Source organism: Rutidosis leptorrhynchoides, chromosome 4, assembly GCF_046630445.1.
Source record: "Rutidosis leptorrhynchoides isolate AG116_Rl617_1_P2 chromosome 4, CSIRO_AGI_Rlap_v1, whole genome shotgun sequence".
In the NCBI taxonomy this organism is placed as follows: domain Eukaryota; kingdom Viridiplantae; phylum Streptophyta; class Magnoliopsida; order Asterales; family Asteraceae; genus Rutidosis; species Rutidosis leptorrhynchoides.
The window spans coordinates 117,799,598-117,871,686 of record NC_092336.1 but is presented as its reverse complement, the minus strand read 5'-3'; positions in this window follow the sequence as shown (position 1 = coordinate 117,871,686).

Here is a 72,089-nt window from a genome sequence, read left to right as displayed (position 1 = left end):
AAGTTGATAAATATAGTTTTATCATCAGTGAGTAATATAGATAAAACAATTCGATTATGTGAAGAGTACGAGTGAAGCTATCGCAAAAGAGTGAAATGAATAAATGCAGGTTTGTCTTAACCGGTGACGTAGTCACGGTTGGTTTCCGAAAATCAAGGAATTTAGAGAAAATCATGGTAATAATATTTGGTTCATCGGTAATTAAGGAAATTGGATCTTCTTTGGTTAAATGCAATAATCTGTTTCAATTGCTCTGTCGGATATTTTACTATAAATCCACCCTCTTCATTTCCTTATTTTCACAGCTTATACCTTCTATTCTATCTCCCTCAATTCACACTTTAAAGAATTCATCAATATGCTCCATCCAGTTCTGCTTCTTGATATATTCCTAACTTTCATATCTGTCATTCTTCTTTTTCATCTGCCACCGGAAGAATCTATTTACTTCTACTATACTCTTGGTTTTATAGTGTTCTTAGTTCTCCCGTGTCTTTATATTGCTATATGCATCAATATATACGGTTTGTAATTTCTGGTTTGTTGTTAGGTTTTGTAACTTCCCTTATATTTTTGATGTCTCTGCTTCTGTCTTTCTATAATCATTGACATCCATAGTTAATGTTTTTTTCCCTATTTGCTGCGATTTATACTCCAATTTCTATTTCAGAGCTTCATTCTTTTGTTTTCTCTTCTTGCCATTAAGCACCGCATATAATGGTCCAGAATTCATAGATATGAATTTCGGAATGATCATAATATACAAAGTAGAAAGGAAGGGTAATAGCACGATTTAATTTGTCAAATTACCTGAATATCCGAAAAAGATCGAATCATCAAGAAAATATTTTCTTGATAGTTTAGAGTTCAAATAGAATGAAAGAGTTATGTAACATGGTTCATGATGAGGGTATGATCTGTGAACCTTTATCATGTTCCATTAAAAACTCAGCATGACTTACTGTAATATAATTACGTTGATCAAGTGTCATTATATTATACTAACTCATGCTTCAGTTCCCAACACTACTTCAAAAACATTCATATTTTAAACTCCAAGTTTTATAGAATATAGAAACTAAACAGTTTCCTTTATGATGTAATACAGATAGCGCAAAGAGATAAATAATCTCGGACAATGATAGTTATGATGGTACCTAAAGATTCGATGATCTCTTAGAATTTCTAACATCGATGGATGATGATGAAGATTTGTCCGTAAAGGTTTAGAGTTAGGAGCAAGGTATTCGATAATAACTTCAGCATATACTGAATCATTTGGATTCTTTGAAGGCAGGTTTAGTCTTTGTAATTTGTCCACAGCCTCCTTCATGTTCTGCTCAATCCATTTTCCAGTTCAAAACCTTCTCTTTTTCTAAGCGTTGCCAACAAACTATTTTTTATCATCAAACTTTTGGCTGTTAAGGTCGTTTACAGTTTTTGCTGTTTCATCAGCATTTTTCAAAATTTTGAGAACTAGTTCGCAGTTTATGGTGTTTTTCAGAAACTTCACATTCGAAGTATGTAAGTCTTGGAGATAGACATTATATGTATATATATAACTGTTGGTGCAGAATTGCTACGAAATTCGAGAATAATGATTCAAGCTTTTTGGTCTGGCAACTACCATTACAAGATGCAGATGAATGCATGATAGGGTTTCAATGAATAAGTATAGTGATTTTTCGGAGAGGCTTAAAGATCAATGATGTTGTTGGTATGTTTACTGCTAATGTGGCAAGATATAAAAGGTTCCCTGGTAACACTGATGAAGGGGTAATCGTTATAATAAGGCTTATTCGATTGAGCAATTGAAGTTGATGTGCTGGAGTTGTGAAAAAACTGTCTATTTTGAAAAAGGATTGAAAAGTTTTTTTTTTTGGTAATAAATGCCAAAGGATCTGACACGAATACGTGTTAAACTATGACTTTGGTTTCGAGAGTTTTTTAGATGCATGACTGTGGGTAACATGTGGTTGGATCATCATCTCGATTGTTCATTGTTTGAAGTGTCTTCAGGAATTTCGAGGGGTTTGAACACAGATTGTAATCGTTAATATACATATGATGTTCTAGGATTTTGAATGATACAAATATATTTCTGGGTTCTATGAATATAAATGATGTTCTAGCACAGTTTTGAAGTCAAAGTATAGATTTGAAAGTTGTAGGGATCTAAGAGTGATGATACCGGTTATATCTTGAATTGAATTCTGAGATTTCAAAATCAGAATATGTAATTGGATTTGAATGAGTATGGTTGTTTTGATTTCTATAAAAGAATGTATATTGTTGTGAAAGTAGGGAGTATAGTGGATGATTTGCTGAATCAAAATCTAAGAATGTAACATATTAATTGTGAATTTATATATCTCTCGGGTATTACCTACCCGTTAAAAGTTTCACAAGTAATCTTTTGTACGAGAGAATTTTATTACAATTTTTATGAAAATATTATTATGTATATTTTCTTCAAATGTAATACAGATTTAATGAGTTAATATCATTTTAAGCTCATTTGATTTTCAGCTGGAACTAGAAATGAATAATCTCTAAAACTTTAGAAATTTCGTAATTTTCGTGAATTATCACATCAACGTAAATGAAATTATGAATCAATACTTCATTATTCATTTTTTATTGATATTTACTCGGTGAATGATGTTGGTGTTCGTGGAATTCTTGTGAACTTCGCAAGGAAATAAATGATGTTGTCTAGAAAGTTTCGAGTAAATCGAAGATGAAAGTGTAAAATCAAACATGTAATTGATTAATTCATTTGATTTATTATGAATTGGATTTCATTGAGTTTGGAACAGAGATTGTAGTTAACAATAGTTAAGTCGTTAATGAAGGATGTACATCATTGCATATTAGTAATATGAATTTGAATTAACCGAGTAGTATCTACTCTTTTTCAATTCATACATAATAGCTTAGTACGAAAAGATATATTAGGGTTTCCAAAATTTATATATATAATATATAAATTCTTTAGAAATAATGAGTTAATACTCCATAACTCGTTATTGTAATATACTCCTTGGTGATTGTGGTGTCGATATCATCGGTGGTTATGGAGCTAGTGTTATGGGTGTTGCTGGTGTTTGGTGGTACTGATGGTGATGCTGGTGGTATTACCGGTGGTGCTTGTATAACAAGTCTAGCTTGTAAACCACGCACCCTTCTTGTCAAGGTTTCTACTCTTCCTTCAATCATTTCGGTCCACTCATCTGATTTATGGTTAAGGCTAGAATAGATAATCTCTAAGACTTTAGAGATTACATAATCGCCGCAGAATATTTCTCCAATGAAGTTATGAATTAATACTTCATCGGTTATTGTTGTTGGTACTCCTTGGTATCTACGGTGCATATAACGTTGATGTTCGAGGTGCATATTATGATGTTGAGGTGTGGGATGTGGATGTTGTTGTTGGTGGTGGTAATGATACTGTCGGTGTTGATGATGGTACTCTTGATGCCGGTGATACTGCTGGTGTTTGTGGTATTGAGGCTTGCGAGGTGGATGTCGTTGGTGGTACAGGTGTTGTTGATGGTGCTTGTAATCTTTGCACCATATTCTCCAAAGCCAATACTCGAGCGCGAAGCTCGTTGACTTATTCTATTACACCGGGATTATCGGTGGTTCGAACGATCGGATGAATAAGATCTAGAATCTGGGATAGTATATAATCGTGACGAGATACTGTGGAAATGAGAGAGAAAATGGTGTCTCTAATAGGTTCGCCGGTAAGTGCTTCAGATTCTTCGCCAAGAGGGAAATGTGGTGGATGGAAGGGATCACCTTCTTCTTGTCTCCAATGATTAAGTAGGCTACGAACTCATCCCCAATTCATCCAGAATAGATGATGGCTAATTGGTTGATCCATTCCGCTCACGCTGCTTTCGGAGCTTGCATGAAACTCCATATCAGAATCTGAGCGACTTGAACTAGTGGCGAGTTCCATTTCATACGATTGAATAAAGGATTTTTCGACATGAAATGATTTTCAGCTATCGAATGGTATTCTAATTACGTAGAATATCTATATATAGAACAAAAAATTTCGTAGATTACGGCAGAATTTACGGAATATGTCAGACAAAATTTATAGTAACAGATACGCTAAGATATGAATTAGCAGATACGCTAAGATATGGATTTTGTCTATACACTATTCATGCAATCAATGCAATAAGATGTGTCTAGACTAAGAATGATAAGCATGTAATTTTCAACGAAAATGATAAGCGAAACTTTTGATATGCAGACACGGTCGAAGTCCAGACTCATTAATGCATCTTAATATCTATCAGTTGACACACTAATGCAAGACCTGGTTCACTAAGACCACCGCTCTGATACCACATGAAGCGACCCGTCCTAATCTATAAGGACGAATACAATAACATATGGTACATTGCGAGGTATTTGACCTCTATATGATACATTTTACAAACATTGCATTCGTTTTTAAAAGACAACTTTCATTATAACGATAATTGACAATATGCATACCATTTTCCAATATATCCAAACTATAAATAACTTAATAATAATTTTGATGACTTCAACGACTCGAATGCAACGTCTTTTGAAATATGCCATGAATGACTCCAAGTAATATCTTTAAAATGAGCAAATGCACAGCGGAAGGTTTCTTTAATACCTGAGAATAAACATGCTTAAAAGTGTCAATCAAATGGTTGGTGATTTCATTAGTTTATCATAATCAATCATTCTATAGTTTTAATAGACCACAAGATTTCATTTTCATAGTTAACTGCAGGAACACTCATCTGCAAAAATCATTCATATGGTGAACACCTGGTAACCGACATTAACAAATGCATCTAGAATATCCCCAAATATACAGGTACACTCATCTGTATATAAAAATCGAAGTACTAAAGCATCCATAACCTGGATGGGACGTATCAAAGTCCATAAATCTATCTTCAGGATTCGCGTCAATTTGGGGGTCTGTTCCCAAATTCTTAGACTACCAAGCTAAAAAGGGTGATATCCGGTATAATGATTCAACCATAGAATGTAGTTTCAAGTACTTGCATCTATTTCGTAAAACAGTTATAAAAGCAGCACATGTATTCTCAGTCCCAAAAATATATATTGCAAAAGCATTTAAAAAGGGAGCAAATTAAACTCACAATACTATATTTTGTAGCAATAATGCAAATGACGGCACTGAACAAGTGTATGTTTGGCCTCAGATTCACGAACCTATATTAATTATATATATTTATATGTTGGTCAGTATCTGTCTAACAATTTGGATCAAGTCATAGTGTATCACAATCCTAATGCTCGAGTCCGATATGCAAAAGTTAACAAAAGTCAATTGGACCCAAAATGATTTCCAAAATCTATACATGTTTATTATATAACTTAAATATAGTCGTTTTATATATTTAAATATATTTATCAGATTTTTAATAGAGTAAATAATACAAGTCAGTTATTAATAATTAAATTTATATTAAAGTTTGTAAAAAATACTTTTATATATCTCAGGTAATAAAATTTATAAAGTTCACTTAATATCATAAAAATATAGTAGTATGTGTTATTAATGTAATTATATTACGTATGCAAAAATATCTTTATATCACATTTTTATTTGATAAAATAATATTGATAATAATAATAATAATAATAATAAATAAAAGTAGTATTATTTTGTAATAATAATAATTATTATTATTCTACTAATAATAACAATATTTATGTTTACTAATGATGATATTAATTATGATAATTCTAATCATGATAATTTTAATAACAATGATACTTTTTATTATTAACTGTAATACTAATAATAATTTATAACAATACTAATTCTATTCAAAATGATAATTTTTAATAATAATAATACTAAAATGATAATAATAATGATATTTTATAATAACAATGATATTTCTATTAAAAATGATAATTTTAATAAAAATGATAGTTTTGATATTCATAATACTTTTAATAATAATAATAATAATAATAATAATAATAATAATAATAATAATAATAATAACAATAATAATAATAATAATAATAATAATAATAATAATAATAACAATAATAATAATAGTATTAGTAATGTTAATAATAACCTTAACGATAATAACGATATATTAAAAATAATAACAACAACAATTTTTAATGATAATACTTTTATTAATAACGATAATAATAATAATAATAATAATAATAATAATAATAATAATAATAATAATAATAATAATAATAATAATAATAATAATAATTAGATAATAATAATAACGACGATAATAACGACGATAACGATAACAATAACTATAACGATAACGATAACGATAACGGCGATTGTAATAATAATAATCTTTTTAATAATAATAAAAAAAATTAATGATAGTTCAGTTGACTATATCTTTTAATCCGTTCATCGAAACCATACGCTTTCTAAATGAAAAGTTATTAATTTTCCGACAGCTTTTCAACGACATGCATATCATATACCTTATCTCAGTAGCATATGTATTAACTTCATGATTTATCATAAACTATATAATGACGAAAGTAAACATTCAAGCATGCATAATCATATATACTCGAGCACTAGTCAGGGATACACTATCAATATATAAAAGATAATATATGAATGCTCACGTATCAATATTGTGATTCAATATTGCAGGAAAGTACATAATCGCGACGGAGATGAATAACGCTAGGTTAACCTCACGAGCAATACTCTAGAACAATACCCATAACTTCCATAACTATAACCCATAATTTCCTTGGCTCTATCCCGCTCGCAAAAACCCGTTTTTAAAATAGCTCGAACATACCCCCGTCGTATATTTTATGTATAATAAAAATTAATATCATTCCTAATAATACTAATACTAATAATAATATTTTTGGATTACTAATAATAATTAATAATAAAATAAATAAAATACATACGGAGCAAAATAAGGATCAGAGTGATATAGAATTTATGTGTGTGTAAACTGAACTTCAACCCGATCGATTATATAGACATTTTCTGGAATCTTCCCTCATGCGATCGCATGAGAATTACATTGGGATGTCATGCGATCGCATGACTCCCTTGGACATCTAAGGTACGTTTGTTTTACTCTGCCAACACCAGATATATTATTATATATATAATATATTTAATTTATATAATTAATTATATGTTATATTATATTTACGTGTATAGTAAACATGTAATTTTTGTTCCAAAGATTTATACGTTGACGCTCGACTTACGTCCCGGTTCTGGTTTCTCGAACGCATTTTCGTATGCTTAGAGAACTTGCACTTTACGTTACGCGACGTGTACCTTAATCAATAATTGGACTTAATCATCGATAGACTATATTACCCAAAGTATAATCTTTACATTTGAGTGTTGTGGTCATTTGCTTCTATAAATCAATGTCTCATTATTTATCAAAGTATATTTAATAATATTATTTTAAATCCAAAACGTTTTATGACTAATTTAATATTATATTTTATCACTTTGTAAAATATAAATATATTTTCATTTAGAAATATAAACTTATATATTTTAGGAATATTTATTTACTAATATAATATTTAGTTCTTTGAAAACTAATTATATCCCAAAGTTTAATATATATAAATTAAAATCGTTTAAACAATAGATATTATTATATCACCTAACGTTTACGCTCTAAAACTTAATTTGATATAATTCATTTATGTGCCAACGTTTATTTTAATTTCTCAAATGTTCAAATTAATATATCTAATTGTAAATCGAATCAATAAACAAGTGTTACTATCGTTTACTTAACTAATTCGAAATCTTATATATATATATATATATATATATATATATATATATATATATATATATATATATATATATATATATATATATATATATATATATATATATATATATTTTCAATATTCATAAACATGTTTTAAATACACGCTGCGAGTTTATTTATATATTTAATAACCAACATTCCAACCTATTTTATATATTCAAATTATGTGATCAAAACATTTTAATAATCAAATTCTATTGAATCAAAAAACGTTCCCGCACGTTTGAAACTAAACCAATTGAATATTATGAATATTTAATTCTCCACTAACTTTTATCTAACCTTCGTTAGTTGACACATTTGTTCTTACTTGTAAATCACTTTACCAATTTTTCCGAATATTGTTTAAAAAAAAGGGATGATTTCTCAAATCAACGTGGACCTCATAACAGAGACCCGTAACAAAATCACCATGTATCTGACAATTCAATTATTTGATATTATCTTTTAATTCCGTCGATAAATATACTAAACATATATTGAAACAATTATGTTCAAGTAAAGTATTATACATCTAATACTTTTGTTAATGTTTTCAATTAATATATATATATATATATATATATATATATATATATATATATATATATATATATATATATATATATATATATATATATATATATATATATATATATATATATATATATATAATCATATATGCACATCCAGTTATATATATATATATTGTTCGTGAATCGTCGAGCACGGTCAAAGGGTGATTGATTACATGAATGTAGTTCCAAAATTTTGAGATTCAACATTACAGACTTTGCTTATCGTGTCGAAAACATATAAAGATTAAGTTTAAGTTTGGTCAGAAATTTCCGAGTTGTCACAACACTGATCTCGGCGGCGGTAATCCCGACAATTCTTCTGGAAAGTCGTCAAAAATTCGTTCACAATTCGTACATCATCCAAGCTTTTCTCCTCAGCTTCTAACTTCTTCTCGTGCGCCAAAATGGCAAAACGCCCCTTTTTCATAACCTTTTGTGCCTTCAAGCAACTAATAAGGTTCTGCTTCGGGTTACATCTCTCTCCGTAAACAATTAATGGCTCACTATATTTGCATGGTATATGAAGAATCTTCTCTCCACAAATAACTTTTGCTTTCACTTTGGACAACCAGTCCATACCGACTATCACATCAAAGCTCTCCAACTAAATGGGTATCAAATAAATCTCGAAATCCACACCAGCTAAGTTTATAATACCTCCTCGGCCAATTTGGTTAACTTTCTCAAGCTTTCCATTGGCTATCTTGACAAATATACTCTCATTTAAAGGCACTAACGACCAATCTATCTTAGAGCAAAAGTGGGCATCTCTGGCGTTCATGTTGAAGACTCTTTCACGTGCTGGCCCGCCATCCTTCTTCTTGTTAGGTCATTCATTATTGAAGTGGCCCTGCTGACCGCACTCAAAATACTTCCTTGGTCCATTTGGGTTTGTCCTCACAGCTGGGGAGGTGATCTTACAATATCTGCCGATGTGTCCAGTCCTTTTACACTTCTCACACACTACGTTGCAGTATCTAGTATGATGCTTGTAGCATCTCTTACATTGAGGGAGGGTACCTTTGTAGTTAGGGTTAGAGGTAGGGTTTGGGTTAGGGTTCCTCCAGTCATTGTTTCCCTTAAAATTCTCATACCTCTTAGCTAGGTTCTGGTCAAAACCTTTCCCTTACTTCCGTCCCACTTACGTTTCCCATTATTAGCTCCAGATTTCAATTTCACCTTCTCTAGCTCTTGGCGGGTAATTTGATTCATCAGGGTGTGCGCCATGCGCATAGCTTCCGGGACATTTGCTGGTTTCGAAGAGTGACATTTCCCTGAATGTCCTTGGGGAGTCCCCAAAGATACCTCTCCATCTGTTTGTACTCCGGAGTAACCATTGTGGGGCACATTAAAGCTAACTCTAAGTACCTTCGGTTATAGCCATCAAGGTCAGTTCCTACAACTTTCAGTTCCCAAAATTCCGCTTCCATTTTCTGAATTTCAGTTCTGGGGTAGTACTCCTCGATCATAGCCCTATTAAACTCCTCTCATGGTGTAGCGTAAGCTTCGTTGATTCCCTGAGCCTGGGCAAACGTATTCCACCAAGTCAAAGCGCCATCCAACAAAGTGCAGGATGCGAACTTTGTCTTATTCCCTTCGAAGCAGTTACTCACACGGAATATAGATTCCAACTTCTCAAACCATCTCGTCAGCCAAACTGGCCCTTCTGTTCCACTAAAATTGTGGGGCTTACAACTCTGAAATTCCTTGAAAGTACTCCCATTCTGAATGTTCTGGTTAGCCGGTGGACTTTGGGGTTGACATTTGCCATAGCTGCGGCTACTCGAGCGGCTATCATCTCCTCAATCTGTGATGCCGTGGGCATTTCTCTTGGACCTCTTCCATTAGCCATCGATCTTCCAAACAAAAATTTCGACTTAAGTCAAAATCCATTAACCAACAACGTCACGGCATACGGTAAACAACATGGAAACAACACAGTACACGATAATTAATCATGGCAAACAAGCAGCAGATAGCACAAAAGCCAACATGTAATAAAACGCCGTACTATAAATCAACAACAGTAGTTCCATTCATAATAAGAAAATTGCATACAACAGCATAAGGTTCGTACAATACATAAATGAAAAATAGGAAACTAAAAACGGAATACGTAAAGAGATCTAATACAACAGTCCTAGGGTGAGGGTGGGTAAATGATGTCCATCAGGTGGGTCATCTGGTCCTTGAGCTCAGTTACCTGAGCACGGAGGGCATGCACTTCTCTCGTCAGTTCCTCAACGGTAGGAGATGCTGGTGGGGCAGGTGGTGCAGATGGTGCAGATGGTGCAGGTGGCGCCGGTGGTGCAGATGGTCTAGGTGGTGCGGATGTAGTACTAGAATTAGATGGCACTGAGCGGGCGACCTTACGCACAAATGGATCGGCAGAATACGGTAAAACCCTCTTACGGGCGGTGACCCTAACCAACTGTCCATGTGCGTTCACGAACGGCTTACCTCCATTAATCCCTGGAATAACAGTACCATCGAAGCGGTACTACTTCTTCGATGGGGTAGAGGGTGGCTGCACGAGCTCCTCTTCGGGGTCCTCCTCAGAATCCTCCTCGGGATCCTCCTCACTGGTATCATCGGATGATGATCCATCTGAATCGTCGAAAGGTAGTGCAGGTACTTCACGGGCAGGAGAAAGCGCCTGGACGGTGGTCATAAGTCGATATCTGCCAGGTGTAATCGGTACAACACGTCCATCAGTGGTGTGTCTAGCCCAATGTCCATGCTTGTTACAGAAGGGACCGTCTTCGTTTCCCCCAGGGATCACAGTACCACCGGAATGGTGCTGTGGCCCCAGGAGTCTAGGGCTGGGTGGAGCTGGAATCTCCTCGGGATCCTCGTCTCCGTCTGAGATGTCCATCAAGTCAAGCACGTGTCTACTATCTCCGGAAGACGAATCGCCAGAGTCGCCGGAGGATAGCAGTGAGTCAGCAACAATAGTAGGCGAGGTAGCAGACATATCTGAGTCACTCTCTAAGTCAAAGGTCGTGGGTGGCATGTCTGACATCTGAACAAGGAAAAATAACTTTTTTCATGTCAGTAAGACATATAGCAAGCACGAAATCAGGCACTAAAGCATCCTAGCAGTACATAGCATGGCAATCGTAATAGTATCAAACAAAAGTAATATGCAATCAAAGGCAGATAGTAGCATGCAGTAGCGAGAAAGTAGCAGCATACAGTAAGTTCACATAGCAGTAAAGGTAAGCAATAGCATGCAGTAGTAGTAAGCAGTAGCAAGTAAATGAGCAAGTTGTAGATTAGTCCTATTAGCGAATCCTACTCGGCTCGATCAAGACTCACTAATGCAACCTAACTCCCTACAACCGATGCTCTGATACCAAATGTGACGCCCCGTACAAAACCATCATGTACGAATCGTCAACAACAAGTCCATTACACGATATAATACTACATGCTGTTTTAAAACAAGGTTTGCATTCATGAAAAGATAACGTTTTACAAAAGATAACGTGACACGTAGGTCGTTACAAAGCCATTATTCAAAATAACATAAGTTGCGAATGCAAAATAAAAGTTCCATGATTGAGACATCTCTAAGTAATGCAGCGGAAGTGTAACACACCGAGTCTGTAACAGCAAGTCTATAACATCAAGACAGCATGTCTAACAGCGGAAGCAACAACGTCTAAGCACCTGAGAAATACATGCTTAAAAGGTCAACACGAATGTTGGTGAGCTATAGTTTGTTTGTAATCAGTAATGTGATGTAGACCACAAGATTTCGTATTCAAAGCAGTATGAAAAGTATATGCTTAACCGTGGGCACCCGGTAACTAACTTAACGTAATAATAATACCCCCTAAAAGTACACTTGGCGAGTGCGTATGTTCTCAAAGTATCAAACACCCGTTAAATGCTAGCGCGACTAGCCTGAGTGGGGATGTCAAACCCTATAGATCCATATCTAATATTCGTGTTCATCGGTTCAAAAACCAAAGATTAAGCGTTACTGTGCTAAGGGGAATCTTTGTGCCGTTATATCACCCACACATATATAAAGTTTAAGTACTCGTGTTTAGTATGTAAAACATAAAAAGCGCATGTATTCTCAGTCCCAAAATAGTTAAAGTAAAAGGGAAGCTATAACTCACAGTGAATAAGCAGTAAAAGTCGATATGAAAAGTATGCAAGTAGTAAGTCGGTCCGAATGGTCGTCAACCTAAGTCAAAGGTCACTAAGTCAGTATATTGTCCCCAAAAGTTTAAAAGTGAATAAATTAAGTCTTAAGTATCATCATCATCATCATCATCATCATTCGTAAAAGCTAAAGTAAGTTTTCAACAAGATTGAAACAAAAGGCTGACTTCGGACAGCTGCTACAACCTCTATACAAAATGAAAAGACGCGTGGTCAGTGGCCAAGGATCCGTATGTGGGTCCTCTAACCTCTGTCCAATTTTCAGATCCTAACTCGATGTTGTTTGACCGTGGAGACGGTCCAAGCGTGAGTAGGTTAGAATTTTTAGCACGTCGTTATAACGGCGTAGTGGCTTTCAGAAGGCTATAAATCCTAAACCGTATATCGGATTTAGGCGAGTCCTAAACGAAAAGTCATCTACTCGAAACGAACTATCTGAAAATGAATTTTATAGAAGACCTGGGAGTCTGATCGGACCCCGAAAAACAGCAAACAAGTGCTCCGGTGGGTTTCTTGGTGCTTGATGCTCATCATGGTTCTCATCCTTGATGCGTGTAAGCTTCAAGTGTACAACTCTTTGATGTTTTAGCATCACTTTGGCCAAGTTTCAATCATAAACACACAAATAAGAGTAAAAGCTAACATTCTACAAGTTTTGAACATCAAGGTTGCCTCTTTATTGCATAAACACAATAAAGCTTCAACCTTTGTCGTTTTTACACAAGTTTATGCATCTTCATCATATGAAATGATGAAGACTTGATCCTTATCATCACAATAATCACAAAACGGTTCCATGCAAGTGAGATCTACAATAATAACTTAGATCTCCAGTATTAAGAAAACCCTAAGCTAGAAAGCTTGGATCTTTACAAGATTAATGAGACCATGAGCTAGAAAGCTAAGATCAAATGAAAGTAATGAGACCATAAGCTAAAAAGATAAGATCTTTAATAAAATAATGAAACCCTAAGCTAGAAAGCTTGGATCTTTAATGTTCTTGAAGATCCTTAAAGCAAAAGGCTAGATCTTCAAGTTACATGAAGATCATAAACACAAGTTTTGATCTTTTTAACAAAATAAAGGGATCATAAGCTAGAAAACTTAGATCCAACAAAGTAATGAAGATTTAAAGCTAGAAAGCTTGAATCTTTCATGTTCTTGAAGGATTCAAATCAAAGTTTGAATCTTCAAGATATAACAAGATCAAGAAGCTAAAAAGCTTGATCCTTGCATGATGATGATGATGATGATGTCGATGCTATGAAGAAGAAAAGAAGAAGAAGAAAATTTAAAACTTACACTTTTTAGAGTGAGAAAGACTAGAGAGAGAATTAGAGAGTAAGTGTGTGGTAAAATGTGAATGAGATTAAGTGTTAAATGGGTGAGATTTGTAGTGACCCGAACTTTTCCATGTTTATATATATTAAATGAAATTGATAATTACATGATTAAGTGTTTCCAACATGTTAAGCAATCAAACTTTGTAACGACCCGTCAAAATCGCTATTGACGCGGCACGTTAATCATTGATTCCATAGTGAGGTTTTGACCTCTATATGATAAGTTTTGATAAAATATTGCATTCATTAAAATAAGTGACTTTCTAAACATAGAAAGTTATAAACATGTGGGCAAGTGCTTAGGTATAAGCAAAACCCCGAAATACATAAGTCTTTAATTTACAGGTTGACATCACAGTCCAATTATTTATTACACAACGCAGTTTTATTTTGAATGCAATAAACTTTATACAAAGCATGAGAGACTCCATGCAGGCAACAAGCACATCACAGCGGAAGCATTCTAAGGACCTGAGAATAAAACATGCTAAAAAGTCAACACGAATGTTGGTGAGTTATAGGTTTAATTGCTCGAGTCATAAACATGTATAAAGATAGACCACAAGATTTCATCAAAAGTTTATCAATAGATTCTACGTAACAGAGCACCTTGGTAACTAAACTTAACGCTATAATGATAATTACCCCATTCGTTTTAATACACGCAAACCAACGTGTCTTAAACTCAAATAACATACGTCCGTTAAAAGGCTAGCACTCTAGCTCGGACGGGGATGTCAAGCCCTATGGATCCATATACAATTATTCGCGCCCACCAGTCCATATCCTATGTACTGGCAGCTACTAGTTACCAAAGCTAAGGGATTTTCGGTTTAACTCAGTGTAGAATTTTGTATGTACTTGTGTCTTATTGCGTTTAAAATAAATTGCATGTATTCTCAGCCCAAAAATATTTAAAGTATTTAAAAAGGGAGACTATAACTCACAGTTCAATATTGCGATTCAATATTGTAGGCAAATTGCGTAGACGTAATGATGGTAGACGACTGTATGGTTGGTCTTGGATTCAAGAACAATACCCCGAACAATACCCAAAATTTCCTTATTTTAAAGCGGTTTGAAACCCGAATTAAAAATACCCTCGAATATACTTTATTATTATTAAACTTAAAATTAAAATTATAATTATAATTATAAATATAAAATTTACGTAAAGAAATTATTATGAAAAATTCGTCGAGCAAAACTGACCTTTTATAGTACTTTTCGATTTACTGTAGCTCATGCGATCGCATGAGTTTTCAGTGTTTTTGCCATGCGATCGCATGGCCGCCTTTTCTGTTTTTGTTTGCTAGTTCGTCGACATCAAATAGTGTACTGTAGCAAATAGTGTTTACTGTAGCAAATAGTGTTACTGTAGCAAATAGTGTGTTACTGTAGCAAATAGTGTTACTGTAGCAAATAGTGTTACTGTAGCAAATAGTGTTTCACTGTAGCAAATCACTGTAGCAAATAGTGTTTTCACTGTAGCACTGTAGCAAAATACGGTTTCACTGTAGCAAATAGTGTTTTACTGTAGCAAATTGTGTTTTACTGTAGCAAAGTAATTTTTACTGTAGCAAATAGGGTTTTACTGTAGCAAAGTCGTTTTTACTTGTACATATATATATACATACATATAATTGTTCATGAATCGTCGAGAGTAATCAAAGGTAATTGTATATATGAAACAGTTCTAAAATTTTGAGACTCAATCTAACAGACTTTATTTAGCGTGTTAAAATAATAAATCGTATAGAGAATTGGTTTAAATAAGTCAAAAATTTTCGGGTCATCACAGTACCTCCCCCTTGAAGAAAATTTCGTCCCGAAATTTTGAGTAGTACCTGTTTCATGAGCGATATCAGTGAACAAATGTGGATACTTTTGCTTCATCTGATCTTCACGTTCTCAAGTAAACTCGGGTCCTCGTCTTGCGTTCCAACGAACCCTAACTATCGGTATTTTACTTTGTTTTAATTGTTTGACCTCACGGTCCATGATTTCAACAGGTTCTTCGATAAAATGGAGTTTATCATTGATTCGTATTTCGTCAAGAGGAATTACGACATCCTCTTCAGCTAAACATTTCTTCAAATTTGACACGTGAAATGTGTTGTGAACACTACTAAGTTCTTGCGGTAGCTTTAATCGATAAGCAACTGTTCCAATTCTTTCGGTGATTTCAAAGGGTCCTACGTACCTAGGACTTAGCTTTCCTCGTTTACCGAATCGTACAACGCCTTTCCAGGGTGACACTTTCAACATGACTTTGTCGCCCACTTGAAATTCTAGCGGTTTTCTTCTTACATCAGCATAACTCTTTTGGCGACTCATGGCCGTTTTCAATCGCTGTTGTATTTGAATGATCTTTTCGGTGGTTTCATGAATAATTTCTGGTCCAGTAAGTTGTCTTTCTCCTACTTCACTCCAACAGATAGGAGATCTGCACTTTCTACCGTAAAGTGCTTCAAATGGTGCTGCGTTGATGCTCGTATGATAGCTGTTATTGTATGAAAATTCTGCCAACGGTAAGTGTCGATCCCAACTGGTTCCAAAATCAATCACGCATGCCCGTAACATGTCTTCCAATGTTTGTATTTTTCTTTCACTTTGACCATCTGTCTGTGGGTGATAAACGGTGCTCATATCTAATCGAGTTCCCAATGCTTTTTGTAATGATTGCCAAAAACGTGATGTGAATCGGGTGTCGCGATCAGATATGATGGAGATGGGTACACCATGCCTGGAAACTACTTCCTTCAAATATAGGCGTGCTAATTTCTCCATACTGTCTGTCTCCTTTATTGGTAAGAAGTGAGCTGATTTAGTTAGACGATCAACTATCACCCAAATAGTATCATGACTACTTGCAGTCCTTGGCAATTTCGTAATGAAATCCATGGTTATTCTTTCCCATTTCCACTTTGGAATTTCTGGTTGTTGCAGTAATCCTGACGGCTTTTGGTGCTCAGCTTTAACCTTTGCACACGTCAAACATTTGCTTACATAAGTAGCAATTTCTGTCTTCATATTAGGCCACCAATAGAACTTCTTGAGATCGTGGTACATTTTCCCATTTCCTGGGTGAATTGAGTACCTCGTTTTGTGTGCTTCATCTAGTACTAGTTGCCTTAGGTTACCATGTCTTGGTACCCATATCCTACCAGCAAAATACAGGGTTCCATCGGCTTTTACTTCAAGTTGTTTTTCTAACCCTTTTCTCATTTCACCTTTTTCGTTTTCTTCTTTTAAAGTTTCTAACTGTGCTGCTTGAATTTGCTTTGTGAGATCAGTACGAATTGTAATATTCAAAGCTCGGACCCTAAGAGGTTTTACTCTTTCTTTTCGACTTAGGGCATCAGCTACAACATTAGCTTTTCTGGGGTGGTAACGAATTTCACAATCGTAATCGTTTAACAACTCTACCCAGCGACGTTGCCTCATATTGAGTTGTTTTTGATCAAAAATATGCTGAAGACTCTTATGGTCGGTGTACACTGTACACTTGGTGCCATATAGATAGTGTCTCCATATTTTGAGTGCAAAAACTACTGCTCCAAGTTCCAAATCGCGCGTCGTATAGTTCTTTTCATGAATTTTTAGTTGTCGTGAGGCATATGCAATAACTTTTGTGCGTTGCATTAATACACATCCTAAACCTTGGCGCGAAGCGTCACAATAGATCACGAAATCATCATTTCCTTCCGGTAATGACAAAATGGGTGCAGACGTTAACTTCTTCTTTAATAACTGGAATGAGGATTCCTGTTCCGTGGACCAATCATACTTCTTTCCCTTTTGAGTCAATGCAGTTAAGGGTTTGGCAATTCTAGAGAAATCTTGAATGAATCTTCGGTAGTAACCAGCAAGACCTAAGAATTGGCGGATTTGTGTTGGAGTCTTCGGTGTTTCCCATTTACTAATGGCTTCGATCTTGGCGGGGTCAACTTTAATTCCATGTTTACTGACAACATGGCCCAAAAATTGTACTTCTTGTAACCAGAAATCACACTTCGAAAATTTTGCGTACAATTCTTCTTTCTTGAGTATCTCTAGTACCAGTCTTAAGTGTTGCTCATGTTCTTCCTTGTTCTTCGAGTAAATCAATATGTCGTCGATAAAAACAATGACAAATTTGTCTAAATACGGTCTACAGATGCGATTCATTAGATCCATGAATACTGCTGGAGCATTAGTCAATCCAAAAGGCATGACTAAAAATTCATAGTGACCGTAACGGGTTCTGAACGCTGTTTTAGGAACATCTTCTTCCTTCACTCTCAGCTGATGATATCCGGAGCGTAGATCAATCTTAGAATAAACACTTGATCCTTGCAATTGATCAAACAAATCATCAATCCTCGGTAATGGGTACCGATTCTTGATCGTTAATTTATTTAATTCTCGGTAATCTATGCACATTCTCATAGATCCATCCTTCTTCTTGACGAACAGAATAGGAGCACCCCAAGGTGAAAAACTAGGACGAATAAATCCACGGTCCGATAATTCTTGCAACTGGTCTTGTAATTCTTGCATTTCTGAAGGTGCAAGTCTATATGGAGATCGGGCTACAGGTGCAGCTCCTGGTATGAGATCAATCTGGAATTCTACACATCTGTGTGGAGGTAGCCCCGGTAATTCTTCTGGAAATACTCCGGGATATTCTCTTACAACCGGCATGTCATTAATGCTTCTTTCTTCAGTATCGATCTTCTTTACGTGTGCCAGAATAGCATAACAACCTTTTCTTATAAGTTTCTGGGCCTTCATACAGCTGATAAAGTTCAGCTTTGAGTTGCTCTTCTCCCCATAAATCATTAATGATGTTTCATCCTTACGAGGGATGCGGATTGCTTTCTCAGCGCAAACAACTTCCGCTCTTGTTTTGGACATCCAGTCCATGCCAACGATTACGTCAAAACTTCCTAGTTCTACGGGTATCAAATCGATTTTGAAGGTTTCACCAGCGAGATTCATTTTGCAACCATGGCAAATTTTATCGGCTTTTATCAGTTTACCATTAGCTAATTCAATAGTATATTTATCGTCTAGAGGTAATGATGCACATTTTAGTTTAAAACTAAAGTCTTTACACATATAACTTCTATCAGCACCCGCATCAAACATAATAGAAGCTAGTTGATTATTAATGGTAAACGTACCCGTGACAAGATTAGGATCCTCACGTGCTTTACTGGCACTAACATTAAATGCCCTCCCACATGCGGGTTCTTTGTTCTTCTCCTTATCAGGGCATTGATTTATAAAGTGACCAGACTTCCCGCATCCATAACATTTCTTGACATCGGTCAATTTTGTCTTTACTTCAGAAACGGTGGCATAACAATCTTTCGCCACATGTCCTTTCTTGTTGCACTTATCACAGACCACTTGGCAATAGCCTGCATGATGTGTGTAACACCTTTTGCAGAACGGATGAGGTCCCTTATAGTTTGGACTTGCAGTTGCCCCATCTTGTTTACCTTTAAAAGTTTCTTGTTTCTTCAGGTGAGAACTTTTGCCCTTATAGTCTTCCCATTTCCTCTTTCCTTCAGTTGTCTTGACTTCGGTAATTGGTGCCTTAATCGAACTCTCTGTGATCTGGTCCTTGAGTTGGTGTGCCATTGTCATGGTTTCCTGCATCGTATTTGGTTTGGACGATGTAACATTTCCTTTGATATTGATCGATAAACCGTCAATATACATTTCTATCTTTCGTTTCTCGTTTGGCACCAATTCGGGACACAACAAGGCTAGTTTCATGAAACCCTTTTCATAGTTATTGAGATTCGCGCCGATAACCTTCAGATTACGTAACTCAGATTCCATTTTTCTGATCTCGTTTCGAGGACAGTACTCCTCGATTAGCATCTTTTTCAGTTCTTCCCAAGAGATATCATATGCCGTATCTATTCCTTCTGCTTTAGCATAATTGTTCCACCAAGTAAGTGCACCGTCTTGTAACGTACACGAAGCATACTTTGACTTGTCTCCGTTCGCACAATTACTGATTTTGAAAACGGACTCCATCTTTTCAAACCATCGGGTTAAACCGACTGGTCCCTCGGTTCCACTAAATGTCTGTGGTTTGCATCCTTGAAAAGTTTTGTATGAGCATCCGTTTCGTGAGTTTGTGTTTACGGCTGCTGCTTTGGCTGCTGCTTCGGCTGTTGCTTTTGCTGCCTCGGCTGCAGCAATTCTTTCATTCACACATTTCTCGACTAGTTGCTCAAACTCAGCATCCGACATTTGAGACATGTTTCTTCAATAAACACAACAGATATAATTTAATCATATAGAATATTATAGGTAAAATGAGTTGTCAATAGTTAATCGTAGCATATTAATAATATGAACCGATTATTATAAAAGCCTTTTCTTCTTATTAGCATTTTATAATTATTTCTAGGGTATTACCTACCCGTTAAGTTCATACATAATAGCTAGTACAAGGAATTAACTACTAAAATCCTAATAATATTCCACTATGAAAAATTATAGCGAGTTACTACATTATTATATAATAATAATAATAAGAAGTAGTAATAATACAAATAATCATTCCATGCATTTATTATTAATAAACCAAAATAATACAATACCATACAATACTGATATTTTACATATGCTTATTTTACATAACAAGATAGAGTAGCACACATAAGCAATAAAATAGCGCATGGAAGATTTATGGTTGCGAGGTCGTTTATTCAGAACTATCAGAAACTTCTTCCCATTTGGTTCTCTCTGCCAATTGTTTGTGTGCACATGGTCCGACAGACATTCTGGCAGTGTATTTTATTTTTGGTTGGGGTTTTGAGGTACCCGTTGCCTCAGTGGGTTTAATACAATAAGGGTGGTTACGGATCGAATGGTCCTGTTCTTTTTTAATAATTAAGGATATTTTATTATTGTGGTTGTTTTTATTATCTATAGCAAGTTGGAATTTCTCCTTAGTGATCTCTTTTATTTCATTAGCGAAATCCTCCTCCTTACTGATCTCGTCTGATGACGAACTGTCTGAGTCATGTGTAGGAGAATATGATGACGAACTGCAAGAATATGTACCGGTGGTCATGAACCGAAATCTGCCAGGCGTAATCGGCACAACCCGCTCGTCGGCGGTATATCTGGACCAATGTCCATATTTGTTTAGAAATGAACGATCCTCGTTTACTCCAGGGATCATGGGTCCATGCCAACGATACTGTGGCTCCGAAAAACTAGAGTTGGGTGGAGCTGGAACCTCCTCTGGGTTTACCGGGAGTTGAGATTCCCTGGCTAACACAATTTCTTCTTTAATAGGTATTGGAACGCCCTTTTCAGTTGTGGATAGAATAGATTCAGTGTCCGATTCTGAGTCATACAAAATGATAGGATTAGAGGAAGTCATCTATCACATAATTGAAACAACAATTACGTTAGCATATAAATATATTACATATAATGTTTTTGACCAAATGATAAGCAAAAATCAGTAAAAACAAATATGGTCATAGTCCAGACTCACTAATGCATCCTAACAATTACCAGTTAAACACACTAATGTAATTTCTGGTTCCCTATGACCTCAAGCTCTGATACCAACTGTAACGACCCGTCAAAATCGCTATTGACGCGGCACGTTAATCATTGATTCCACAGTGAGGTTTTGACCTCTATATGAAAAGTTTTGATAAAATATTGCATTCATTAAAATAAGTGACTTTCTAAACATAGAAAGTTATAAACATGTGGGCAAGTGCTTAGGTATAAGCAAAACCCCGAAATACATAAGTCTTTAATTTACAGGTTGACATCACAGTCCAATTATTTATTACACAACGCAGTTTTATTTTGAATGCAATAAACTTTGTACAAAGCATGAGAGACTCCATGCAGGCAACAAGCACATCACAGCGGAAGCATTCTAAGGACCTGAGAATAAAACATGCTAAAAAGTCAACACGAATGTTGGTGAGTTATATGTTTAATTGCTCGAGTCATAAACATGTATAAAGATAGACCACAAGATTTCATCAAAAGTTTATCAATAGATTCTACGTAACAGAGCACCCTGGTAACTAAACTTAACGCTATAATGATAATTACCCCATTCGTTTTAATACACGCAAACCAACGTGTCTTAAACTCAAATAACATACGTCCGTTAAAAGGCTAGCACTCTAGCTCGGACGGGGATGTCAAGCCCTATGGATCCATATACAATTATTCGCGCCCACCAGTCCATATCCTATGTACTGGCAGCTACTAGTTACCAAAGCTAAGGGATTTTCGGTTTAACTCAGTGTAGAATTTTGTATGTACTTGTGTCTTATTGCGTTTAAAATAAATTGCATGTATTCTCAGCCCAAAAATATTTAAAGTATTTAAAAAGGGAGACTATAACTCACAGTTCAATATTGCGATTCAATATTGTAGGCAAATTGCATAGACGTAATGATGGTAGACGACTGTATGGTTGGTCTTGGATTCAAGAACAATACCCCGAACAATACCCAAAATTTCCTTATTTTAAAGCGGTTTGAAACCCGAATTAAAAATACCCTCGAATATACTTTATTATTATTAAACTTAAAATTAAAATTATAATTATAATTATAAATATAAAATTTACGTAAAGAAATTATTATGAAAAATTCGTCGAGCAAAACTGACCTTTTATAGTACTTTTCGATTTACTGTAGCTCATGCGATCGCATGAGTTTTCAGTGTTTTTGCCATGCGATCGCATGGCCGCCTTTTCTGTTTTTGTTTGCTAGTTCATCGACATCAAATAGTGTTTACTGTAGCAAATAGTGTGTACTGTAGCAAATAGTGTTTACTGTAGCAAATAGTGTTTACTGTAGCAATAGTGTTTCACTGTAGCAAATCACTGTAGCAAATAGTGTTTTCACTGTAGCACTGTAGCAAAATACGGTTTCACTGTAGCAAATAGTGTTTTACTGTAGCAAATTGTGTTTTACTGTAGCAAAGTAATTTTTACTGTAGCAAATAGGGTTTTACTATAGCAAAGTCGTTTTTACTTGTACATATATATATACATACATATAATTGTTCATGAATCGTCGAGAGTAATCAAAGGTAATTGTATATATGAAACAGTTCTAAAATTTTGAGACTCAATCTAACAGACTTTGTTTAGCGTGTTAAAATAATAAATCGTATAGAGAATTGGTTTAAATAAGTCAAAAATTTTCGGGTCATCACAAACTTGTTAAGACTTGATTAATTGAAATAGGTTTCATATAGACAATTGACCACCCAAGTTGACCGGTGATTCACGAACGTTAAAACTTGTAAAAACTATATGATGACATATATATGATTATATATATAGTTAACATGATATTATGATAAGTAAGTATCTCATTAGGTATTTTAACAATGAGTTATATACATAAAATTGAGTTTATTGAATTAAGAAACTCGAAACGGTATATATATCGATTATCGTTATAACAACGTCTTACTAAATACATATGAATCATATTAAGATATTGACACACTATGTTTAATCATAATAAATGATAAGTAAACATGTCATTAAGTGTATTAACAATGAACTACATATGTAAAAACAAGACTACTAACTTAATTATTTCGAAACGAGACATATATGTAACGATTATCGTTGTAACAACATTTAACTGTATATATATCATACTAAGATATATTAATATATCATAATATCATAATTATGTAATAATTTAACATCTCTTTAGATATAATAAACAATGGGTTAACAACATTTAACAAGATTGTTAACCTAAAGGTTTCAAAACAACATTTACATGTAATGACTAACGATGACTTAACGACTCAGTTAAAATGTATATACATGTATTATTTACATGTAAATAAAATTACACATCCTTTATATCTAATCCATATACCAACGACCAAAAACACCTACAAACACTTTCATTCTTCAATTTACTTCATCTAATTGATCTCTCTCAAGTTCTATCTTCAAGTTCTAAGTGTTCTTCATAAATTTTGTAAGTTCTAGTTTCATAAAATCACGTATACTTCCAAGTTTGCTAGCTTACTTCCAATCTTGTAAAGTGATCATCCAACCTCAAGAAATCTTTCTTATTTAAAGTAAGATATCTTTCTAATATAAGGTAATACCCATATTCAAACTTTGATTCAATTTCTATAACTATAACAATCTTATTTCGAGTGGAAATCTTACTTGAACTTGTTTTCGTGTCATGATTATGCTTCAAGAACTTTCAAGCCATCCAAGGATCCTTTGAAGCTAGATCTATTTTTCTCATTTCTAGTAGGTTTATCCACAAAACCTGAGGTAGTAATGATGTTCATAACATCATTCGATTCATATATATAAAACTACCTTATTCGAAGGTTTAAACTTGAAATTACTAGAACATAGTTTAGTTAATTCTAAACTTGTTCGCAAACAAAAGTTAATCCTTCTAACTTGACTTTTAAAATCAACTAAACACATGTTCTATATCTATATTATATGCTAACTTAATGATTTAAAACCTAGAAACACGAAAAACACCGTAAAACCGGACATACGCCGTCGTAGTAACACCGCGGGCTGTTTTGGGTTTGATAATTAAAAACAATGATAAACTTTGATTTAAAAGTTGTTCTTCTGGGAAAATGATTTTTCTTATGAACATGAAACTATATCCCAAAATCATGGTTAAACTCAAAGTGGAAGTATGTTTTTCAAAATGGTCATCAAGACATCGTTCTTTCGACTGAAATGACTACCTCTTACAAAAACGACTTGTAACTTATATTTTCGACTATAAACCTATACTTTTTATGTTTAGATTCATAAAATAGAGTTCAATATGAAACTATAGCAATTTGATTCACTTAAAACGGATTTAAAACGAAGAAGTTATGGGTAAAACAAGATTGGATACTTTTTGATTGTTGTAGCTACGGGAAATATTGTAACAATTCTATACAATCATATCCAAGCTAACTTATATTGTATTATACATTTATTCTAATATATTATGTAATCTTGGGATGCTATAGACACGTATGCAAATGTTTTGACATATCATATCGACCCATGTATATATATTATTTGGAACAACCATAGACACTCTATATGCAGTAATGTTTGAGTTAGCTATACAGAGTTGAGGTTGATTCCAAAAATATATATACTTTGAGTTGTGATCTAGCCTGAGACGTGTATACACTGGGTCTTGGATTGATTCAAGATAATATATATCAATTTATTTCTGTACATCTAACTATGGACAACTATATATATATATATATATATATATATATATATATATATATATATATATATATATATATATATATATATATATATATATATATATATATATATATATATATATATATATATATATATTTTATAGGTTCGTGAATCGACCAGTGGCCAAGTCTTACTCCCGACGAAGTAAAAATCCGTGAAAGTGAGTTATAGTCCCACTTTTAAAATATAATATTTTGGGATGAGAATACATGCAGTTTTATAAATGTTTTACGAAATAGACACAAGTAAATGAAACTACATTATATGGGTGAATGATCGAAGCCGAATATGCCCCTTTTGCTTGGTAGCCTAAGAATTAGTAAACCGATCTACTAATTGATGCGAATCCTAAAGTTAGATCTATTGGGCCTAACGAACCCCATCTAAAGTACCGGATGCTTTAGTACTTCGAATTCATTTTTATCATGTCCGAAGGATTTCCCGAAATGATAAGGGATATTCTTATATGCATCTTGTTAATGTCGGTTACCAGGTGTTCACCATATGAATGATTTTTATCTCTATGTATGGGATGTATATTGAAATATGAAACCTTGTGGTCTATTATTATGATTTGATAATATATAGGTTAAACCTATAACTCACCAATAATTTTGTTGACGTTTTAAGCATGTTTATTCTCAGGTGATTATTAAGAGCTTCCATTGTTTCATACTAAAATAAGGACAAGATTTGGAGTCCATGCTTGTATGATATTATGTAAAAACTGCATTTAAGAAACTTATTTTTGATGTAATATATTCTTATTGTAAACAATTATGTAATGGTCATGTGTAAACGGTATATTTTAGATTATCATTATTGGATAATCTACGTAATGATTTTTAAACCTTTATAGATAAAATAAAGGTTATGGTTGTTTTAAAAATGAATGCAGTCTTTGAAAAACGTCTCTTATAGAGGTCAAAACCTCGCGACGAAATCAATTAATATGGAACGTTTATAATCAATATGAACGGGACATTTCAGTTGGTATCCGAGTGTTGGTCTTAGAGAACCAGAAATTTGCATTAGTGTGTCTTATCGAGTTTGTTAGGATACATTAGTGAGTCTGAACTTCTACCATATTTTCGTTAAAAACGTTTGCTTAACACTTTTGTTGGAAACTATATATTATTAACATGTAAATATTATGTGCTATATTAACCTCTTAATATGTTTGATATTGTGTGATAGATGTCTACCACTAGTACAAATCCCATCGATTCACCTAATAATAATGAAGAGTCGAATATATTTTGGGAAGATTCACAAATTCCCGAAGAGGAACCGGAAGAAGAGGAACCGGAAGAGGAGGAACCGGAAGAGGAGGAACCGGAAGAGGAGGAACTGGAAGAAGAAGAGGTTCTGGAGGAAGAAATATTGATACCTATAGTAAATCGATTAAATAAAAGAAAATCCTCAACCAACGGACCAAAGTTAATAATGGTCAATGGTGTTTCTGCCGAGGAAGCAAAATATTGGGAAGATTACCAATTTTCCGATGAATCGGATCCCGATGAGGATTCCGATGATGTTATAGAAATTACCTCGACCCAATTTAATAAATCGAAAGAAAATAATAAGGGAAAAGGTATAAAAATAGAGAAATCCAATTCCAACCCCGATGAACTTTATATGTATCGGCAACATCCGTATTTCCTAAAATGTAACAATGACCCGGGAACCTCTAAACCACCAGGTTTTTCTAAACCATTGTGGAAAACGACGGCTCGTATTAGAGGAACACCATATATTCCTAGAAAATTAGGAAAACGAACCAAGTCCGAAGAAGAAGAAACAAGTGATTCAGATTAGAGGGTTGTAATCATGTTGTGTATTATATGTATTGTAGTATGCTTGTACTTTTATGTTCTATGTAAAAATTGCTTGTATTGTTTGTTAATTATCTTTTATGAATATAATCCTTGTCTATTTTACAGTATAAAAACAAAATGGACGTTAAGGGTAGACAACCGAATATTTTAGAAGATCTACCAGAGGATATGATTGAGGAAATCTTGTCTAGAGTAGGTCAGAATTCATCAGCACAATTATTTATGGCAAAATTAACTTGTCAGACATTTGAAAGACTTTCCAGAAACGCCTTAGTTTATAAAAGGCTTTCCTTTGATAGGTGGGGTATATCACATTGGGGAGACCATAAGTTATGCCGTGTTTTCTTTAAAGCGTTAAATGCGGGGAACCCAAATGCAATTTTATGCTACGGATTAAGAACTTATTTTGACTCAACATATCCCAACATACGATTTCGTGAATTAGAAAGAGCTTCTTACATGCAACATAAAGAAGCTTGTTATGCTTACGGGTTAGTGATGTTCGCTTCTTACCAAAGTAAGAAAAAGAACATCGGATTGAAGCTTTTAAATAAAACATTCCCACAAGTGATGGATTCAGTAGTTGGGTGAGAAACAAGGTTTTTAGATTATTACGGGGCTGTTGGACATTACGAAACCCTCGTCCTTTTTACGACATTACAACATGCTGCCTAGCCAATGGTCATAATGGTTATTTTCCACAAGACCAAGGATGGGAAGTCGTCTTAGTAAAACCGGAATGCATGACTTGTTTCTGGACTTATGAATTACGTGTCTTTATTTCCTTTGCTGAACAACTTGCGTATTAACTAGATTTATCTTCAAAACTGTCCTGTATCAAAGTGTACTATATTTCATGTTATATGTAATATAGCGATGTTGTAAGTTTGAAGAATATTTATATGTGATATATTATTATAATCAGTTTTTCATACGGAATTGTAGTAGTTGAATTGTATATTAGCTACTAAGTATGAACTTAACGGGTAGGTAGTACCCGAATTTAAACTTATAAAATGCTAATATGAAGAAAAAGCTTTTATAAATGAGTTCATATTATGCTACGAAATACTATTGACTACTCTTAATATTCTATATGATTAACTCGATTCAGTTGGCTATTTTGAAGGAAATGGCACCGACTACTCGACACACCATGAATATGAGCGAAGAGGAATTTCGTACCTTTCTTGCTGCAAACATAGCCGCAGTACAGGCTGTGCTACATACCAACAATAACTCTGAATCTAGCAATGCAGCTAACAGCGCAAGAAATCGTGTAGGATGCTCCTAAAAAGAATTCACTGCCTGCAAACCTTTGGAATTTGATGGAACCGAAGGACCAATTGGATTGAAACGGTAGACCAAGAAAGTCGAATCGGTGTTTGCCATAAGTAAGTGTACTGAATAGGACAAAGTTAAGTACGCTACGCATACCTTCACAGGTACTGAGTTAACGTGGTGGAACACCTATCTTGAACAGGTAGGACAAAATGCTGCTTACGCACTACCATGGTCGGCATTCAAGCAATTGATCAACGAGCAGTACCGTCCTAGAAACGAAGTCAATAAGCTCAAGGTAGAGCTTATAGAGTTACGAACACAAGGGTTCGACATTACCACTTATGAACGACGATTCACAGAGTTGTGCCTATTGTGTCTGGGAGCGTTCGAAGATGAAGAAGAGAAGATCGACGCATTTGTTAAAGGGTTACCAGTAAGGATTCAAGAAGATGTGAGTTCACATGAGCCCGCTTCCATACAAAAGGCAAGTCGAATGGCTCATAAACTCATAAATCAGATTGAGGGAAGAATTAAAGAGCAGGCGATCGAAGAAGCCAACACGAAACAACTCAAGAGAAAGTGGGAGGAAAACGGTGACAAGAGTCACCAGTACAACAACAATAACAATTATAACCACAATCGCAACAACTATCCCAACAACCGCAACAACAATCGCAACAATAACTGCAATCCTAACAATAACTACAACAAACATCCCAACAACAACAACAACTACAACAACCATTTCAACAACAATAACAATCCCAACAACAACCTTAATAACAACAACGGCAACAAAAACCAAAAACAGCCATGTCATAGGTGTGAAGAAAATCATTAGGGGTTTTGCACGACATTTTGCAACAGGTGTAAAAGAAATGGTCATAGCGCGACAAAGTGTGAGGTCTACGGACCAAAGTTTAATAGAACTAAAGGAACAAATAGTGTCGGAACAAGTAATGCCAGAACGAATAGTGTCGGAGCAAGTAATACCAACGCTGTTTGTTATAAATGTGGAAAACCAGGCCACATTATTAGAAATTGCCCGAATCAGGGGAATACTAATGGGCAGGGCCGTGGAAGAGTTTTCAATATTAATGCGGCAGAAGCACAGGAAGACCCGGAGCTTGTTACGGGTACGTTTCTTATTGACGATAAATCTGCTTATGTTTTATTTGATTTGGGTGCTGATAGAAGCTATACGAGTAGAGAATTTTGTGCTAAATTAAGTTTCCCATTGACGCCTTTGGATAATAAATTTTTACTCGAATTAGCAAATGGTAAATTAATTTCAGCAGATAATATATGCCGGGATAGAGAAATTAAACAGGGTGATGAAACGTTTAAGATTGATTTAATACCAGTCGAGTTAGGGAGTTTTGATGTAATAATTGGCATGGACTGGTTGAAGAAGGTAAGAGCAGAGGTCATTTGTTACAAAAATGCGATTCGCATTATGTGTGAAAAAGGAAAACCTTTAATGGTGTACGGAGAAAAGAACAACGCGAAGTTAAATCTTATTAGTAGTTTGAAGGCGCAAAAACTAATAAGAAAAGGTTGTTACGTCATTCTAGCACACATCGAGGAAGTTAAACCTGAAGAAAAGAACATCAGTGATGTTCTCGCCGCAAAAGAATTTTCCGATGTATTTTCGAAAGAATTACCGGGATTACCCCCACATCGATCCGTTGAATTTAAAATAGACCTCGTACCAGGAGCTGCACCAATAGCTCGTGCTCCATACAGACTCGCACCCAGCGAAATGAAAGAATTACAAAGTTAGTTACAGGAACTTTTAGAACATGGTTTCATTCGACCAAGTACATCACCATGGGGAGCTCCTGTTCTGTTTGTCAAAAAGAAAGATGGTACATTCAGGTTTTGTATCGACTACCGAGAGTTGAACAAACTTACCATCAAGAACCGTTACCCATTACCGAGAATCGACGACTTATTTGATTAACTACAAGGCTCGTCGGTTTATTCGAAGATCGATTTACGTTCTGGATATCACCAAATGTGGGTGAAAGAGGATGACATTCCGAAGACTGCTTTTAGGACGCGTTACGGTCATTACGAGTTTATGGTTATGCCTTATGGATTGACTAACACACCAGCTGTGTTCATGGACCTCATGAACCGAGTGTGTGGGCCATATCTTGACAAGTTTGTTATTGTTTTCATCAATGACATACTTATTTACTCGAAGAATGATCAAGAGCACGAAGAACATTTGAGAAAAGTGCTAGAGTTGCTGAGAAAAGAAAAACTGTACGCTAAGTTTTCAAAGTGTGCATTTTGGTTGGAAGAAGTTCAATTTCTCGGTCATATAGTGAACAAAGAAGGTATTCAGGTGGATCCAGCAGAGATTGAAACCGTTGAAAAGTGGGAAACCCCGAAAATACCGAAATACATACGCCAATTTTTAGGGCTAACTGGTTATTACAAGAGATTCATCCAAGATTTTTCCAAAATAGCAAAACCCTAGACTGCATTAACGCATAAAGGGAGGAAATTTGAATGGAAGGATGAACAAGAAAAAGCGTTTCAATTGTTGAAGAAAAAGTTAACTACGGCACCTATATTTTTATTTCCCGAAGGGAATGATGATTTTGTGATATATTGTGACGCCTCAAAGCAAGGTCTCGGTTGTGTATTAATGCAACGAACGAAAGTAATTGCTTATGCGTCTAGACAATTGAAGATTCACGAGCAGAATTATACGATGCATGATTTGGAATTAGGCGCGGTTGTTTTTGCATTAACGACTTGGAGGCACTACTTATATGGGGTTAAAAGTATTATATATACCGACCACAAAAGTCTTCAACACATATTTAATCAGAAACAACTGAACATGAGGCAGCGCAGATGGATTGAATTGTTGAATGATTACGACTTTGAGATTCGTTATCACCCGGGGAAGGCAAATGTGGTAGCCGACGCCTTGAGCAGAAAGGACATAGAACCCATTCGAGTAAAAGCTATGAATATAATGATTCACACTAACCTTACTACTCAAATAAAGGAGGCGCAATAAGGAGTTTTAAAAGAGGGAAATTTAAAGGATGAAATACCCAAAGGATCGGAGAAGCATCTTAATATTCGGAAAGACGGAACCCGGTATAGGGCTGAAAGGATTTGGGTACCAAAATTTGGAGATATGAGAGAAATGGTACTTAGAGAAGCTCATAAAACCAGATACTCAATACATCCTGGAATGGGGAATATGTACAAGGATCTCAAGAAACATTTTTGGTGGCCGGGTATGAAAGCCGATGTTGCTAAATACGTAGGAGAATGTTTGACGTGTTCTAAGGTCAAAGCTAAGCATCAGAAACCATCAAGTCTACTTCAACAACCCGAAATCCCAGAATGGAAATGGGAAAACATTACCATGGATTTCATCACTAAATTGCCAAGGACTGCAAGTGGTTTTGATACTATTTGGGTAATAGTTGATCGTCTCACCAAATCAGCACACTTCCTGCCAATAAGAGAAGATGACAAGATGGAGAAGTTAGCACGACTGTATTTGAAGGAAGTCATCTCCAGACATGGAATACCAATCTCTATTATCTCTGATAGGGATGGCAGATTTATTTCAAAATTCTGGCAGACATTACAGCATGTATTAGGAACTCGTCTAGACATGAGTACTGCCTATCATCCACAAACTGATGGTCAGAGCGAAAGGATGATACAAACGCTTGAAGACATGCTACGAGCATGTGTTATTGATTTCGGAAACAGTTGGGATCGACATCTACCGTTAGCAGAATTTTCCTACAACAACAGCTACCATTCAAGCATTGAGATAACGCCGTTTGAAGCACTTTATGGTAGAAAGTGCAGGTCTCCGATTTGTTGGAGTGAAGTGGGGGATAGACAGATTACAGGTCCGGAGATAATACAAGAAACTACCGAGAAGATCATCCAAATTCAACAACGGTTGAAAACCGCCCAAAGTCGACAAAAGAGTTACGCCGACATTAAAAGAAAAGATATAGAATTTGAAATTGGAGAGATGGTCATGCTTAAGATTGCACCTTGGAAAGGCGTTGTTCGATTTGGTAAACGAGGAAAATTAAATCCAAGGTATATAGGACCATTCAAGATTATTGATCGTGTCGGACCAGTAGCTTACCGACTTGAATTACCACAACAACTCGCGGCAGTACATAACACTTTCCACGTCTCAAATTTGAAGAAATGTTTTGTTAAATAAGATCTCACTATTCCGTTAGACGAAATCCAAATCAACGAAAAACTTCAATTCGTCGAAGAACCCGTCAAAATAATGGATCGTGAGGTTAAAAGACTTAAGCAAAACAAGATACCAATTGTTAAAGTTCGATGGAATGCTCGTAGAGGACCCGAGTTCACCTGGGAACGAGAAGATCATATGAAGAAGAAATACCCGCACTTATTTCCAGAAGATACGTCAACACCTCCAACTGCTTAAAATTTCGAGACGAAATTTATTTAACGGGTAGGTACTGTAGTGACCCGAACTTTTCCATGTTTATATATATTAAATGAAATTTTTATTTACATGATTAAGTGTTTCCAACATATTAAGCAATCAAACTTGTTAAGACTTGATTAATTGAAATAGGTTTCATATAGACAATTGACCACCCAAGTTGACCGGTGATTCACGAACGTTAAAACTTGTAAAAACTATATGATGACATATATATGATTATATATATAGTTAACATGATATTATGATAAGTAAGTATCTCATTATGTATTTTAACAATGAGTTATATACATAAAATTGAGTTTATTGAATTAAGAAACTCGAAACGATATATATATAACGATTATCGTTATAACAACGTCTTACTAAATACATATGAATCATATTAAGATATTGTTACACTATGTTTAATCATGATAAATGATAAGTAAACATGTCATTAAGTGTATTAACAATGAACTACATATGTAAAAACAAGACTACTAACTTAATGATTTCGAAACGAGACATATATGTAACGATTATCGTTGTAACAACATTTAACTGTATATATATCATACTAAGAAATATTAATATATCATAATATAATGATAATGTAATAATTTAACATCTCTTTAGATATAATAAACAATGGGTTAACAACATTTAACAAGATTGTTAACCTAAAGGTTTCAAAACAACATTTACATGTAACGACTAACGATGACTTAACGACTCAGTTAAAATGTATATATATGTAGTGTTTTAATATGTATTCATACACTTTTGAAAGACTTTAAGACACTTATCAAAATACTTCTACTTAACAAAAATTCTTACAATTACATCCTCGTTCAGTTTCATCAACAATTCTACTCGTATGCACCCGTATTCGTACTCGTACAATACACAGCTTTTAGATGTATGTACTATTGGTATATACACTCCAATGATCAGCTCTTAGCAGCCCATGTAAGTCACTTAACACATGTGGGAACCATTATTTGGCAACTAGCATGAAATATCTCATAAAATTACAAAAATATTAGTAATCATTCATGACTTATTTACATGTAAACAAAATTACACATCTTTTATATCTAATCCATATACCAACGACCAAAAATACCTACAAACACTTTAATTCTTCAATTTTCTTCATCTAATTGATCTCTCTAAAGTTCTATCTTTAAGTTCTAAGTGTTCTTCATAAATTCTATAAGTTCTAGTTTCATAAAATCAAGAATACTTCCAAGTTTGCTAGCTTACTTCCAATTTTGTAAAGTGATCATCCAATCTCAAGAAATATTTCTTATTTACAGTAAGATATCTTTCTAATACAAGGTAATACTCATATTTAAACTTTGATTCAATTTCTATAACTATAACAATCTTATTTCGAGTGGAAATCTTACTTGAACTTGTTTTCGTGTCATGATTCTGCTTCAAGAACTTTCAAGCCATCCAAGGATCCATTGAAGCTAGATCTATTTTTCTCATTTCCAGTAGGTTAATCCACAAAACCTGAGGTAGTAATGATGTTCATAACATCATTCGATTCATATATATAAAACTACCTTATTCGAAGGTTTAAACTTGAAATCACTAGAACATAGTTTAGTTAATTCTAAACTTGTTCGCAAACAAAAGTTAATCCTTCTAACTTGACTTTTAAAATCAACTAAACACATGTTCTATATCTATATGATATGCTAACTTAATGATTTAAAACCTGGAAACACGAAAAACACCGTAAAACCGGACATACGCCGTCGTAGTAACACTGCGGGCTGTTTGGGTTTGATAATTAAAAAATATGATAAACTTTAATTTAAAAGTTTTTCTTCTGGGAAAATGATTTTTCTTATGAACATGAAACTATATCCAAAAATCATGGTTAAACTCAAAGTGGAAGTATATTTTTCAAAATGGTCATCAAGACGTCGTTCTTTCGACTGAAATGACTACCTCTTACAAAAATGACTTGTAACTTATATTTCCGACTATAAACCTATACTTTTTCTGTTTTGATTCATAAAATAGAGTTCAATATGAAACCATAGCAATTTGATTCACTCAAAACGGATTTAAAACGAAGAAGTTATGGGTAAAACAAGATTGGATACTTTTTGATTGTTGTAGCTACAGGAAATATTGTAACAATTCTATACAATCATATCCTAGCTAAATTATATTGTATTATACATGTATTCTAATATATTATGTAATCTTGGGATACCATAGACACGTATGCAAATGTTTTGACATATCATATCGACCTATGTATATATATTATTTAGAACAACCATAGACACTCTATATGCAGTAATGTTTGAGTTAGCTATACAGGGTTGAGGTTGATTCCAAAAATATATATACTTTGAGTTGTGATCTAGCCTGAGACGTGTATACACTAGGTCGTGGATTGATTCAAGATAATATATATCAATTTATTTCTGTACATCTAACTATGGACAACTAGTTGTAGGTTACTAATGAGGACAACTGACTTAATAAACTTAAAACATCAAAATGTATTAAAAATTTTGTAAATATATTTTGAACATACTTTGATATATATATATATATATATATATATATGTATATGTATATATTTGTTATAGGTTCGTGAATTGACCAGTGGCCAAGTCTTACTCCCGACGAAGTAAAAATCTGTGAAAGTGAGTTATAGTCCCACTTTTAAAATCTAATATTTTGGAATGAGAATACATGCAGTTTTATAAATGTTTTACGAAATAGACACAAGTAAATGAAACTACATTATATGGGTGAATGATCGAAGCCGAATATGCCCCTTTTGCTTGGTAGCCTAAGAATTAGTAAACCGATCTACTAATTGACGCGAATCCTAAAGATGGATCTATTGGGCCTAACGAACCTCATCCAAAGTACCGGATGCTTTAGTACTTCGAATTTGTTTTTATCATGTCCGAAGGATTTTCTGGAATGATAGGGGATATTCTTATATGCATCTTGTTAATGTCGGTTACCAGGTGTTCACCATATGAATGATTTTTATCTCTATGTATGGAATGTATATTGAAATATGAAACCATGTGGTCTATTATTATGATTTGATAATATATAGGTTAAACCTATAACTCACCAACATTTTTGTTGACGTTTTAAGCATGTTTATTCTCAGGTGATTATTAAGAGCTTCCGCTGTTGCATACTAAAATAATGACAAGATTTGGAGTCCATGCTTGTATGATATTATGTAAAAACTGCATTCAAGAAACTTATTTTTGATGTAATATATTCTTATTGTAAACCATTATGTAATGGTCGTGTGTAAACGGTATATTTTAGATTATCATTATTTGATAATCTACGTAATGCTTTTTAAATCTTTACAGATAAAATAAAGGTTATGGTTGTTTTAAAAATGAATGCAGTCTTTGATAAACGTCTCATATAGAGATCAAAACCTCGCGACGAAATCAATTAATATGGAACGTTTATAATCAATATGAAAGTGACATTTCAAGATTTGCTTGGTATTTATAATGTGATGGGGGGTGTTTGGCCGTGCGGTTTCAAGGGGTCAAGGGGACACCTTTTTACTTTTTGGTTAGTGGTGGTCTAAAGGTACGTTTATAATCAATATGAACGGGACATTTCAAGATTTGCTTGGTATTTATAGTGTGATGTGGGGTGTTTGGCCGTGCGGTTTCAAGGGGACACCTTTTTGCTTTTTGGTTAGTGGTGGTCTAAAGGTGGTGCTTATGTTAGGATCTCATGCAACATTTGTGATTATGGTTAAAAAAAATGCTAGTATGTTCCCTCTTATAAATGAGTTTTTTCCTTACATTTATATGGGTCATAAACTTCTTAAAATTGTGCTAATTAAATAGTCTATTAGCTAGAGTAGGGTGGACTTTAGTCCAACAAGGTAGAAAGTCCAACAAGACTAACTAGTGAGCATAAGTAGATTACTAAGCGTAATTAAGCAACCAAAAACCCAAGTAATTTTTATTAGGAAATAACAATTAGTATTACGTAGTCGTAATATTCAAATTACGACAAAAGTTAAACGTATACCAAAACACATAGCTCATTCTCAATCTCAAGTGACACTAACGGTCGTAAAAGCATTCGATGATCAAGTTAAGTAACTAAGTACTTAATGGCACGTTGTATGGTATTAACGAAAGTAATTAATCATGAAATAAGATCCCAGAATATAAGCCAACACAGTACGCACAAATACGCAGTTTCGCAGAAAGTAACAAGCACAAAAGTAAGTCGAAAAAGTCGAGTCGTTACATGAGTGGCACAGATCAAATACGCTATAAAATCCAGTCTCTAAAAAATTCTCTCCATTCACTCAATATTTCCTCTCTAAAATTTCCTCTTCCAAAAAACAGGTTTGTACTTCCTCACGCAATTCTTAATGCTTATTATTATTTTATTAGTTAATGGTTTTATCATGCTTTTTTATTTATTATTATTATTATTATTATTATTATTATTATTATTATTATTATTATTATTATTATTATTATTATTATTATTATTATTATTATTATTATTATTATTATTTGCAAAGTAGCATTCTCTTTTATGTGTTGTTTGATGATGAAATTTATCAAACATTGAAGGTTCCAGGTATATGATGTAAGACTATATTGAAGGTTCTTCCTAACTGTCACTTGCAATCCAAAGTGTCATGTTATTGTATGTTTGTTAAATAACAAGAATCTGAAAACAGACGACAAACGTGAAATCATATTACGGTTATTTAAAATGAAGGTATATAGTATGATAAAGGAATTCAAAAATAATCATGATTTTTGTGAGGTTGAAGGAAGTATCTTTATTCCCTCTTTTAATGTTAATTAAGTACACATATATTCAAGAAATTTGTTACTTTTATATATATTATTGTACTTATTCTACACTTTTGTTGCAGTTTTTTACGCTATTGCTTTTGAACACATAAGTCTGAAGTTTAAGAATATCTTGGTTCAATTTATTCTTTTTCTTGAACGACAATTTTGACATCGAATACTCTCATTTGTCATCCACGCACAAGTTCAAGCGGACACCCGAACCGCTAACCAGGGGACATCGAACCACAATTCATATGAATATGTATGAACATGTGGTCAAGCCTTTATCCCATCGAGCGGACCGGTAAAGCTTCCTATAGGGTCAATATATATACCACCACTATTAATGTTCAATTGGTTTAAAAAAATCGGGGGCATCCCAAAGATCGAACACATGACCTCTGCTTATTCCATGACTCAAAGACATGGGGTGCATCGTTGGGCTATGCCGGCTCAATTGAAGATTGAAAAGCCTTCATCTTTTTTTTTATTGTCAGAATCCATGTTTTAAGATGAAAGTTTATTTACTTGATGAACATCTATTTTGAATCTTTTTCCTTCTACATGATTTGTTACATGATGGTCATGTCATAACTTTAACTTAATATTATTTTATTATGAATCATCATCATCACGCATGTGATATTGAATTTTGTTGTTGTTATTTAATAAAACACAATAATACCAAAAAATATCTTATAGCAATATTATGTTTTAGTTAGAATAAATTTGCAAACATTATTAACAATTTAAAAACATTATGAACAATTAAAAATGAAAAACATCTATATGCATTGGATTTCGAACTTATCATTATCAAATTAAAAAGATTTTGTAATTATAGCTAAGATACTACAATTAGTCATCCTTTGCAACGCTTTTGAAAAAATTAAATTATCATATCATAACAGATTACACAATTTGAAATTATCAAATATTCACAATTTTTGAAATTACAAATTATCCAATTTAAATGTTAACTTTTTTATCGATTATATTTATATTTAAATTTAAATTTATATTTATATTGATATTAAATTTTTTAGATTGATTTATACAATCAAAATCACGTTAATTCAACTTACTGAAGTGGTTTTATAAATTACTTATAGTTGCTTCCACTTTAATATATTTTCTTAATTTATTATATCTTAGCATTTGCAACTTCATTCAAAAGCTAATATTTTTTGAGTATTTATTGTCAACGTAATCTAAACAGTACGACTTTAGCATCTTCATTCGCTCGGTAACTAAAACATATCATTCAACTGTTTCGTTTAAATAAACTCGTGGTTCCACGGGTTCTTTCACTAGTTGAGTATTGAACTTTGTTTTAAGCATTTTCTTGACTTAAGTTATTTCTTCAAGAAAAAAAGTCATATTCGATTTACTTTATACTTCATTCATAATACATTAATTAGTTTTATTTTATACATTCAATTAGTGTTATTTTTATAAACTTGAGATCATGCATAATGTTACTGTTTATATACCCTCTTAAGTAAATAACTATATACTCACTTCGTCCCAAAACATATGTTATATTGGTGTAACTTTAAGTAAAGTATCAAAAATTTCCTTTTAAGAGGACAAGAGGTAATATCACTTATAGTATTATAAACTTTTAGGTAAAAGTATATATAAGAGTAAAAAAGTAAAGTTGATTGTCTATTTTGGAGAAACAAATTTAGAAATACACAAGTATATGGAGATGGATGAAGTAATACTATATGTATAATACGGAGTATTAATTTATCAAAATTTTACATTATAGGAGTAAAAAATTACGGAAGTTTTTTAGGTTTGAAACACCTTTATAAGATAGAAAATTGGCATTGTTTAGCCGTTTTGCACTGGGCATCAAAATACTCAGGACCGGATTTGCGGACAAAGGAGGTTGTCCTTTAAACTTTATATCAATACTTCAGTGAATGAAAGAAAGGTTTCGGAAAGGTTTGATGTGAAAATATTGAATAATAAACATTAAGGACCTTGGGTGAATTTTTTACAAAAGTTGAGGATCAAAAATGTAAAACTTCAAAACTTAAGAGACGAACCTTGTAAATTTTTAAAGTTCTGGGGTCAAAAATGAAATTCTCTGAAAAATTTAAGGACTAAACTGAAAATTTTAAAAAATTGTGAAACATTTTTCATGAACTCAGTAAGGGTAACAGTCGTGAAGTGTGAAATGGTGTGGTGAAGGGGTTCATGAACTAAGTCAGTAGAAGGTTCAAAATAAAAGGGTTGAGGGGGTTCAAGATTACGTGGGGGTCCGGATTAAAAAGGGGGTTCAAAGGTTCAAGGACCAAAAAGGGGGTTCAAAGGTTCAAGGACCAAACATAGGTCAGCGACCACTTTGTAAATAAAATAAACTTGGATAATTGCACAAAAAGGGCCCTACTATTTTGTCTTATTCAATGCTTCTTCCAAACTTTTTACAACAGTACACCCACTACTTAGGGTGACCATGCACATGTCAATACCGTGAGTTCACCTACCCACCTAACTAACCATACCCACCATAACACTCTTCGACCGGAGATGAACCCGATGTGACACAAGCACATCCAGGGTTGGTCCTGTGTTTCTTGGTGCCTTGAGCGGGTCGAAAAAAGGGGCCCCCTATAGACAAATAATACGTTCACTTTTAGGGATTGGAACATAGTCAATCTAGCCAACTCATCTCACCCCAAATTTAATAAAGTTGCGGAAATATAACCACTTTTGGTTAAGATTTCCACCAACAATCTCTTGTAAACAATCACAAATTTGTTACATGCTTATCTTTATTTGAATATGAGATATTTGTTTGTTTATTTAACACTTGTTACTTGTTACTGTTTGTTAGTGTTCCATTGCAAGATCACATATCACACACACATACATATTACTTACTCACAAGATCACATATCACACACACGTACGTATTACTGTGTTATATAGCAAACACCACACACATATACACTACGCGTACATATTGTTCCGGTGATCAATCAATCGGATTTGTTATATTACATGTTTTATTAGTGAAATATGAAAATATGATGATTAGTTTTACTATATTTTGTTATCATTCTTATTAATGATTTAAAGAAATTACATCTCCTTTTTTTTGCTATTAACACATATACATCGACATTTACATATAAACCAACTGTGATCCCTCATCATCATGTTATATTAATATATATTATGTGTGATAGTTTGTTATTTTAGACATTTAAAATTCATTTCCAGTTTGTTAGTTTGCTAGTTTGCTTCTTGTGTATCCCACATGGAATAGGTGAAGGAAACCAACAAAGCATAGTTGTTTATAAAAATAGATGTATCTCACATCGGGTGGTGAGGGAAATCAACAAGCCAATGTTGTGTATAAAAATAGAGGTTTATGGTAAGACACAAGAGTATAAAAGTCAGGCCTTATATATTTTGAGTCTGATTTTTTTAGCCCTTATATAATTTTATAAGCCAAGTCTTATTGGGCCTCTAAAAATGATGGGCCCTGAGCCTCTAAAAATGATGGGCCCTGAGCAAGTGAACATCTTGCTCCCCCATTGTGTAGCGACCCGACCAAATCATGTTTGACGGCGCCGTCTACATAGGTCCCATTACATGGTCATAAGTCTTTAAGACAAAGTTTGACCGAAAATATATGCTACAGTGTTTTTGAAAATCACTATTTGCTACAGTAAAATTTACTTTGCTACAGTGAATTGCTACAATAAAACACTATTTTAAAAAATGTATTTTAACAAATAGTGAGACGATGATTTATAGAAGTAAATGACCAAAACACTCTAAAGTTTAAGATATACTTTGAGTGGTATAGTTTATGGATAACTTAAGGCTATATTTTGACAAAGGTACGTGACACGAAACGTAAAATGCAAGTTTTCTAAAGGTACGAAAGGACATTCGAAAAACCGGAACCGGGACATAAGTCAAGTGATGACGTACGATTTATCGGAACAAAAATTACAAATCAACTATGCACGGGAATAAAATATAATATATAATTAATTAATTTAAATTATATATTATATATATATATATTATTTAATTATGTCGACAAGCATTAGGACAAAATTATGTGAGCTGGAAAAATGGGCCATGCGATCGCATGGCCAATGGCCTTCAGAACCATGCGATCGCATGGGGTCTGGGGACAGGCCACACCTATAAAAACTCGATCATTCTGCTTCTGTTTTAACATATATTACTCCGTATTTATTTTCTTTATTATTATTATTATTATTATTATTATTATTATTATTATTATTATTATTATTATTATTATTATTATTATTATTATTATTATTATTATTATTATTATTATTAAGATTATTATTAATCTTATTATTTTTATTATTAGTGTTATTATTTTTGCGATACAAAAATAATAATGTACATAAAATATTACGACGGAGTGCTGTCCAAGTAATTTTCAAAACGAGTTTCCGAGCGAGCTAGAGCTAAGGAAAATATGGGTTATTACCAAGGAGGTTATGGGTAATGTTCGGGGGCATTTTTGTGAATCAAACCTCGTGTTTATCATCTCCGATGCGTCTACGTGCTTTCCTGCAATATTGTATATCAATATAAAACAGTGAGTTTCATATGATCCCTTTTACTCTTTACATTTTTGGGCTGAGAATACAGGCAATGCTTTTATATCTGTTTTACTAAATGGATACAAATACTAAAACTGATTTTGTGTGAGTTCATTTGATCCCTTTTTACATATATTTTTGGGCTGAGAATACATGCGCTGTTTTATAAATTGTTTTACGAAATGGACACAAGTACATACTAAATTCTACACTGAGTTTAAACCGAAAATCCCTTAACTTTGGTAACTAGTAACTGCCGGTTATAAGAACTGGTGGGCGCGAGTAGTTGTATATGGATCCATAGGGCTTGATATCCCCGTTCGAGCTAGAGCACTAGCCTTTTAACGGACGTATGCTATTTGAGAAGCGTACATGTTGGTTTGCATGTATTATTAAGATGATTATACAAAGGGTACAAATTATATAAACGTTAAAGTTTAGTTACCAGGGTGCTCAATTTTGTAGAACCGATTGATAAACGTTTCGGATAAAACAACTAAAATCTTGTGGTCCACCTTTTATGTAAAACCTATTGATAAACGTTTTGGATAAAACAACTGAGATCTTGTGATCAACCTTTACATACAGATGATTTGAAATGTTAAAACATATTGATAAACGTTTTGAATAAAACAACTGAACTTTTGTAATCCACATTGATATACGGATTATGTGTAATATTAAAACTATGAACTCACCAACCTTTGTGTTGACACTTGAAGCATGTTTATTCTCAGGTTTCTAGAAGTCTTCCGCTGTTTGCTGATACGTGATACACGTTATGTGCTTGGAGTCATACATGCTATATACAAGAAACTTGCATTCACCAAACCATTACCATGTACCTTATTTTGACTGTATTGTCAATAAATGTATTATTGTAAACCATTTAAATGGTGATTGTCTATACGTAGGAATCATCAGATGTTAAAAACCTGGAATTTATATATTCATTTATGAATTATCTTTTAAAACGAATGCAATGTTACAAAACGTATCACATAGAGGTCAAATACCTCGCAATCGGACCAGATGTTGATGTATTCGTCCAGGTGGATTAGGACGGGTCATCACAAATAAGTACTTCGATAAGTAACGTGTGCAAAGAACAATGCTAGTCTTGACCTAAACAAATAGGTTGTATCAATAACGATAGTCACGATTGGTCAAAGATGTTCAATTAGTCCTATGGCTCGTTACGACTCGATTATATAACATGTGAAACACATTGTCAAGTTTCATGCAAGATACAAGTAAAGAATCATGTTAGAAAGATTGAATAGTCAGTTGGTTAAGTTTGACAAAAAGTCAAACTTTGGTCGGGTCAAAGTCAACGAAAAAGTCAACATGTTCGGGTCGGGTCCCGAACTATTTTTCTGAGGTTAGGAGTCATATATAAGCATGTTAGAACAAGTTACATGTGAATCGGAGGTCCATAGGGTGCCAAACATTTTTCTTAAAATTGCCATGTTGATCAGAACCTGAACACGGCTTATGTCGCGCCGCGACATAAGCTGGCCGCGCCGCGGCACATAACGAGTGCTGGTGCCTGGTTGGTTTCAATTGATCAAGTCTTTTTCCGAACTCCGATCAAACACAAATCACAACCCGCAACCACTTATGACACTCATTATATATCGTTGGAAAGCTAATTTGATAAAGAACACAACTAAACACATTTCACCAACCGAAAACATTATTTGCAATAACCGACATTTCAAATCAAATGATCAATCAATGCACACATTTAATGCAAGTGCACATTTATGATTCGGGCATTTAATGCATACATACAACACGCCGTTTTGTAGGTAATCGAGCATACAATACAACTAACTACTTACTAACAATAGTTAATAGCATTCAATGCGTCAAATATTCATTTCAAGCTTATCAAACCCTAACCCGAATTCACCAAAATCACTAATCAAGTTTATGGAGTTTTCTCAAGCAACCTACACATCAAATTGAAGCTAGTGATACTAGGAACACGTTTAATACATGCATTTATAACATTTAACAACAATCAAGCAACCAAATTACCAAATCAAACACACCAAAGTTCATATTCAAGCTAGTTACTTCAAATAACGAAATCGAGCATATAAATCATATAATCATGTTACACTTGAGCCATAGACACTAATTAACAACTTTACAAGTTAAAAACATCAAGAACACAAAATCTAGTGATTTTAGAAAGTTACCCAAACTTGATGAAATCGGTATGGAATCGAAGAGAAAGATGAGAGGATTCCGAATATGCAATTTGTTTAGATGGATGCTTGCTCGATTTGATTTGGATGATGAATCCTTGAAGTAGTGTTTGAGAGATTTGGTGAAAGTATTAGAGAAAAAGGAAAAAGAAAAAGGAAATAAATGAAAGGATGAGAGTGAAGGGTTGACTAGTTGACCTAGTCACCTCTTTGCTCTCTTGGCAACAATGGTCCCTCTAGTTTCATTCGGGTGCATGAATTACCTAAACGAGATATTTAAAAACGCGTATCAATGGGAGATGTTATAAACATATAACGGACTTTAAATAATTTAACAAAAAAGTAAACGGAAAAAGGCGGGATGTTACATTACCTACTCCTTAAAAGAAATTTCGTCCCGAAATTTAAGTAGGCGTAGTAGTCGTTGTTTCTCCCTCGGAATCTTGAGTTTCCGGAACCGAGAATAAGTGAGGGTATTTCCTTTGCATTTGATCTTGCCTTTCCCAAGTAAACTCGGGTCCTCTTTTGGCATTCCAATGAACCTTGACAATCGAAATTCGGCTTTATTTCAAAGTCTTGACGGAGGTGTCCACGATTTCAACCGGTTCCTCCACAAAATGAAGTTTGTCATCAATAGTAAGTTCTTCGAGAGGAATGACGATATCGGGTTCGGCAAGGCACTTTTTCAAGTTAGATACATGGAAGGTAGGATGAACAGAGCTCAATTGAGGCGGAAGATCTAAACGATAAGCAACGGTTCCAATACGCTCCAAGATTTTGAAAGGACCAATATACCGCGGATTTAGCTTCCCGCGTTTCTCAAAATGGATTACACCTTTCCAAGGTGCGACTTTTAACATTACGCGGTCACCGACTTGAAATTCGAGGTCGTTGCGTCTTTTGTCGGTATAGTTCTTTTGACGACTTCGGGCCGTCCTAAGCCTATCTCGGATTTGAATGATTTTCTCGGTGGTTTCGTGAATGAGTTCGGGCCCGGTGATTTGCACGTCACCTACCTCGGCCCAACAAAGAGGTGAACGACATTTTCGGCCATATAGCGCTTCAAAAGGTGCGGCTTTAATACTCGCGTGATAACTATTGTTGTAAGAGAACTCGGCGAGAGGTAAGTGCTTGTCCCAAGATTTTCCAAAACCAACCACGCAAGCTCGTAATATGTCCTCCAAGGTTTGAATTGTGCGTTCGCTTTGTCCATCGGTTTGGGGATGATATGCGGTGCTCATGTCTAAACACGTTCCCAACGCTTCTTGTAAGGTATGCCAAAATCTAGAAACAAAACGGCCATCTCGGTCGGAGATAATCGATAAAGGTACACCGTGTCAGGCTACGATCTCCTTGATGTAAAGTTGTGCAAGTTTCTCCATTTTGTCCGTTTCTTTCATGGCAAGGAAGTGTGCGGATTTGGTGAGACGGTCAACAATAACCCAAATGGTATCATAACCGCCGGCCGTTTTTGGTAGTTTGGTGATAAAATCCATCGTTATCCTTTCCTACTTCCATTGCAGGATCTCGGGTTGTTGAAGTAGTCCGGACGGTCTTTGGTGTTCGGCTTTGACTTTAGAGCAAGTTAAACACTTGGCAACGTAAGTAGCAACGTCCTTTTTAATGTTCGGCCGCCAATATTGTTCTTTAAGGTCGTGGTACATCTTATTGGCACCGGGATGAATCGAGTATCGTGATTTGTGGGCTTCATCCAAGATGAGGTTTCGTAAATCGCCATACCTAGGCACCCAAATTCTTCCAGCGTAATATCGAAGTCCGGTCTCCTTAACTTCGAATCGAGAGACGAAAATGTTTAAAAGTTCGAGTGCAAAGTTTTCATCCTTAAGAGCCTCCTCTTGGGCTACACGAATTTGGCTATTTAGGTTAGTGTGGATGGTGATGTTTAAAGCTCGGACACGAAGAGGCACCACCCTTTCCTTTCGACTTAAGGCATCGGCCACTACATTTGCCTTTTCGGGGTGGTAACGAAGTTCTCAATCGTAATCGTTTAAGGTTTCAATCCACCTTCGTTGTCTCATGTTTAGTTGCCTTTGATCGAAGATGTGTTGGAGACTTTTGTGATCGGTAAAGATAGTACTCTTGGTTCCATAAAGATAGTGTCTCCACATTTTAAGTGCAAAGACAACGGCTCTGAGTTCGAGATCATGTGTTGTATAGTTTCGTTCATGAATTTTGAGTTGTCGAGAAGCATAAGAAATGACTTTCGTTCGTTGCATCAACACACACCCAAAACCATGTTTCGAGGCGTCGCAATACACAATAAAATCATCGTTGCCTTCGGGAAGTGACAATATAGGAGCGGTGGTTAGCTTCGTTTTCAAGATTTGAAATGCGGATTCCTGTTCGGTCGTCCAAATGAATTTCTTTCCCTTGTGAGTTAACGCGGTTAGAGGACGAGCAACCAAAGAGAAATCCTTGATGAATCTACGGTAGTATCCGGCGAGACCCAAGAATTGACGAATGTGAGTAGGTGTAGTAGGAGTCTCCCATTTACTAATGGCTTCGATTTTTGATGGATCGACTTTAATACCTTGGTCACTTACAACATGACCAAGAAATTGAACTTCCTTCAACCAAAATTCACACTTGGAGAATTTGGCATAGAGTCGTTCTTGTCTTAAAAGTTCAAGCACAAGTTGGAGGTGTTCCTCGTGTTCTTCTTCGCTTTTAGAATAAACCAAAATATCATCGATGAACACGATAACGAATTTGTCAAGATACGGTTTGCACACGCGGTTTATAAGATCCATGAACACCGCCGGTGCGTTAGTGAGACCAAATGGCATGACAAGGAATTCATAACTACCATAACGAGTTCGGAAAGCGGTTTTGGAGACATCTTCCCCCTTAAGCCTTAATTGATGATAACCCGAGCGGAGATCGATTTTCGAATATACACAAGACCCTTGTAGTTGATCAAAGAGGTCATCGATGCGAGGAAGAGGATATCGGTTCTTAACTGTCAATTTGTTTAGTTCACGATAATCTATGCACATTCGTAGGGATCCGTCTTTCTTTTTAACAAACAAAATTGGAGCGCCCCAAGATGAATGGCTAGGTTGGATAAAACCACGATCAAGTAGTTCTTGGATTTGACTTTGCAATTCTTGCATTTCGGATAGAGCGAGTCTATATGGTGCACGTGCTATGGGTGCGGCTCCCGGAATAAGATCGATTTGAAATTCGACCGGTCGATGAGGTGGAAGACCCGGTAATTCGTCGGGAAATACATCGGAATAGTCCCTAACAATTGGCACATCATCGATGTGCTTCTCATCGGACTCTACTTTCTTAACGTGAGCAAGGATCACAAAACAACCCTTACGGAGTAGTTTTCTAACTTTAATGCACGAAACGAGGTTGAGTCCGGTATAACTCTTATCGCCATAGACGATTAAAGGTTCGCCGTTCTCGATAGGAATCCGGATTGCGTTAAGATCACAAAGGATGTGAGATTTCGTTTTGGCTAGCCAATTCATACCAATTATTACATCGAAGCTTCCTAGTTCCATGGGTATCAAGTCAATTTCAAACTCATTACCCAAAATGTTTAGCGTACACCCCCGGTAATATGTGTCGGCACTCAATAGTTTCCCGTTGGCCACTTCAATGGTATAAGTGGTATCTAGTGGAAGTGGTGGAGTGCTAAAAGAATGAGTCAAGGTCTTGGATACAAAACATTTATCGGCACCCGAATCGAATAAGCAAGTAACATAGGTGTTGTTGAGAAGAAACGTACCCGTGACTAATTCATTGTCATCCCGGGCTTCCTCGGTGTTGATGTTGAAAGCTCGGCCGCTCGTATTGGGGTTATCTTTCTTCTTCGGGCATGCGTTTCTATAATGGCCCGTTTGGCCACATTCATAACAAGTGACCGTTTTTGGAGGATTGGGCCCCTTTCGAGCGACGGGGGCGGCGCTTGTGCAATTGTTGGCCTTGTGACCAACTCCTTGGCATCGGTGACAAATTAGTTTGCCACATTCACCTGAGTGGTGCTTGTGACATTTGTTGCAAAAAGGTTGAGTTCCGGCATAACCTTTCTTGCCGTCGTTGGTGAAAGGTTTTTTGGTGAAGGTGTTGTTGTTGTAGTTGCTTGATGGAGTGGCTTCCCATTTCCTTTTGTTGCCACCCGACTTGTCCTCGGCCTTAGGAGCCGGTACTACGATTTCATCAACCGTTTCAATCAATTGGCGGGCCATGTTCAAAGCGGCTTGGTGATTAACGGGTTTGGATGACATCACTCCTTATTTGATGCTTTTTGGAAAACCGTCCATATAGAGTTCAACCCTTTGAGATTCGGGGTTCACGAGATTAGGACACATCAAGGATAGTTCGGCGAAGCGTTGGTTGTAGGCTTTGAGATCGTTTCCGACCGCCTTCAAAGTTCTTAGCTCTTGTTCGAGCTTTCGGGTTTCTTCGCGAGGGAAATATTCAACAATCATATTTTCCCTTAAATAGGCCCAAGAGAGGGCATGAGCTTCATCGGTACCCACCGATTGTATATAGGTGTTCCACCATGTAAGAGTGACACCGGTGAGAGTGTGGGTGGAGTACTTGACCTTATCTTGGTCCCGACAATCGCTTATGCTAAAGACGGCCTCCGTTTGTTCGAACCATCTAGTAAGAGTAACCGGTCCCCCGATTCCATCATAAGTGTGAGGTTTGCACCCCATAAAAGCCTTGTAGGGGCACCCTTCTCTAGAGTTACCGGCTCCTTGGTTGTTGTTGTTGTTGTTATTGTTGTTGTTGTTGGTGGAGTGATCAGCCATAGCCGCCTCTACGGCAATGGCTATCATTCGTTGTAGAGCTTGTTCGGGAGTCTCATGGCGTGGCACACGGCGAGGAGGCATTGTTCCTTCAAAACAAAAGAATACCGTTGGTTAGTATTCTAAATAATACTAACCGTGATATGGAATAAAGATAGAGAGAAAATTATCCTTGACTAGCCTTAAATTCTGTATGTCATAATGTCGGAATGTTCATATGAGTCACCGTAATATAATCCCAGAAATTATATTACCCTAATTCATATGTGCATTCGACATTACTTCGTATAGTCAAGGTCGCGCGTCAATAAAATTTATCAACGTAAGGTCAAGATCGAATATGAGTTAGATATGATAGAAGAGTTCGAGTATAAATGCACAAGTAGTCAAGTAATTCCTACTTCGAGTCTATATGCCGGTTGTAGTCTAGAATCACTAATGTACCCAATGACTCGGGGTTGACACCAATGAACTCTAAATCCCTACAACCAATGCTCTGATACCATCTGTAGCGACCCGACCAAATCATGTTTGACGGCGCCGTCTACGTAGGTCCCATTACATGGTCATAAGTCTTTAAGACAAAGTTTGACCGAAAATATGTCGCATTCATTTCATAAGTGTAGATGTTTCAAAGTTTACAAAAAGTAGTTTCGATAACATAGTACATAACGATGTTTAAAGTATAAATGAAACACGTGCGACACAGTTTAAAGTAGTCAAAAGACGCTCCACATATGCAAGTATACTCGACATCCAAAGCAAGTATCAAAAACAATGAGCGGAAGCATGTATCACCTAATGTTCAAGGACCTGAGAAAAACATAGAAATCTGTCAACGAAAACGTTGGTGAAATCATAGGTTTAAGTAAGTAAGTGAGTAAAAGTAAGTCGTACCACAAGATTTGCATCATTGATAAATAGTAATACATTCTAAAAGTTAATATTCACGAGCACCCAATTATCAAGGCTTAACGTTTCCTTCCATAGTACCCCATCACAATAGTGTTAGAACATACACTGTTTCCCGAAAATATATTTCATCTGTGGACGGCAGCGAACCGTCCGAGATGAGGGTTTGTCAAACCAATATGGCCATACAACATAAGTTCACGCCTACACTTACACCCTTCAAGTGTAACTAATGATAATCGAATTGAGGCTTTAGTTCTAAACTCGTATGTAGAATGTTTGTTTTCATGTACTTGTGTTCACTTAGTTAAAAAGAAACGTTTATGTTTTCTCATCCCAAATATAAGTTCAAAAAGAGTAAAAGTGGGGCTATGATCTCACCTTGAGCGCAAGAGTAAATAAGTACTTTGACAAGTAACGTGTGCAAATAACAATGCTAGTCTTGACCTAAACAAATAGGTTGTATCAATAACGATAGTCACGATTGGTCAAAGATGTTCAATTAGTCCTATGGCTCGTTACGACTCGATTATATAGCATGTGAAACACATTGTCAAGTTTCATGCAAGATACAAGTAAAGAATCATGTTAGAAAGATTGAATAGTCACTTGGTTAAGTTTGACAAAAAGTCAAACTTTGGTCGGGTCAAAGTCAACGAAAAAGTCAACATGTTCGGGTCGGGTCCCGAACTATTTTTCTGAGGTTAGGAGTCATATATAAGCATGTTAGAACAAGTTACATGTGAATCGGAGGTCCATAGGGTGCCAAACATTTTTCTTAAAATTGCCATGTTGATCAGAACCTGAACACGGCTTATGTCGCGCCGCGACATAAGCTGGCCGCGCCGCGGCACATAACGAGTGCTGGTGCCTGTTGGTTTCAATTGATCAAGTCTTTTTCCGAACTCCGATCAAACACAAATCACAACCCGCAACCACTTATGACACTCATTATATATCGTTGGAAAGCTAATTTGACAAAGAACACAACTAAACACATTTCACCAACCGAAAACATTATTTGCAATAACCGACATTTCAAATCAAATGATCAATCAATGCACACATTTAATGCAAGTGCACATTTATGATTCGGGCATTTAATGCATACATACAACACGCCGTTTTGTAGGTAATCGAGCATACAATACAACTAACTACTTACTAACAATAGTTAATAGCATTCAATGCGTCAAATATTCATTTCAAGCTTATCAAACCCTAACCCGAATTCACCAAAATCACTAATCAAGTTTATGGAGTTTTCTCAAGCAACCTACACATCAAATTGAAGCTAGTGATACTAGGAACACATTTAATACATGCATTTATAACATTTAACAACATTCAAGCAACCAAATTACCAAATCAAACACACCAAAGTTCATATTCAAGCTAGTTACTTCAAATAACGAAATCGAGCATATAAATCATATAATCATGTTAGACTTGAGCCATAGACACTAATTAACAACTTTATAAGTTAAAAACATCAAGAACACAAAATCTAATGATTTTAGAAAGTTACCCAAACTTGATGAAATCGGTATGGAATCGAAGAGGAAGATGAGAGGATTCCGAATATGCAATTTGTTTAGATGGATGCTTGCTCGATTTGATTTGGATGATGAATCCTTGAAATGGTGTTTGAGAGATTTGGTGAAAGTATTAGAGAAAAAGAAAATAAATGAAAGGATGAGAGTGAAGGGTTGACTAGTTGACCTAGTCACCTCTTTGCTCTCTTGGCAACAATGATCCCTCTAGTTTCATTCGGGTGAATGAATTACCTAAACGAGATATTTAAAAACGCGTATCAACGGGAGATGTTATAAACATATAACGGACTTTAAATAATTAAACGGAAAAGTAAACGGAAAAAGGCCGGATGTTACACATTGGACCGGCTCTGAGCACATCACTCGAGACCACCATAATTTAGGAACCAATACACGATTCCTAAATCGTCCCGAAACTACCACAACCATGCTACATTCGTCCGTTCGGTACTCGACATGTCATGCTTGGTGCCAAGATACACGGTTGTAATAATTGTGATCAAGCATTACTACAATTGAGTACCTTACCACTTCTACATGTCCATATAAAGTAATAGTCCTGACTCGACATGTCATGCTTGTTGCCAAGATACACGGTTGTAATAATTGTGATCAAGCATTACTACAATTGAGTACCTTACCACTTCTACATGTCCATATAAAGTACTTTACCCGGACTAGTGCAACATTCACATAAAACGAACACGCGACAATTCCTAGTACACCCGAGCGATCAAAGCCCTTATGGTGAACTTGACCACTCAAAACCGCAAAATAACCGAATCTCTCCAATAGATTTCTCCCTCTAAATATTCTATCAAAACTATTACGTGCTTTTCTGAATGTCAACGTGCCCATGCATACTCAAAACTACTTCTTAAAACCCACGAGTCCACGACCCATGTGCATGACTCTTTAAATCAACTGCTACCAATTTTGTATTACTTGCAATAATTGGGCTCACACATACGGACTTATTTTGTATCTTTCTTGGACTTTCAATTGGGCCGCATAAGCTTGGGCCTAACGAGACTCGGGGCTCAAGATTACTCAACATTCGCCCCCGTAATCTTGAACCTAGCCTCCTTCGAATTGCTAACTTGCTAACTCTTTCTCGCTACTTGCTACGTGAACTTTTCAACTGCAAAATTTTTCTGTTGCTGTAACCTACTATTTTTTGCTGACTGCCATTCTATTGCTGACATGCGAACTGCTACTGCAATTTTTCTGATCAAAAATTTGATCAATCCTGCTACACGCTACATGCTACTTGCTTTTGATCACTCATGGTGATCACATGCTACATCGATGCGTTAACTGCTGGTACCATTATCTACTGATAATCTGTTCTACTAAACTGTTTCCTTTCTTGCTGATTTTTGTTTTCGTAAATCAGCTACTGCTACTTCATCTGATCTTCTTGCTTTGATCAGATTGCTACATACTTTTCTTCTATTTTTTCAATGATAAAATCAATGGTGATCATCCTTGCTAAACTGGTGATTCTTTTCTACTTTTACATGCTTTCATGCTTTGGTTACAGATGATTGTAATCAACCCTTTTATTCTTCCAAGGTTCATGCTCTAGATATCAATTGTTAGAACAAAAATGTTTCTACTTGCTTTCATTCTTACTAAATCTTAGAACATACCTTCAATACACGCATAAACTCGACACTCAATATATAAAATATTGAATATAGAGATAAAATGAAACATATGCGACTACATCTTTATTACACTTTCTACCTTCTAAATTTACTACCTACATGCTATATATAACCACTACATCTACATGTTAACTTCCACTACCACTAGCTAGCCACTATCTAACTAAATGGAAACATGCAAACAATTATTACTCCTCCTAAATATTCGGTCAAAAACTACTACGTGCTTTTTTGAATGTAAACGTGCCCATACATACTCAAAACAACTTCTTAAAACCCAAGACCCCATGTGCATGACTCTTTAAATCAACTGCTACCAATTTTGAATTACTTGTAATAATTGGGCTCATACACATACGAACTATTTTTGTATCTTTCTTGGACTTTCATTTGGGCCGCATAAACTTTTGGGCCTAAGGAAACTCGGTTCAAGATTACTCGGTTCAATCTTGAACTATTTTTGTATCTTTCTTGGTTTGCTTCTATACATGCATGCATGTGATAAGTGATAACTCTCTTGGCCGGGTTAGCAACTTGTGCATTAGTTTATAAGTTCAATTGCTACCCTATGGAACAGCCACGTAGGCTATATAATCACCATGAATAATATTAATATTAATATTTAATATAATATAATGTATTGCAAAGGCTTAATTACATTTAACAACTCTCTTCGTCACGACACATTTTCATTTTAATTTATCCTAAAGCATATATGTTTACTTTCTAAAATAGATTTCGATTTAACATTGTTACTCGTATTTACACTTTTCCAGTAAAAGATATGGTAAAAGTGACATTTGTCTGAGATAAATTATCTCCGAACATCACTTTTCTAGGTGAATATGTTGCGAAAATTCATTATGTATTCAATTCACTGTATTGTTGTTGTACGAAGCACTCGTGATGATCGAGCAAAAACTCCTGTTGAATGATTTAATTGATAATACCACAATATAATCGGAATAAATACTGATCATAACTAATTTATTTGTTACTTACTCAACAATTATCACAAATACTTAGAAAAAATCATGCATTTTGTATCAAACAAAATGCGGTGTTTAGTAAGAAAAATATACGTTAATTCATGTTAATTAGTGGACATTTTGGGTTCATCTTGTCTAGATTTATTTACAAAGTTAATAGCTTAATGTCGATGATAAGAATTATGGAAACATGGAATCAAGATGCAATGTAACTAGGAATCGAGACAAAATGTGATCCCCACTCTACATTGGTAGTACGTGGAAACAACTTGAAACTAGCTAGCGACTTAAAAAATCAACGCTTAATTTGCTTGTGGCCTCACATATTTTAATTAGTATATGAAGTCAATATTGTCAAAATTGAACCAAGAACGAAACCAAGACGAAATATCACTAGTAACACAACTATTTTCGTAAAAAATAGCTACTACAAGTAGACGATTTCATCGATGAAATACGATTACAATATCAAGTTAAGGTTAATGTTTATTACAATCACTACCAACAATGACATGTTTTCTTCCTAAAATTGATAATCGCAACAAATATACCAATACTACTACAAAAACGTATTCGCTGTTGAAGGGGCCACTTGAAATTCCTGAAATTAATATATATAAATGTGTGTGGGTACGTCATGATGTGCCTTCAATTCAAGCTAACCAACTTGCATATGATATATACTGTGTAATTGTATCCATTGCCGTGTTGTACGTGTGTGAAATCATGAATAAATACAAGAATGGGACGCATAGTTTGATACATTGGATATATAAATTAAAACATACGTACACCTAGCTAGATACATTACTAACTGCCAACTTGACCTTTTTCAATCGCCACTTTTGAATACTTTCCGATGTGCAAATCAGTTACTTAAAAATGTTTTATTTCCTTCCAGCTTGCCCTGTTTTACCAAGTCTAACTGAAGGTGGCACTATTAATATTAACTAGTCCGGGTCCGGCCCGCACGATGTGACGGGGGCTTTCGGCCGGGATATTCATATTTAACGCAGTTTTATTTACAGAAGGGAAAACGGCTCATGCGTTATGCGTCGTTGTTGGTGTCATCTTCTTTAGTGTTTTTTAAAATCTGTCCGGTTCGGACGTAATTAGTTTCGTTTTGTTGAGAAAATTATTTCGAGCATAATGGTGCTGGTGAAAAAATTTAATTCGCGTCGAGCAGGAAGATGCGGGTTGTCGTTGTGTTTAGCGTTTTTTAAAAAGTGTTCGTTTCGAACGTAGTTAGTATCGTTTTGTTCATAAAATTATTTCGAGTCTGACGGTGCTGTCGGAAAAATTTAACTCACGGCGAGCGAGAAGATACGGGTTGTCGTGGTGTTTAGCGTTTTTTAAAAAGTGTTCGTTTCGAACGTAGTTAGTTTTGTTTTGTGCGTAAAAATATTTCGAGTTTAACGGAGTACCTGGAGAAATTTAACTCGGAGCGAGGCGGAAGATACGAACTGTCGAAGGGTTAGGGTGGAGTTTACATTTTTAGCCCCCTAAAGTTTGATGTAATTTTTGCAAGTTGGGTATAGGTGAAGGGTGAAGAATGGAAATACAGGTGTGAAAAGGGTGGGGTACTGTTGCCGTTTTGACGACGACCACAAGTCCCACCATATTTAGTATGTATGGTATTAATATTAATATTAATATTAATAATATTAATATTAATATTAATATACATAGAAAAATAACATACATATGATATATCTACAGGTTCGGTAGTGCACATGCATGTGATAATTAATCTGCTTAATTAATTAGTGAGTTAGCAAGTTGTGCAAAGTTTAATCACCACTTAAGAAATGACCCACGTAATATCAATTTGCACATTTGCACAAACACCACAAATTATAAAAAGTTTACATAAGCTACGTAATAAATATTTGATATTCTGAGTGTGTGTGTGTCTGTGATAGAAAGAGATTATAATACGGAACACCACAAAATTACACCGTAATATATGGAGTAACAAATTAAAAAAAAAAAAAAAAAAAAAAAAAAAAAAATTTGGTAAGCGAGGAAACTCTCCTATGAACGAACACATTGGCTCTCCCATAGGAGGTAAAACCTCGGGTAATCAAGCCCCTCGAGCGCGAGATTTGGTACCGGGTAAATTGCGCATTATGCGTACCGTATAGTCACACTCTCTTTTTAAACAATTTGACATAGCCAGGAATTAAACTCGGGTGGTGTATTGCCCATAAGTGTTTGTATTATCAAATTAGGGATCAAGCTCTAAGTGACGGTTGAATTTATATCATCAAACTATGAGAAACCTATCTCCTAAAAAGAGCTCAAGTGTTTGTATTATCAAATAAGGTCCTAAAACAAAAATTACATAATCATCCCCAGTAAGCATCCGCATCATCAAATTATGAGAAACCTAGCTCCTAAATTGCTTTCTTTAGATGCCTAAATGAAAAATTGGCAACAAAAGTACGGGCTTGTTGCTGTTGGAAAACAGCAGTGAGAATTTCATGTGAAAGTAATGGGTTATTTGTTCAGCTGACGGTTCTATTGGATCTATCTAATGTAATGATGGAATTTGAGTTTTTGAATAAAGTTTCTTCATTTATTAGAGTTGCTAGTGAAAGTGGGGCTAACGAAGACACCATTGTTGTGGTCTCATATGTTTATTATTGACTCTCCTCTTTTCACCACCTGTCTGCTTGTTTTGGAAATCCAAACACTCAAACTGTTAGGAACTGTAGGACCAAAAAAAACAATTGATTACAATCACTAACCCATAAACGATAAACAAAATAGCTAAAGCATACGAACAATAAATAAATGCATAAACGACACATGATTTAACGTTGTTATATTCCAACTCCAAAACAGAGAAGGGTTTACTCCACGGACGCAAATTAGAGAATTTCTACTATTAATTTAGTGCACATAGGCTACGGGTACACGGGATATATTTAAAGTGCTAAACTAAGACGAATACAAACACAATATGAAGTCCTAATCCAAATCCAATTCTGGTCGGACAGCCATTACGGTCTCGATGAAAGCCATCCCGGTCTCGATGGCATGCATCTTGGTTGCGTGATAGGATCCATCCCGGTATCGATGGACCTTCTGCCAGGAATCCTTGTTTTAGTCGACTTCTCGTTTGATTCCTTGTTTAATTCGAACTTCGCACTCCAAGAATCTCCCACTCGAAGGAGACATTAAACAATCTCAACATTCGCCAACCCATCAATAATGTTTATTCAAACCACATAATAACTCTAGACTAGCCGATTACCAACTCCTTTTGATACTGCCTAGTAAGTTACCTGAATCACGACACACTTCACTCGTTAACCTACGAGCAAGTGAAGTCTTTCGACACCAAAACATCGCTGAGGGATAATCCAATCTCTTAGTTATTAGCTTGGGCCATTTCGGTTTCTTTCGCCACCATATTTTTAAACTAGAAGATCATATTCTTACACTAGAAGACCAATTGAAGTGAGATAGGATTCTTTCATGAGACAACAACGCCTCACACATCGATCTAGACATGTTCAATCCCAAAACCCACGTGTCAACGACCACTCATACATATTATTTTGTCTATCTATGATTACCTTTACAAAAAAAAAAAAAAAAATCCAACATACGCCTTTGTAGAGTATTCTTCAAGATTTTCTAGTGAGAACGCCATCACCACCTTAATGTCTACCTCCTTTTTATCTTTCCGCTTTCTCGTTGGTGCACTAACCTCCTCATAGCGTTATGAATTTCACAAACCCCATTTTCTCTCCTAAGCACGCTCCCACTGTACAAGCAACAATTTATCCACAGCTACTCGATAAGAAATATGGTTCGTATTACCGGCTAGTCACAAAATAATTTTACATCGAAGAGTAAAACAAGTATTCGAAGCCCTAGCGTTACCGAAATCATCACACTAAACTTGAGAACATTGGAGAAACAAGTCGCTCAACCATCTTCACAATCCCACTAGTTGTCTAACTCCCACTAGCCCGATAACTTTTATCGGTTACCAAACTCACACCAAGTTCTCGACACCCCCAATGATCCTAGAAAGTTTAAGTTCCGAGAGTTACAAGATTGTTCGCCCTGATCCATCACCTAAAGACTCCTAATTGATCACCCTCGAAGAAAAAGCGAGTCCTTTGTTGAAAACATTAACCAAAACCCGAGCACACATCGAATGCGTTCTATTCGACACCTTTCGAAAAATCAATTTTCTTAATGACAAGGAACTCTAACCTACCCGCATATTACATAAACTTGAAATATTTGACCATACACTTGGTCCCCTCGTTTCAAAACCATGTAAGCACAAAATTACCCCGATAACTCTCACTATCGACTTTCAAACGGATGCACCACCTTTATTAGAACACCAACCAAATCTGAGATAAACCACCCTACTAAGCTCCCGTAACAAACCAACATCTGAAAAAACATGGTTGGTATCGCTTGAAGTTTTATGAGACAAAACCTTCTCGAACTCGCGTCATCAAACCCGAAAAGATTTCATCCCGAAACTGCCAAGATTCGAAAGATCGTATCGGTAACACCGGCCATTTTTTTTTTTAAAACACAGCGGAAGTCTTACTTAATAAAACACCACATTAATTACATTAGTACAAAAGCTTAAGTTTAACTTTTACAGACGGTGTTACTTTATTACAAACACGGTTACAAATGTCCACATCAGAGTTGTTAGTCAAGCATTTCTTCTTCATCAAGTTCCGATCCCATCAACAGTACCTAAACCTGCAGGGGGAGGATTGTGGGGGATTAGCGCACCGCTAAGTGAATGGAATCTATCTACAGATTAAGCTTAAGCAATCCATCATACAACAGTCAACTAACATGCTTACAACCATCAAGCATACAAACCACGACAATATGAGGCTCGGCGGCTTGTACGGGCACACGACTCCTAGCCGATCGAACTAGAGTCTACCGATAGTCCTTTCTACCAAGTCTCTGCATAACTATCCAAACGCAACACATGCGTTCTTCTATGCTATACTAGCAGACTGTAGGACTTGGACTCAACCTCCCTTGGAATGGTTGACCTCACACGAACTTCAACCGCCCTAGGCATGGTTGAAAGCCCCCAACCGCCCTAGGCATGGCTGGTGTCAAACACAGTGCACATATACAATATATATATATATATATATATATATATATATATATATATATATATATATATATATATATATATATATATATATATATATATATATATATATATATATATATCACATAGCATGTAACTATCTATCTAGCTTGGCAATCACTACACTACACAAGGTAATCAGAGTAATCCATAGTAGCATGATTTGCTACTTAAACTCTATCCGAAGATAGACCCACTCACCAATTACCAGCAACGGCTCAGATTCTAACTACTGAGCTTTCTCTTTATCCTTTCCACCTGAGAATAAACATAACCAAGTTAGTAATCATGTCTTGATATAATCCCAACAACAAGACAATAACATCAATATATAAACACTTGAACACTTAACCACCTGACCAGTCAACCGTACGAGTGACACCCACCCGCACGTTTGAGGAACCTCAACCGTGCGGTTAACACCTCACTCGTACATTTGGTCCTTGGCCAAATATCTAATTAAACAACAGTGGATCCGTACGGTTGACCACACGAGTGACATATGACTCGTACGGGTCACATCTCAACCGTACGATCCAACTTTCAAATATACTAGTTCAAGTAGTCACTCACTCGTGCGGTTCACCATGCGGTTGACCGCCTCAACCGTACGAGTGAAAGCTCACTCGTGCGAGTGAAGGCTCACTTATACGAGTGACAAGGAACATCAATAACAACATGTAATAACATTTTCCCAGCCTATATTCATCATATATTCAATCATTCATAAGCCTATATCAAGAATTCAACCCATAATAACATATTAACGCATGCACACTAGACACACACGCTAATATCTCTATTTTTGACCCAAATACATTTTGATATAGCTTCTAAAAAGTTTACCATTTTAAAGTATTTTTCATTACAATTCGAACGATACTTGATTCATCGAAAACGGAGTTACGGTTAGAAAGTTATGACCAAAACAAGTTTCCACAAAATCTGACCAGGGCTCACACGAGTGACTGAGGCCTCACTCGTGCGAGTGAGCCCTCACACGTGCGGTTGACCCTCAAAAGTGTGGTCACTCACACGATTGACCTGTCACTCGTGTGGGAGCTGAAGAACAGCTCCTGCACGCTGATTTTCGCATTTTTGGCCCAAAAACTCGATTTTTGCAAGTTCTAACCTCAAAACCACTTGAAAAACATCATATAAACCATATAACAACTATTTTTAACATCAATTAAGCATAACAAATACAAAACATGAAGATCCAAGCTCATATTCAACAAAAACCCACTTTACACCCAAACCCCAATTCTTAAGAATTAAAGCACGAATTCAATCATTCAAACCTGGATAAATGATCACAAAGATGATATGATTCAATCCTTAAAGCCTCTTGATTCAATTTCTAGCTTAGATCAATTAGGGTTTTGAAGGTGAAAGAGTTTGGTACGTTCTAATTTTGGGAATTGTCTAGAAATGAAGATAAGAAGCAGATATTTACACACTTATGTGGGTTTAAAACCCATACCCCACAACACACGGGTATTTATCAGTTAACTAATATCTTTCGTACCTCGTTAAGAGGCTCTAGCGGAGTCCAAATTAAACAAACAAACCATTTCTGTGACCCTTGTCACAAACTGGTCATAACCAACTAATTAAATAATAATAAACATATTATTAAAATAAAAGCATATTTTAACCACAATTATAAACCTAAGGGTAATTAAGTAATCTTACTTCTAACCCCGGTTTCAGTCTGTTACAAATCCACCCCCCTTAAAGAGATTCCGTCCTCGGAATCTGGTCTTGGTCAAATAGATGAGGGTAACGGGTCTTCATCAATTCTTCTGTCTCACATGTCAAGTTAGACCCTAAGCTGTGTTTCCATTCTACTAGAACCATCGGGATCTCTTTCTTTCTTAACTCAGTAACCTTTCTATCGACCACTCGAATTGGTTCCTCAACCAACTTGTTACTCAAATCAACTTTAAGATCCTTAATTGGCAAAATTTGCGTTGCATCGTCCACCTTACACTTACATAAGTAACACACATTAAAGGTATTATGAATACCAGCTAACTCTGGCGGAAGATCCAGTACCACTGTTTGATCATTCAGAATCTCACTAATTGGAAACGGCCCAATGTACCTTGGCGCTGTAACATCCCGCCTTTTTCCATTTACTTTTCCGTTATACTAATATAAAGTCCGTTATATGTTTATAACATCTCCCGTTGATACGCGTTTTAAATTATCTCGTTTAGGTAATTCCCGCACCCGAACGAAAGTTGAGGGACTAAACTTGACAAGGGATCAAACCCTTGACTAGGTCAAAGGGTCAACCCCTTTCACCCATTCATTTCCACCTCCATCTCTCTCTCTTTCTCTCTAGCAAGAACACACACCCAAAACCAAATTCATTCAATCATCATCTAAATCCGATCTAGGAGGCTTACAACAAAATAAATTACATATTCGTGATCCTCTCTTCATCCTCTTCATTTTGGTACCAACTTCATCTCGTTTGGGTAACATTTCTAAAACTCTAGATTTCTCTAAATTCGTGTTTTTGACTTGAAATGGTGTTAGTTAGTGTCTATGGCTCATTGTGATGTCGTGTATGTAATTTGTATGCTCGATCTCGTTGTTTTAGTGTAACTAGCATGAACTTGAATTTTGGTGTGTTGTTCTTGAATTTTGGATGATCATATGTTGTTAGATGTTAAAAGTTGATGTTTTAATTGTGTTACTAGCATCACTAGCTTCAATTTGATGTGTAGGTTGCCTTAGAAAACTTCATGAACTTGATTAGTGATTTTGGTGAATTTGGGTTAGGGTTTGATGAACTTGAAATGGACTTGTGATGCATTGAATGCCATGGATTATTATTGGTAAGTGTTTAGTTGGATTGTATGCTTGATTACCTTCGAAACGGCATATCATTCATGTAAATTGGTTGCCCGAATCATTGAATTGCATTTATGAACTTGTATGCGGTTAATGTTAAGCATTAGATGCGGTTTTGGTTGTTGTAATAGGTAGATTGATTGATGAAATGTGTTTAGTTGTTTTCCTCGTCAAATTACCTTCCCAACGGTATAAGGTACTTGTCTTGATTGTTTGCGGATCATAAATGGTGATTGTTTGAAGTTAGGTTCGTGCATAAAACTTAAAAACTGCCAGAATTCTCTGCACAGGTACCCGCGCGGCGCGCCATATACCCGCGCGGCGCGCCGTTTGGGTCTGTCCAACTTGGTCAATTTTTGAATAATGTTTGCTATGCTACGCACCTCCGATTCACATGTAACTTGTCCTAGCATGTTCATACATGATTAAAAACCTCAGAAAAATAGTTCGGGACACGACCCGAACGTGTTGACTTTTTCGTTGACTTTGACCGACCAAAGTTTGACTTTTTGTCAAACTTAACCAAATGATTTTGCAACCTTCCTAACTTGTTTATATACTTGTATCTTGCATGAAACTTGACAATTTGATTTCACATGCTCAATAATCGAGTCGTAACGAGCCATAGGACTAATTGAACATCTTTGACCTATCGTGTTTACCGTTATTGATACAAACCTATTGTTTAGGTCAAGACTAGCATTGTTCTTTGCACACGTTTACTTGTCGAAGTACTTTACTACTCGTGCATTCAAGGTGAGATCATAGTCCCACTTTTACTCTTTTTGAACTTATATTGGGATGAGAAAACATAAACGATTCTTTTGAACTAAGTGAACACAAGAACGGGAAAACAAACATTCTACATACGAGTTTAGAACGAAAATCCTCAATTCGATTATCATTAGTTACACTTGCCGGGTGTAAGCGAGAACTTATGTTATATGGCCATATGGGTTGACAACCCTCATCTTTGACGGTTCGCTACCGTCTACGGATGAAATATATTTTCGAGAATCAGTGTTTGTTCTAGCACTAAGTGATGGGGTATACAATGGAAGGAATGTTAAGCTTTGATAATTGGGTGCTCGTGAAACAAACTTTTGGAATGTATTACTATTATTTCATTGATGCAAATCTTGTGGTTCACTTGTACTTACTTACTTAAACCTATGATTTCACCAACGTTTTCGTTGACAGATTTCTATGTTTTTCTCAGGTCCTTGAACGATACATGATACATGCTTCCGCTCATTATTTTGATACTTGCATGGGATGTCGAGTATATATGCATACATGGAGCGTCTTTTGGATACTTTTAAATTGTGTCGCATAAGTTTCAATTGTACTTAAAACTTTGTATCGTAACTTGTGGTGGAACAATTCTTGTAAACTTGAACAACCTTTACATTTGAAATAAATGCGACATATCTTTTGGTCAAACGTTGTTTTAAAGACTTATGACCACGTAACGGGACCTAAGTAGACGGCGCCGTCAATGATGATTTGGTCGGGTCGCTACAGATGGTATCAGAGCGTTGGTTGTAGGGATTTAGAGTTCATTGGTGTCAACCTCGAGTCATAGGGTACATTGGTGAGTCTAGACTACAACCGGCATATAGACTTGAAGTAGGAATTACTTGACTACTTGTGCATTTATACTCGAACGCTTCTACTCATATCTACTCTTAGTTCATCTTAATCTCACGTTGTTTAATTTGATTGACGCGCCACCTTGACTATATGAAATGATGTCGAATGCACATACGAATCAGGGTAATATAATTTCCGGGATTATATTACGGTGACTCATATGAACGTTCCGACATTATGACATAAAGAATTTAAGGCGAGTCGAGGAAAAACTTCTCTTTATCTTTATTCTATATCACGGTTAGTATTATTGAGAATACTAATCAATGATATTCTTGTGTCTTGAAGGAACAATGGCTCCTCGTCGTGTACGCCGCAATGAAACTCCCGAACAAGCTCTCGAACGGATGATAGCTACCGCCGTAGATGCTGCCATGGCCGGTCACTCATCCAACAACAATAATAATAACAACCACAACAACAACAACAACAACAACAATGGAGCCGGAAACTCAAACGAGGGATGCTCCTATAAAGCTTTCATGGGGTGCAAACCTCACACTTTTGATGGAACCGGGGGACCGGTCGTGCTCACCCGATGGTTTGAGCAAACGGAAGCCGTCTTTAGCATAAGCGGTTGTCGGGACCAAGACAAGGTCAAATACTCCACTCACACCTTCGCCGGTGTCGCTCTTACATGGTGGAATACTTATGTACAATCGGTGGGTACCGATGAAGCTCATGCCCTCTCTTGGGCCGATCTAAAGGAAAAGTTGATTGTTGAATATTTTCCGCGCGAAGAAACCCGAAAGCTTGAGGAAGAACTAAGAGCTTTGAAAGCGGTCGGAAACGATCTTAAAGCTTATAATCAACGCTTCGCCGAACTATCCTTGATGTGTCCTAATCTTGTTAACCCCGAATCTCAAAGGATTGAGCTCTACATGCTCGGTCTTCCAAAAAGCATCAAACAAGGGGTGATGTCATCCAAACCCACTACTCATCAAGCCGCTATGAACATGGCTCGCCAACTAATTGAAACGGTTGACGAAATCGTAGTTCCGGCACCTAAGACCGAGGATAAATCGGGCGGCAACAAAAGAAAGTGGGAACCCTCCCAATCAAGCAACAACAACTTTGCCAAGAAATCTTTCACTTCCGACGGCAAGAGGGGTTATGCCGGGAACCTACCTCTTTGCAACAAATGCAACAAACATCACTTTGGTGAATGTGGCAAGTTAATTTGCCACCGGTGCCAAGGAGTTGGTCATAAGGCCAACGATTGTAAAAGTGCCACTCCCGTTGCTCGAAAGTGGCCCAATGCACCAAAGACGGGCACTTGTTACGAATGTGGCCAAACGGGTCATTATAGAAATGCATGCCCAAAGAAGAAAGATAACCCCAATACGCGCGGCCGAGCTTTCAACATCAACACCGAGGAAGCCCGGGATGACACTGAACTAGTCACGGGTACGTTTCTTCTCAATAATTCTTATGTCTCTTGCTTATTCGATTCAGGTGCCGATAAATGCTTTGTATCCAAGACTTTGACTCATTCTTTTAGCACTCCACCTCTTCCATTAGATACCACTTATACCATTGAAGTGGCTAACGGGAAACTATTAAGTGCCAACACATATTACCGGGGGTGTACGTTAAACATTTTGGGTAAGGAATTTGAAATTGACTTGATACCCATGGAACTAGGAAGCTTTGATGTAATAATCGGTATGAATTGGTTAGTCAAAACGAAATCTCACATTCTTTGTGATCTTAACGCAATCCGAATTCCTATCGAGAATGGTGAACCTTTGATTGTCTATGGCGATAAGAGTTGCACCAGACTCAACCTCGTTTCGTGCCTTAAAGTTAGAAAACTGCTCCGTAAGGGTTGTTTTGCGATCCTTGCCCACGTTAAAAAAGTCGAGTCCGATGAGAAGCATATCGATGATGTGCCAATTGTTAGTGACTTTTCCGATGTATTTCCCGACGAATTGCCGGGTCTTCCACCTCATCGACCGGTTGAATTCCAAATCGATCTTATTCCGGGAGCCGCACCCGTAGCACGTGCACCATATAGACTCGCTCCATCTGAAATGCAAGAATTGCAAAGTCAAATCCAAGAACTACTTGATCGTGGTTTTATCCAACCTAGCCATTCACCTTGGGGCGCTCCGATTTTGTTTGTTAAAAAGAAAGACGGATCCCTACGAATGTGCATTGATTATCGTGAACTAAATAAATTGACGGTTAAGAACAGATATCCTCTTCCTCGCATCGATGACCTCTTTGATCAACTACAAGGGTCTTGTGTATATTCGAAAATCGATCTCCGCTCGGGTTATCATCAATTAAGGGTTAAGGGGGAAGATGTCTCCAAAACCGCTTTCCGAACTCGTTATGGTAGTTATGAATTTCTTGTAATGCCATTTGGTCTCACTAACGCACCGGCGGTGTCCATGGATCTTATGAACCGCGTGTGCAAACCGTATCTTGACAAATTCGTTATCGTGTTCATCGATGATATTTTAGTCTATTCAAAAAGCGAAGAAGAACACGAGGAACACCTCCGACTTGTGCTTGAACTTTTAAGACAAGAACAACTCTATACCAAATTCTCCAAGTGTGAATTTTGGTTAAAGGAAGTTCAATTTCTTGGTCATGTTGTAAGTGATCAAGGTATTAAAGTCGATCCCACGAAAATCGAAGCCATTAATAAATGGGAGACTCCTACTACTCCTACTCACATTCGTCAATTCTTGGGTCTCGCCGGGTACTATCGTAGATTCATCGAAAATTTCTCTTTGGTTGCACGTCCTCTAACCGCATTGACTCACAAGGGAAAGAAATTCATTTGGGCGACCGAACATGAATCCGCATTCCAAATCTTGAAAACGAAGCTAACCACCGCTCCTATCTTGTCACTTCCCGAAGGCAATGATGACTTTGTTGTATATTGCGACGCCTCGAAACATGGTTTTGGGTGTGTATTGATGCAACGAACGAAAGTCATTGCTTATGCTTCTCGACAACTCAAAATTCATGAACGAAACTATACGACACATGATCTCGAACTCGGAGCCGTCGTCTTTGCACTTAAAATGTGGAGACACTATCTTTATGGAACCAAGAGTACTATCTTTACCGACCACAAAAGTCTCCAACACATTTTCGATCAAAAGCAACTAAACATGAGACAACGACGGTGGATTGAAACTTTGAACGATTACGATTGCAAGCTTCGTTACCATCCCGGGAAGGCAAACGTAGTAGCCGATGCCTTAAGTCGAAAAGAAAGAGCGGTGCCTCTTCGTGTCCGAGCCTTAAACATCACCATTCACACTAACCTTAATAGCCAAATTCGGGTAGCCCAAGATGAGGCTCTCAAGGATGAAAACATCTCTCTCGAACACTTGAACGTCCTCACCTCTCGATTCGAAGTTAAAGAAACCGGACTCCGATATTTCGCCGGAAGAATTTGGGTGCCTAGTTATGGGGATCTACGAAGCCTTATTTTAGATGAAGCCCATAAGTCACGATACTCGATTCACCCCGGTGCCAATAAGATGTACCACGACCTTAAACAACTATATTGGTGGCCGAACATCAAAAGGGACGTAGCTACTTATGTTTCCAAGTGTTTGACATGTTCCAAAGTCAAAGCCGAACACCAAAGACCGTCCGGACTACTTCAATAACCCGAGATCCCGCAATAGAAGTGGGAAAGGATAACGATGGATTTTATCACCAAACTACCAAAAACGACGGGCGGTTATGATACCATTTGGGTTATTGTTGACCGTCTCACCAAATCCGCACACTTCCTTGCCATGAAAGAAACGGACAAAATGGAGAAACTTGCACAACTTTACATTAAAGAGATCGTAGCCCGACACGGTGTACCTTTATCGATTATCTCCGACCGAGATGGCCGTTTCGTTTCTAGATTTTGGCGTACTTTGCAAGAAGCGTTGGGAACGCGTTTAGACATGAGCACCGCATATCATCCTCAAACCGATGGACAAAGCGAACGTACAATTCAAACCTTAGAGGACATGTTACGAGCTTGCGTGGTTGATTTCGGAAAAGCTTGGGACAAGCACTTACCTCTCGCCGAGTTCTCTTACAACAATAGTTATCACGCGAGTATTAAAGCCGCACCTTTTGAAGCGCTATATGGCCGCAGATGTCGTTCACCTCTTTGTTGGGCCGAGGTAGGCGACGTGCAAAACACCGGACCCGAACTCATTCACGAAACCACCGAGAAAATCGTTCAAATCCGAGATAGGCTTAGGACGGCCCGAAGTCGTCAAAAGAGCTATACCGACAAACGACGCAACGATCTTGAATTTCAAGTCGGTGACCGAGTAATGTTAAAAGTCGCACCTTGGAAGGGTGTAATCCGTTTTGGGAAACGCGAGAAGCTAAATCCGCGGTATATTGGTCCTTTCGAAATCTTGGAGCGTATTGGAACCGTTGCTTATCGTTTAGATCTTCCACCTCAATTGAACTCCGTTCATCCCACCTTCCATGTATCTAACTTGAAAAAGTGTCTTGCCGAACCCGATATCGTCATCCCTCTCGAAGAACTTACTATTGATGACAAATTTCATTTTGTGGAGGAACCGGTTGAAATTGTGGACAACTCCGTCAAGACATTGAAACAAAGCCGAATTCCGATTGTTAAAGTCCGTTGGAACGCCAAAAGGGGACCCGAGTTTACTTGGGAAAGACAAGATCAAATGCAAAGGAAGTATCCTCATCTATTCGTGAATTCGGAAACGCAAGATCTCGAGGAAGAAACAACGACTACTACGCCTACTTAAATTTCGGGACGAAATTTCTTTTATGGAGTAGGTAATGTAACATCCCGCCTTTTTCCATTTACTTTTCCGTTATACTAATATAAAGTCCGTTATATGTTTATAACATCTCCCGTTGATACGCGTTTTAAATTATCTCGTTTAGGTAATTCCCGCACCCGAACGAAAGTTGAGGGACTAAACTTGACAAGGGATCAAACCCTTGACTAGGTCAAAGGGTCAACCCCTTTCACCCATTCATTTCCACCTCCATCTCTCTCTCTTTCTCTCTAGCAAGAACACACACCCAAAACCAAATTCATTCAATCATCATCTAAATCCGATCTAGGAGGCTTACAACAAAATAAATTACATATTCGTGATCCTCTCTTCATCCTCTTCATTTTGGTACCAACTTCATCTCGTTTGGGTAACATTTCTAAAACTCTAGATTTCTCTAAATTCGTGTTTTTGACTTGAAATGGTGTTAGTTAGTGTCTATGGCTCATTGTGATGTCGTGTATGTAATTTGTATGCTCGATCTCGTTGTTTTAGTGTAACTAGCATGAACTTGAATTTTGGTGTGTTGTTCTTGAATTTTGGATGATCATATGTTGTTAGATGTTAAAAGTTGATGTTTTAATTGTGTTACTAGCATCACTAGCTTCAATTTGATGTGTAGGTTGCCTTAGAAAACTTCATGAACTTGATTAGTGATTTTGGTGAATTTGGGTTAGGGTTTGATGAACTTGAAATGGACTTGTGATGCATTGAATGCCATGGATTATTATTGGTAAGTGTTTAGTTGGATTGTATGCTTGATTACCTTCGAAACGGCATATCATTCATGTAAATTGGTTGCCCGAATCATTGAATTGCATTTATGAACTTGTATGCGGTTAATGTTAAGCATTAGATGCGGTTTTGGTTGTTGTAATAGGTAGATTGATTGATGAAATGTGTTTAGTTGTTTTCCTCGTCAAATTACCTTCCCAACGGTATAAGGTACTTGTCTTGATTGTTTGCGGATCATAAATGGTGATTGTTTGAAGTTAGGTTCGTGCATAAAACTTAAAAACTGCCAGAATTCTCTGCACAGGTACCCGCGCGGCGCGCCATATACCCGCGCGGCGCGCCGTTTGGGTCTGTCCAACTTGGTCAATTTTCGAATAATGTTTGCTATGCTACGCACCTCCGATTCACATGTAACTTGTCCTAGCATGTTCATACATGATTAAAAACCTCAGAAAAATAGTTCGGGACACGACCCGAACGTGTTGACTTTTTCGTTGACTTTGACCGACCAAAGTTTGACTTTTTGTCAAACTTAACCAAATGATTTTGCAACCTTCCTAACTTGTTTATATACTTGTATCTTGCATGAAACTTGACAATTTGATTTCACATGCTCAATAATCGAGTCGTAACGAGCCATAGGACTAATTGAACATCTTTGACCTATCGTGTTTACCGTTATTGATACAAACCTATTGTTTAGGTCAAGACTAGCATTGTTCTTTGCACACGTTTACTTGTCGAAGTACTTTACTACTCGTGCATTCAAGGTGAGATCATAGTCCCACTTTTACTCTTTTTGAACTTATATTGGGATGAGAAAACATAAACGATTCTTTTGAACTAAGTGAACACAAGAACGGGAAAACAAACATTCTACATACGAGTTTAGAACGAAAATCCTCAATTCGATTATCATTAGTTACACTTTCCGGGTGTAAGCGAGAACTTATGTTATATGGCCATATGGGTTGACAACCCTCATCTTTGACGGTTCGCTACCGTCTACGGATGAAATATATTTTCGAGAATCAGTGTTTGTTCTAGCACTAAGTGATGGGGTATACAATGGAAGGAATGTTAAGCTTTGATAATTGGGTGCTCGTGAAACAAACTTTTGGAATGTATTACTATTATTTCATTGATGCAAATCTTGTGGTTCACTTGTACTTACTTACTTAAACCTATGATTTCACCAACGTTTTCGTTGACAGATTTCTATGTTTTTCTCAGGTCCTTGAACGATACATGATACATGCTTCCGCTCATTATTTTGATACTTGCATGGGATGTCGAGTATATATGCATACATGGAGCGTCTTTTGGATACTTTTAAATTGTGTCGCATAAGTTTCAATTGTACTTAAAACTTTGTATCGTAACTTGTGGTGGAACAATTCTTGTAAACTTGAACAACCTTTACATTTGAAATAAATGCGACATATCTTTTGGTCAAACGTTGTTTTAAAGACTTATGACCACGTAACGGGACCTAAGTAGACGGCGCCGTCAATGACGATTTGGTCGGGTCGCTACAGGCGCAAGCTTACTACGTTTACCAAATCTGATAACCCCTTTCCATAGTGAAACCTTAAGATACACACGATCACCCACATTAAAAGTTATTGGACGTCTACGTGGATCTGTATACATCTTTTGTCTATCTCTGGCAGCTTTCAACTTTTCTCGCGCAATAGCAACCTTTTCGGCTGTCATTTGAACAATTTCGGGACCAGCAAACTGTTTCTCTCCAGCTTCTAACCAACAAGTCGGAGTTCTGCAACGACGACCGTACAACATTTCGTAAGGCGGCATTCCTATGCTCGAATGATAAGAATTGTTATACGCGAATTCAACCAACGGCAAATGTGTATCCCACGAACCACCATATTCTAATACACATGCTCTCAACATATCCTCTAGTGTCTGTATCGTTCGTTCACTCTGACCATCTGTCTGAGGATGATAAGCTGTACTCAGATTCACGCGTGTACCCAAATTCTGTTGTAGACTATTCTAAAAGTTCGATACAAATCTAGAATCCCTGTCTGACACAATCGATAATGGCATACCATGACGACTAATTATCTCTTTCACATATAAATCAGCAAGTTCACTTAATGACGCTGTCTCACGAGTAGCAAGAAAATGAGCACTCTTGGTCAAACGATCAACTATTACACAAATCATATCGTGTTTTCTCTGAGTTCTAGGTAATTTTGTCACAAAATCCATCGTTATATGCTCCCATTTCCATTCTGGAATCTGAAACTGACACAACGAATCATACGGTTTCTGGTGTTCTGCCTTCACTTGCGCGCAAATATGACACTTTTCAACAAAATGATCGATGTCTGACTTCATGGTCGGCCACCAATACATAGATTTAAGGTCATGATACATCTTATTACTGCCTCGATGTACTGTCAATCTGGATTTGTGAGCTTCAGTCAAGATCA